At 41.2% G+C, this 72,089-nt stretch overlaps 1 protein-coding gene across 1 annotated transcript; it reads left to right on the top strand.

Moving 5' to 3' along the window:
- The first annotated feature begins 31,540 nt into the window (after nt 1–31,540).
- LOC139376092 (cadherin-6-like) lies at nt 31,541–59,046 on the top strand. The gene is made up of 12 exons (XM_071118272.1): nt 31,541–31,648; nt 39,764–40,099; nt 50,321–50,615; nt 50,822–50,941; nt 51,833–52,006; nt 53,000–53,187; nt 53,370–53,626; nt 54,331–54,467; nt 54,649–54,770; nt 55,445–55,562; nt 56,068–56,319; nt 57,522–59,046. The coding sequence occupies exons 2-12, from the start codon at nt 39,881–39,883 to the stop codon at nt 58,019–58,021; spliced, it is 2,382 nt and encodes a 793-aa protein (XP_070974373.1). The 5' UTR covers nt 31,541–31,648; nt 39,764–39,880; the 3' UTR covers nt 58,022–59,046.
- The last annotated feature ends 13,043 nt before the right edge of the window (nt 59,047–72,089 follow it).

The following is a 72,089-nucleotide window of genomic DNA, read 5'->3' as shown; positions in this document are numbered from 1 at the left end:
ATGAATCATGTTATGAACATATGGACTTCTGACATAAGCTTATTCCCACACTTTACAATAACTCTGTTGCAGTGGTCTTAGGTAGTCTCCATAATAGGCTATTCCCTTCATCGCGACACTGCTGCCCAGTTGAAGAGCTTGTGAGCTCCATACAGGTTCATGCACCTTCAGAAAAGCACAACTCAGCCTCAGAAGATGCCCTTTGATTTGATTTATTAGGATCCCCATTAGCCGACGCCAATGGCAACAGCTAGTCTTACTGGGGTCCAACATATAACGAAAAAGACATTACTGACAAAAGACCTTCTGTAGCCATCGAGTCATTATACCCTAATGTAGGCCTATTTGCCTACTGGCCAAATAAAGTGCAGGGCATGCATGATCTGTGCAACTCGTCATTCCAACATATTTGAACATTTAATTAATTATTCATTCATTCAGTTCAATCAGTCAGTATGTCATCAATTCAGTCATTTGTCTGAGTTGCAATAGGAACCAAATCAAAGAGAATAGAACAGCTCATTTGTTTATTGAAATTCATGTGTGTATTCAGAATGATTTAAATTCTCTAAAGTTCTTTACCCTATTTTAAATAATTCAATGTTTAATTTAGGCCTATCCAAATAAAAAATAGGCCTTCAACGTGTAGGCTTTGCAATCATTTTGGGTATTGGTATCATGCAGAATCATTTTAGAACTCTATTTGTGTTTTATAACTGTTTTTATTATAGGGCTACCCTTAAAAAGAGACTCTATCTCACAGGCCTCTAAATATATCCTCTAAATAAATGTTCAACAAAATAGTTGAAGAAGCACGTGCAGTGGCTGATATGGAAAATAGTTTTGCCAATAAGAATAGGCTATAGATTGCCTTGACATTTTGCGACCCCGTGGCTATTTAGCTCAGGAAAGGTTATACCCAAGACTTAATCAATATTTTGTTTTGTCTCATTTATTGATATGGATGTAGCCTCTGTGTGATGGGGTTGTGCAATGCAAATGCCTATAACAAGCCTACACACAGTGGTTCTTCCTTTAAAAGTTGTGTCACACCGACAGCACAGCGTGCCGATTGCCACGCAACGATATGGCACGTTGGAGTGCATGACATTATTGTATTTTACTGTTAGCCATTGTTGCCATTAATGCTAGTTCGACCACCAGAGGGCATCTTTAAAAAGCTAAGTTATTGAAATGACATAGAGTTGTCGGCCTAAGAGTCCTGCTTATTGTAGCTGTTTTGGTGTAACTTACTAAATGGCATTAAGGCCTACTTCAATATACAGTATATCCATCAATCATTCATTAATTTGTGCATGTCATCACACAGCATACAAGTCATCCATGTTTTTAAATACAGTCAAGCATTTTAGTTATAAAACAAAATAACAAAGGGAGCCTTGAACAATTAAACAATGTATAAACCTTAACATGTCAGCTAAAGCGATATATAACAGACCATTTTTCATTTCTCTTAGAATAAAAACCTTAGTGTAAAAACAGTTTTAGTAAGTCATAAGCTGTATAACGGTCCAGTTATAGATTCTTCTGACAAAGTAGAAACAAAAAGAGCAAGAGCAATTCTTACACTTTTGTTCAAAATTCAATCCCTCTTCTTCTTCATCCTCATCATTCAAATTCAATTGTAACACATTTTATCACTCAAGGTCAACAACTCCAAATTGCTTTTGCATGTGCTCCAGAGGGATAACTTGATATAACATGATATAGGTTAATTAGATAATCGAAAGGAACATTTTGATTATTTATTAGCCTAGTGGATACTACACAAGTTTGAGGTCACTTAGAAATGTCCTCGTTTTTGAAAGAAAAGCATTTTTGTTATCCATTAAAATAACATCAAATTGATCAGAAATACACTGTAGACATTGTTAATGATGTAAATGACTATTGTAGCTGGAAACGGCTGACTTTTTATGGAATATCTACATAGGCGGACAGAGACCCATTATCAGCAACCATCACTCCTGTGTTCCATTGGCACGTTGTGTTAGCTAATCCAAGTTTGTCATTTTAAAGGTTAATAGATCATAAGAAAACCCTTTTGCAATTATGTTAGCACAGCTGAAAACTGTTGTGCTCATTAAAGAAGCAATAAAATTGGCCTTCTGTAGACTAGTTAAGTATCTGGAGCATCAGCATTTGTGGGTTTGATTACAGGCTCAAAATGGCCAGAAACAAAGGACTTTCTTCTGAAACTCGTCAGTCTATTCTTGTTCTGCGAAATGAAGGCTATTCCATGCGAGAAATTGCCAAGAAACTGAAGATCTCGTACAACGCTGTACACTACTCACTTCACAGAACAGCGAAACTGGCTCTAACCAGAATAGAAATATGAGTCGGAGGCCCCGGTGCACAACTGAGCAAGAGGACGAGTACATTAGAGTGTCTAGTTTGAGAAACAGACGCCTCACAAGCCCTCAACTGGCAGCTTCATTAAATAGTACTCGCAAAACACCAGTCTCAACGTCAACAGTGAAGAGGCGACTCCGGGTCGCTGATAACACAGGAGTGATAGTTGCTGATAATGGGCCTCTGTACGGCTACCTAGATATTCCATTAAAAATCAGCCGTTTCCATCTACAGTGGCCATTTACAACATTAACAATGTCTACACTGTGTGTTTGATCAATTTGATGTTATTTTAATAGACAAAACATTTGATTTTCTTTCAAAAACAAGGAAATTTCTAAGTGATCCCAAACTTTTGAACGGTAGTGTAAGTATTTTTAGTTATAGCAAGTGAATTAGGCCTCATGTAAAATCATTGTCTAAAGCGCAAGAGATACTGTTGCATGACAAACAGGTGCTGTTAGATTACAATATAATGTATCTGCCAGTTTGGAACAGTATAAACAATACTAAATGAAATATAAGTAATACCAGAGAGTCTGTTCTAATGAGAAAAAATGAAAAATGCAAAGTTTGAGAACAGCCGGATTTGTGAAATGGCTTTATCTGGCATTTTGCGATTGCATGAGTGACTCACTCATTTGTGGCTTTCGTTCAAAATAAGTTATATTATAATGCAGGGTTAAAGACACATTCTTTCTGATTGTCCTTAGCATGCAGTCTCTCCTCTCGCTACAGCTAATTTCGTTTGAATTATTATGTGGATTATAATAAATTAATATATTTGTAGTAGTTTATTAATTATTCATTAAGGCAAATCTGGTCTGTGATATTGAGTTAGAAATCTAGTACTTAAGCATCGAATACATTGCAAGTTTTCCCTTTTTTGGCCATTAGGCTACACTTTACAATAGGACTCAACTCTGACTGACCACAGCATCTATTCTTTACACCTAGCCAAGCTATTAGACTATCCTTTTGTAAATTAAGGGCTGTGTGAATGTTTCAGTCATTCTCTCTCCTATTACACTAGAGTCCTGCATCAGGCAAACAAATCAGCTGGTGGGTGGTCCCAGAGTTGAGAGAGAAATTGGGTAAATACAATGGTGCAATTACACTTGACATGTGGACTGACAATTTTCAAAAAATAGGATACTTGTGCTTTACAACCCATTACATAAACAAAGAATGGATGTTATCTAACACGAGTGGAACAGACCAGCTCAAAACTGCAGATAACATAATGCCAACTATTGTGAAAGAAAACTTGTGGATCTTGTTGATTTCCTGTATCGCTTCAAGAGGCCTACTGTCCACCTGGTAATTGTGTGGTTCCAAAGGATAAAGCATCACCTTCAGATGGATGTGTGGTTTCAGAGAGAAGCCAGCTGTTAACCTGGGACCAGGCACGGTAGATAAAGACTCACCTTCAGATGGATGTGTGGTTTCAGAGAGAAACCAGCTGTTAACCTGGGACCAGGCACGGTAGATAAAGACTCACCTTCAGATGGATGTGTGGTTTCAGAGAGAAGTCAGCTGTTAGCCTGGGACCAGACAGTGTGGATAAAGACTCACCTTCAGATGGATGTGTGGTTTCAGAGAGAAGTCAGCTGCGGGCCTGGGACCAGGCACGGTAGATAAAGACTCACCTTCAGATGGATGTGTGGTTTCAGAGAGAAGTCAGCTGTTAGCCTGGGACCAGACAGTGTGGATAAAGACTCACCTTCAGATGGATGTGTGGTTTCAGAGAGAAGTCAGCTGCGGGCCTGGGACCAGGCACGGTGGATAAAGACTCACCTTCAGATGGATGTGTGGTTTCAGAGAGAAGTCAGCTGCGGGCCTGGGACCAGGCACGGTGGATAAAGACTCACCTTCAGATGGATGTGTGGTTTCAGAGAGAAGTCAGCTGCGGGCCTGGGACCAGGCACTCTGGATTGACATCCTTTTCCTGCACAGTAATTGGAAGAAATCCAGTGGTGAATAGGCTGTTTTTGAAGTTATTGTTTTAGTGTATTTATTTCTCAAACCCCTCTTTAAAGTGATTTGAGTTGTCAAATGTGCTGCATTGCATTATAAACATATATATACAGTACCAGTCAAAAGTTTGGACACACCTACATTCTACATTGCAGAATAATAGTGAAGACATCAAAACTATGAAATAACACATATGGAATCATATAGTAACCCATTTTTTTTTTAACAAATCAAACTATACTATATATTTGAGATTCTTCAAAGTAGCCACCCTTTGCCTTGATGACAGCTTTGCACATTATTGGCATTCTCTCAACTACCTTCATGAATTTCAATTAACAGTTGTGCCTTGTTAAAAGTTAATTTGTGGAATTTATTTCCTTCTTAATGCGTTTAAGCCAATCAGTTGTGTTGTGACAAGGTAGAGGTGTGTCGTGTCTTTACTATCATTAAATTAATTAACTAGGAAGTCGGGGCACCAAGGAAAATATTCAGATTACTAAATTATAATTTTCCTAATATAACTTGTCAGATATTTTAATCTGATCAATTAGTCTTCTTAATTAATTAATTAATTATTTTACCTCACGTTACTCTCATTCCAAACGTCGTAAATTGTTGGTTATCTGCACGAACCCAGTCTTCACTCTGAGTCATCCATACATCAATTATCTTAAATCATTTATTTATTAACTAACTAAACAATCACAGAAGTGCACACACAAACAAACAAAGTAAATATGGTTACAAGAAATGATAGGGGAATGTGCCCTAGTGGGCTAAACCGGCATGGCGGCTTGTTGGACAAAGGGGGAGTGGGGGTCAGATGAGAAGTCACTACAGAGTTGATAATTATAACAATTAAAATGCTAATCCTTTGCACATGAACGCTCACTCATTCGGGAACAATTGCAATCAATAGTAATTAATATCAAAGACTTGTTCTTATTCTGTCTGTATCGATAGTCTAAGAGTTTAACCACGTGGAATGGTTAAAAGATTCAGCAATCGTCTCAAACCTTGGCCCTCTTGTTATCGAGGTAAGCTGGTCTGCAACCTTTGTCCTCTCGTAATTGAGAGAAACATGGTTTGTTGAGAAATTCTCAAGGTGGTGTTTTATTCGGAATTACAGAAAAGGGCCTGTCCCAGGATGCCCTACCCTACTCTAACTGGGCTCATGGGCGGTCCTCTGATTTAGTTAAACTAAAAAAAATCACATTACACAAACTCAAAAAAATCACATTACACAATTTTACAAACAATGTCATCCTCACTCATTCATCTTATACAACAATTCGATGTAAACCTTATATCTGAGGCTATTATAGAAACAGCTTTATGGTAATGTGGCTGTATTGTCTCCCATGAGTTTCACCAAGTTGTAAAAACGGACCAGTTCGTAGCTGGATTCTTCACCGATCTTTTATACTGTACCTAAATGTTGTTTGGACCTCAAGTTCTGTGAGGTGGAAGAAATTCCTTTGTTCTCTATGAAACTTCACTCTGTCTCTATACTGTGGCCATGAGGAGATCATCTCCTCCCGGAATTTACGACCTCTCTGACCACAGCAGCCTAGTTGTAGGAGGCAGGGAGATGGGGATGGGGCTTGCTGTACCCAAAGAGGGCAACGTCATGACAGGTGGTATACAGTAGATAGACCTATTTGGTAAAAGACCAAGTCCAAATATTTTGCGAGAACAGCTCAAATAAGGAAAGAGAAATGACAGTCCATCATTATGTTAAGACATGAAGGTCAGTCAATCCGGAAAATTTCTTCAAGTGCAGCTGGAAAACCATCAAGTGCTATGATGAAACTGGCTCTCATGAGGACCGCCATAGGAAAGGAAGACCCAGAGTTACCTACCAGCCTCAGAAATTGCAGCAAAAATAAATTATTCACAGAGTGAAGTAACAGACACATCTCAACATCAACTGTTCAGAGGAGACTGCGTGAATTAGCACCTTCATGGTCAAATGTCAGCAAAGAAACCACTACTAAAGTACACCAATATGAAGAAGATACTTGCTTGGGCCAAGAAACACAAGCAATGGAAATCTGGGCTGATTTTTTGATTTTTGATTTTTGGTCCCAACCGCAGTGTCTTTGTGAGACACAGAGTAGGTGAAAGGATGATCTCTGTATGTGTGGTTCCCACTGTGAAGCATGGCAGAGGAGGTGTGATGGTGTGGGGGTGCATTGCTGGTGACACTGTCTGTGATTAATTTAGAATTCAAGGCACACTTAACCAGCATGGCTATTACAGCATTCTGCAGCGAAGCACCATCCCATCTGGTTTCCACTTAGTGGGACAATCAAATCAAATCAAATCAAATGTATTTATATAGCCCTTCGTACATCAGCTGATATCTCAAAGTGCTGTACAGAAACCCAGCCCAAAACCCTATTCAGCAAGCAATGCAGGTGTAGAAGCACGGTGGCTAGGAAAAACTCCCTAGAAAGGCCAAAACCTAGGAAGAAACCTAGAGAGGAACCAGGCTATGTGGGGTGGCCAGTCCTCTTCTGGCTGTGCCGGGTGGAGATTATAACAGAACGTGGCCAAGATGTTCAAATGTTCATAAATGACCAGCATGGTCAAATAATAATAAGGCAGAACAGTTGAAACTGGAGCAGCAGCATGGTCAGGTGGACTGGGGACAGCAAGGAGTCATCATGTCAGGTAGTCCTGGGGCATGGTCCTAGGGCTCAGGTCCTCCGAGAGAGAGAAAGAAAGAGAGAATTAGAGAGAGCATATGTGGGGTGGCAAGTCCTCTTCTGGCTGTGCCGGGTGGAGATTATAACAGAACATGGCCAAGATGTTCAAATGTTCATAAATGACCAGCATGGTCGAATAATAATAAGGCAGAACAGTTGAAACTGGAGCAGCAGCACGGCCAGGTGGACTGGGGACAGCAAGGAGTCATCATGTCAGGTAGTCCTGGGGCATGGTCCTAGGGCTCAGGTCCTCCGAGAGAGAGAAAGAAAGAGAGAAGGAGAGAATTAGAGAACGCACACTTAGATTCACACAGGACACCGAATAGGACAGTAGAAGTACTCCAGATATAACAAACTGACCCTAGCCCCCCGACACATAAACTACTACAATCATTTGTTTTTCAACAGGACATTGACCCAACACACCCCCAGGCTGTGTAAAGGGCTATTTTACCAAGAAGGAGAGTGATGGAGTGCTGCATCAGATGACCTGGCCTCCACAATCACCTGACCTCAACCAAATTGAGATGATTTGGGCTGAGTTGGACCGGAGAGTGAAGGAAAAGCAGCCAACAAGTGCTCAGCATATGTGGGAACTCCTTCAAGACTCTTGGAAAAGGGGAAGCTGGTTGAGAGAATGCCAAGAGTGTACAAAGCTGTCATCAAGGCAAAGGGTGGCTACTTTGAAGAATCTCAAAATCTAAAATATACTTGTATTTGTTTAAAACTTTTTTGGTTACTACATGATTCCATATGTGTTATTTCATAGTGTTGTTGTCTTCACTATTATTCTACAATGTATAAAATAATAAAAATAAAGAAAAACTGTTGATTGAGTAAGTGTGTCCAAACTTTTGACTGGTACTGTATATCTGTTCTCAATTCATGGCATGGTTTCTTTTTAGCCATATTTTGAATAGGCATGCAGACAAATTAATTAATGCAGGAATAAAGGAATAATAGCCTACTGTCTGTAGTCATAAAAACAATTTGACTAAATAAATTGATATTATTTTGCTGGGTAACGGATCGGCTCTCGGAACTCATTAAGAGGCGGCTTTTATCTTTAATATAATCATTCATTCAGAAGGTTAACCCCAGGTCTTAGGCCTGCAGTAAATTAAAATAGATTACCAAATTCATTAGGTTATAATAATCTGTGCCTTCTGGGAATGTTATGAAGTCCAAAAGTTATGGGTGGAGTTAGAAATTATTACAATGGAAATGAACGTTTAATCCTTCTGTCTGCATTATTTCACGACTTGGCATATAAGGGTGCAGTGAGATACCCTATGGGTAGGACGATACTTTTCTCATCAATCATCTTGAAAAAACGTGTACTTAAGAACTGAAAATCAACCAATGCTTTATTATCCAAATGTTGAAAGTGCGTGTGGGCGACGGAGAATAAGGCCATGTGGAGGAGAGTAATGTGGGCACTGGAGATAGGGGTGTGAGCAGGTGGGTCTGGGCAGGTGTGATGTAGTTGTGTGTATGTGTATGTTTTGTATTGTCGAAAAATATTAAATAAAATCGTACAAAAAAATGTCATAAGGGAAAATGACAGGTTTACAACACATCTGATTATTCATTATGAATAGTATTTATTTTATTTATTTTGTTTACATTCTTCATTGTAACCACAGTGTTACAAATAATGCAACACAGACAACATGAGCAGATTAACTTGGTCAAAACGTTGCTTTATTAATTAAAGACTATCAGAAAGAATGTTGGTACTTGTTTATTTTGATCCAAAGCCACACATGAGTGAGTCAGTCAGCTTGATTCTGACAAGTATAGATTTATGCTGCAAAATAGCCTATTAAATAGGCCAAGCCTCAACAAATATATTAAATTGCCAAAATAAACTAGTACATTTCATAAATACATGAAGTAGACTCTCTTTTATTCAGTTTCTTCTTCACATCAGCAAAGGACTCTGTGTTTCAGAAACTCATTTTATATAGAGGGGCTATCACTCTTTCACACTGTGGTAAATAAAGCCTGTTTGTTATTAATTATTTATTTCTGTTTTTATAGGGAGAGAAACCAAAAGCCCACCGTGATGCAGGACTCAAGTGCCAGAGAAGAGAGACTCTCGGACTGAAACATTCACACCTCCTTTAATTTGGGGTGGGGCGGCAGGGTAGCCTAGTGGTTAGAGCATTGGCCTAGTAACCAGAAAGTTGCAAGTTCAAATCCCCAAGCTGACAAGTTTGTTGTTCTGAACAGACAGTAAACCCACTGTTCCTAGTCCGTCATTGAAAATAAGAGTTTTTTCTTAACTGACTTGCCTAGAGGTTAAAAATAAAAATAAATACGAAAAGATAGTCAATTTGTGCCAAAGTTTAGACGACCGATATATCAGCATTCTAACTCCACTTTGTGGTAGTGTGGTAGAATGACAGAATGATGCAATTTGCCACCATCTACCACAAACGGTCTAAACTTTTAATTGAGGAACCACTGTACAGAATGCCCAAGGCCTACAGTCTGTGTTCCTAAATACTGGAACAAGTCTTTCACCACAGTAACCCCACGCGGCTATAAAAATACATGATATGGCCATTAAATAACACAGCATGGCATATTTAGACAGCGGAATAGGTCTAGCCTAAAAGGTCTAGCCTAGGTCTAGCATTGCAACTCTAACATCGGGGCTAGAGTAGCTTGATATACTCTCTACACTGCCTTGCAAAAGTATTCGCACCCCTTGGCGTTTTTCCTATTTTGTTGCATTACAACCCGTAATTTAACTCAATTTTTATTTGGATTTCATGTAATGGACATACACAAAATAGTCCAGATTGGTGAAGAGAAATGTAAAAAAATAACTTGTTTCAAAAAATTAAATAAAAAACTTAAAAAAATTGAAAAGTGGTGCGTGCATGTCTATTCACCCCCTTTGCTATGAAGCCCTAAATAAGATCTGGTGCAACCAATTACCTTCAGAAGTCACATAATTAGTTAAATAAAGTCCACCTGTGTGCAATCTAAGTGTCACATGATCTCAGTATATATACACATTTTCTGAAAGGACCCAGAGTCTGCAACACCACTAAGCAAGGGGCGCCACCAAGCAAACAGCACTATGAAGACCAAGGAGCTCTCCAAACAGGTCAGGAACAAAGTTGTGGAGAAGTACAGATCAGCGTTGGGTTGTAAAAAAAAAAAAAAACTTTGAACATCCCACGGAGCACCATTAAATCCATTATTAAAAAATGGAAAGAATAGGGGACCACAACAAACCTGCCAAGAGAGGGCCGCACAACAAAACTCACAGACCAGGCAAAAAGGGAATTAATCAGAGAGGCAACAAAGAGACCAAAGATAACCCTGAAGGAGCTGCAAAGCTCCACAGCGGAGTTTGGAGTATCTGTCCATAGGACCACTTTAAGCCGTACACTCCACAGAGCTGGGCTTCATGACAAAGTGTCAAGAAAAAAATAAGCAAACAGGTTTAGTGTTCACCAAAAGGTATGTGGGAGACTCCCCAAACATACGGAAGAAGGTACTCTGGTCAGATGACACTAAATTGTAGCTTTTTGGCCATCAAGGAAAACACTATGTCTGGTGCATACCGAACACCTCTCATCACCCCGAGAACAACATCCCCACAGTGAAGCATGGTGGTGGCAGCATCATGCTGTGGGATGTTTATCATCGGCAGGGACTGGGAAACTGTTCAGAATTGACGGAATGATGGATGATGGAAATTGATGAGGGAAACCTGTTTCAGTCTTCCAGAGATTTGAGACTGGGACGGAGGTTCACCTTCCAGCAGGACAATGACCATAAGCATACTGCTAAAGCAACACTTGAGGGGTTTAAGGGGAAACATTTAAATGGCTTGGAATGGCCTAGTCAAAGCCCAGACCTCAATCCAATTGAGAATCTGTGGTATGACTTAAAGATTGCTGTACACAAGCAGAACCCATCCAATTTGATGGAGCTGGAGCAGTTTTGCCTTGAAGAATGGGCAAAAATTCCAGTGGCTAGATGTGCCAAGCTTATAGAGGTATACCCCAAGGGACTTGCAGCTGTAAGTGCTGCAAAAGGTGGCTCTACAAAGTAATGACTATGGGCAGGTGAATAGTTATGCATGCTGAAGTTAAAAAAAATGTGTCTTATTTCTTGTTTGTTTCACAAGAAAAAATATTTTTCACCTTAAAAGTCGTAGGCATGTTGTGTAAATCAAATGATACACACCCCCAAAAAATCAGTTTTAATTACAGGTTGTAAGGCAACAAAATAGGAAAAATGCCAAGGGGGTGAATACTTTCGCAAGCCAATGTACAGTGCCTTGCGAAAGTATTCGGCCCCCTTGAACTTTGCAACCTTTTGCCACATTTCAGGCTTCAAACATAAAGATATAAAACTGCATTTTTTTGTGAAGAATCAACAACAAGTGGGACACAATCATGAAGTGGAACGACATTTATTGGATATTTCAAACTTTTTTAACAAATCAAAAACTGAAAAATTGGGCGTGCAAAATTATTCAGCCCCCTTAAGTTAATACTTTGTAGCGCCACCTTTTGCTGCGATTACAGCTGTAAGTCGCTTGGGGTATGTCTCTATCAGTTTTGCACATCGAGAGACTGAAATTTTTTCCCATTCCTCCTTGCAAAACAGCCCGAGCTCAGTGAGGTTGGATAGAGAGCATTTGTGAGCAGCAGTTTTCAGTTCTTTCCACAGATTCTCGATTGGATTCAGGTCTGGACTTTGACTTGGCCATTCTAACACCTGGATATGTTTATTTTTGAACCATTCCATTGTAGATTTTGCTTTATGTTTTGGATCATTGTCTTGTTGGAAGACAAATCTCCGTCCCAGTCTCAGGTCGTTTGCAGACTCCATCAGGTTTTCTTCCAGAATGGTCCTGTATTTGGCTCCATCCATCTTCCCATCAATTTTAACCATCTTCCCTGTCCCTGCTGAAGAAAAGCAGGCCCAAACCATGATGATGCCACCACCATGTTTGACAGTGGGCATGGTGTGTTCAGGGTGATGAGCTGTATTGCTTTTACGCCAAACATAACGTTTTGCATTGTTGCCAAAAAGTTCAATTTTGGTTTCATCTGACCAGAGCACCTTCTTCCACATGTTTGGTGTGTCTCCCAGGTGGCTTGTGGCAAACTTTAAACGACACATTTTATGGATATCTTTAAGAAATGGCTTTCTTCTTGCCACTCTTCCATAAAGGCCAGATTTGTGCAATATATGACTGATTGTTGTCCTATGGACAGAGTCTCCCACCTCAGCTGTAGATCTCTGCAGTTCATCCAGAGTGATCATGGGCCTCTTGGCTGCATCTCTGATCAGTCTTCTCCTTGTATGAGCTGAAAGTTTAGAGGGACGGCCAGGTCTTGGTAGATTTGCAGTGGTCTGATACTCCTTCCATTTCAATATTATCGCTTGCACAGTGCTCCTTGGGATGTTTAAAGCTTGGGAAATCTTTTTGTATCCAAATCCGGCTTTAAACTTCTTCACAACAGTATCTCGGACCTGCCTGGTGTGTTCCTTGTTCTTCATGATGCTTTCTGCGCTTTTAACAGACCTCTGAGACTATCACAGTGCAGGTGCATTTATACGGAGACTTGATTACACACCGGTGGATTGTATTTATCATCATTAGTCATTTAGGTCAACATTGGATCATTCAGAGATCCTCACTGAACTTCTGGAGAGAGTTTGCTGCACTGAAAGTAAAGGGGCTGAATAATTTTGCACGCCCAATTTTTCAGTTTTTGATTTGTTAAAAAAGTTTGAAATATCTAATAAATGTCGTTCCACTTCATGATTGTGTCCCACTTGTTGTTGATTCTTCACAAAAAAATAGTGTTATATCTTTATGTTTGAAGCCTGAAATGGGGCCGAATACTTTCGCAAGGCACTGTATGTCCTTTGCAGATGCCACATTACTGACAAAAGTTTGTACATATAAAAAAGGTCTGTAGCCGAGTAAAGTGAAACGTAAAGTAAGAATTGAAAGTGTAAATGTTAATTCATAGTCGTAACATAGGGTTTGTACGTTTACAGATCTAAAGTTTACGTTTCATGTTTCACGCATGGCTTTTCTTACAATCCTAACAATTTACCTATGGATTTGTGGTGCAGTTGTCTGGACTAAGGCATTGCATCGCAGTGCTAGAGGCATCACTACAGACCCTGGTTCGATCGTGGGCTGTATCACAACCGGACATAATGGGGAGTCCCGTAGAGCGGCACACAATTGGCCCAGCGTCGTCCTGGTTAGGGAGAGTTTGGCTCGGGTAGGCAGTCATTGCAAATAATAATTTGTTCTTGTAAAACAAAGGTTCAATAAAAAAATATAAAAACGATACGTACGTTTAAGCTTTAGGCAGCTATCTCGATCAATACTGATATTGGACAGGTTTTGGAGAGAGTGAAACCTCTCAAGCCCCTCCCCCTAACACTCACAACAACAAAGATGACAGATTGCTTCTTCCTCTTTGACAAACAGTTTCAACTCGCTATTTGCATTTCAGGTTTGGATCAACAGAATCGGTCATATGGACACCAAAACACATGGAGACATTATTTTACTGTAATAGAGGGGAAGTTAACCTTTCGAACCATACCCTGTTTATGTTTAGACTCCTCAAATTTCTAGCAGAGCAGACACTACTTAAACGGATATACCAATGAACATTCACTCTGGAAAATGTATGCTCAGTTTGTCGCGCGCACGCATTACGGTACCATATATGGCTAGCAGCATTTTGGTCAAATAAAGATTGTTATACTAGCTGTTTAGTCTGTGTTTTATAAATGTTCAAAAGCGTAAAACAATTATATAAGGAATTGGCAACTCGTTCTCATTCTAAGAAATAAGGTAGCCCACTTGATTTCAACATCTGAACAAAGTGGAGAGGCTAGCATGCTGTTCAAACAGTTGGAGATGGACAGAAGAATTCAGAGCTTGTAAAATTATACCAACATCCAAGTTGGCTAAATTTGAAATATAAATATTAGCTGGCTACTCACTAGGACATGGGCTTGTGCTTGAGAGATGGTTTATAATGTCTGCTACATTATTAGTGAATGTGCATTATGCATGGTTCTGGTAAACATTTTCACAAAAATTGCATTTTTATTGACAGACCTGAAAGTCAGATCAGTGATTATTGCAAAAAAAGCAGGATAAAATAATTGAATTATTAGTGGGTCTTATGGTTGTGGAAGACATATATTCAGCTCTGAATTCATTATATTATTGCTGAGTGTTTTAAACTCTTATTTAGAGAAAACATTAAAACAATTGAGATATACTGTATATATTGTGAATCGCCCATGGGTTTTAAGCCATATCGCCCAGCCCTAGTTGGAAGGGGATGTGGTTACGATATAGTAGTAGTCACTGTTGTAAGTAAACCATATTTTGTTTTGGCTGGGAAGGTAGAGGATTTTGGAAGGCTGAATGACAGTCTACTGTAAAAAAGGCTTGAGACAGACAAGAAGAGAAGAGAGAGACAGTAATGTCATAGTGTCAGACCAGGGAGCAGTGATTTTGCATTGAGTCAGTTGTAGAGTGCAGGATTGCATCATGTAGGTAGGCTAGAGATGTTTTGTCTGATATGCCGGTTTTGTTATATTTCAGTCTTCTATGATGTATATAAAGTGTAATATTGGGAAGCAAACTCAAAAGTGAATATATTTCAAACTCTGTATCTGACATAGCACAGGTGTCTTTTTAAGCCCATAACCTTGTGAGGTGTATACTTTTGTTCAAAGTAGATTTGCTTAAGACTACCAAGAAACACTCTGTGTGACCCTGATTTAGGCCACCGCAGTAAAAGGTTCATTTGAGAGACAACTGACAACTCACATCCCGCTAGACGATCAATTGAAAACTCTAACATTGTATTTGGAGTCCTTCTCCCAGTCATTGTTCCCCTTAGGACTGTAAACTGTGGTCCTTTGCGGTGCCTCATATTGTAGCCTATTATTGCCTTGCTGTTTTTAAACTGCTCAGCGGGGGGCCATTAAGGTGGCGTGTTAAGGGATTATATACCATGGATTTAGATTTACACCCCATCAACACCTCAAAGAACCTATAGTATACTATTTCTAAAAGGAGGACGTGTCAAAACAATATCAATTTTCAAATAGTTTTTTTCCTTTAGCTACTTTCCTTTGCTAAGCTGTACTGTATTAATACATTTTGGGGATGTGTTTACTTGCAGTTCTGTTCAGATTTTACATCAGGTCATGGGTTTTACTGTATGTCATTAAATCCCCAAACCACAGGCACTGTGAAAGGGATTTTTATCTGACGGACAAGGGGGGTGGGTGGGGAAATGTTCTTGTTTTCTCTTAGTAAAATTCATCATCAACTTATTTATGAAATACTTGGCAACTGTGCAGTAAGGCCTATGTGTTAAGTGACAGGACCGTTTGGCTTTTAATAGATCCGCGGCTTAGGCGGCGCATTACATCTTTCGTTCCTCTTGAAATTGTCCCTCAGTAATCCCCTTGGCAAAGAGTATTGCAGCTAGATTAGTGGCAAAAAAAACAGATTTCAGAATTATCATCAGAGGGCAAACTCAAAGACCCTACTAATGTGTTATACAGTGCTGAATGTGCCACAGGCTGACAGCTACAGCCCCTCTTGTTTGTGTGTTGGTTCCATTGTAAGCATGTTGTGGGTCTGGTGTGAGTTCTCACGGATAGAGGCTTGGAGACGTGTTGATGAATAGTACAGTATGACACAGAGGATTTAATACCAGTTGGCTGGCATACAAAGTCCATCTGTGGCAGTGGAGGGGGGTCGATTAATCCCTGTCTGTGCAGTATGAGGAGGGGAAAGAATGGAGTTTTTTAATGCACCAATGGTTTGTTTGATGGGTACAGGAGTATATTTTAGAACTCCTGAACAATCAACATCTGTCTAAAAAAACATGGACATGAAACAATTTTGGACAAGTGGATCGAGCATGTACTGTGAAAGAAAATCAACTCTCTTGAGTTTCTCAGAAAAGGAATATTACTCTGGCTCAAAACAGACCCACTGCTGGACTGGCTGCACACAGACTCAGAGACTCAGTTTTTATCAAAAAAGAGTCCTGACACATTCCTAAACAAGGTTTACTTAACCTTGTTCTTCCTTTGTAGAATGCCTTGTCCTTCCCCCTGTTTTACCCCTGCATTCTCTTAGTAAATGTGACATGACAAAGTCTATTGAGATGCGTGTCTAATACATTTCTCCCCCTGCTGTAGTGATGTCGCCCCAGGTCGCTACCGGCCACTGCTCTTGCTGACAGTGGAAATCGCATTCTGTCTGAGGAGCCGGCTGCTGGGTCATTTCCAGCGATTATCTGCGCTCAGCAAGTCCCACTCGTCACAGAGTCCCACTAGTCACTGCCTCTCTCCTCAACGATGACTATCTGGGGAATTCTGGAGGGGATACAGCTTTGATAACATGCTACAAACGCAGTTGAAAAAAAACATGGGAAAGTATATGGGTATAGCCGTCGGAGTCGTTCTAATGGTGGTGTGTACTCAAAACAATGCTCTGTTTACTGATATATGAGTACAGGTTTCCATAGGCCTACATACAGTAAAGATTTACAGCAGGCCATTATGGTACATAAATAGAGTACCTGACAAGATCTGTACTACTTATTCAACCTTATCACACAATATACTCCTTGACTTGTCTTTGCTGGTAGAATGCATAAACCCTAGCCAATATGCTTTTACTGATTTAAGGCGGGTTATGGTTTGCTGTCCTAATCTTAGGGTGAATCCTCTAAAATATTAATGGAGAACAGTCCTTTGGGTTGAGAAAAGCAACAACAGCCATGTTGACCACATGATGTAATATCTCTGTGACCACACCTTGGTTTGTACAGCTTCTTTGTTACCACACACACATCATTACTATGTTTTTATTTATTTATTAAGATGTAAAAACACATTATTTCTTGTTTAAACAGGGAAATATCCAAAGCCTCTAATGTTCATTTGTCCAAGATAACATACTGTTGGGTGTTTGAATGGTTTTATAGCAGCAGTAGTAGATAATGAACAGTCTGTGCAGCATACAAACTTAGCATTCAAGTGTTATTTTCCATATTAAGCTCTTAAACAGGTCAGTAGAAAGCTTGGCTGTTGACGTACCGTATGTGGGTGTTTTTATTAATAATGGGGCCAATGTGTGACAATGGGACATTTCTAGATGGTTTGAAACAAAACTAAAAAGAATTTTCATGCAGTTTCACATGTGTATTTAGAGGAATATATGCAAATTGACCGATAACTCCACCAACTGTATACAACAACATAGGACTAGGACCATACATCATTTAAGCAGGGTTCATACAGACATACGCAAGTCTAATTCAATGACTTTCAAGATCATTTTCAAACACTTTTGTCATTTTTAAGGACCTCAGTGTAATGCAATTGTAGGATTTATATCATTGTACATAGGGCCTAATAAAAAAGCATGCCAAAAGTGTCAAAAAGGTAGGTCATTACCACTTGAATAACAATGTTTTTTTTAGGCTCTGCCAATGCATTGATATACAAGTTATAGTTACATTCTAAAATATATAAGAATGTTGACATTGCCTGACTAAATAGATTGGATGCATGCATGATGTGGCCGACACAGGCACACAGAATAAACCCCTGCATATCGGTAGCATTCATCTCACCATTTGAATCTCAACATCAATGTTTTTATGAGAGAGTGATCAAAAACCAGTTTCCTTTTTTAATGGAAGGATTTGTATGGAAAGACAAGTTGAAGCCAACATTAGATGTCGTCGTCTCATAATAACCGCAAGTGGTTCATCGCAAAACATTAGCGCAACCTCCTTTCAATTGAAGAGTCGGGAAACAAACTAAAGTGGCCACATCTCTCACAAAAACTGATCAAAAATGAAATCACAGATAATTATAAGGGAGCAGTGGAACCTTTGAGTTGGCTCCAATAATTATAAGGAAGTTTCAAGCACCAAATTGAGCAAATGTAGGCCTATTCCAGTACTTGAATATCTGAGCTAAAGTAGGCTACTTCAAGCCCCTTGTATTGTTTAAATGTGCAGGTGTAACATGAAAAACAAAATGTGTCATTTTATATCATTACCAGATCAATTACAGTCCCATTCTCATTTGCTTTTAACAGTACCACAAATTAGTACAGGTCATGGTATAAATATGTTTTATTTACTCAGCTCCGTGGTCCTGGAATTCTCTCCTGAAAATTAAAACATTTGATGATCTTGTCTTGTTGGTGGAGTTTAAACACTTGATTGATGTCAATATCAGAGAAGAGTGTAATTGTCTTTAGGACAGCTGTTTTTTAGTCAAGACATTCATGTTTTTTTGTTGTAATATGTCATTGTTGTACTGTATGTGTGTCTACAGTTTTGTCTAACGTATGTAAGCTGTTTTGTCTGAAACTTTATTCCCCCTGCTGCTATTGGAGTAGGTCTCTCTTGAAAAAGAGATGTATAAATAAAGGTTAAATTAAACATTTTAAAAATACTCCCGAGTGGTGCAGGGGTCTACGGCACTGCATCTCAATGCAAGAGGTGTCACTACAGTCCCTGGTTTGAATCCAGGCTGTATCACATCCAGCCATGATTGGGAGTCCCATTGGGAGGTGCACAATTGGCCCAACGTCGTCCGGGTGTCATTGTAAATAAGAATTAGTTCTTAACTGACTTGCCTATTTAAATAAAGATTAAATAAAAATATAAAATAAAAATATATTGTGAATAAGGGTTCTAGGCTATGTCATTTGTTGTCATTATATCCAGAATAATTCAAGGGAATAGTCTGTCCTATACAATTGCGCACAGTAGACTCAGGTATCCACTCCGAGGCCCAAAAACATAAACCCATTACCTTGATGCTATCTCTGTTAAATCTAAACGAGATACTGGTGTATATCAAGCAGACCATAACAGATGATCAACATCAGTGATGGGCAACTTTGATGGGGGTGGGGGCCATAAAAAAATCTGACCTCATCATGAGGGGCCGCAGTTGCTATCGGGTCTACATACTCACATAGGGTGGAGAGAAATGTTTGCAGTTTAAATATGATATCTGAGTGAGACTGACTAAGATCTCTGTCTGGGTCTCTGTTTACTGTTGCGAGTTAGAATAGCAGAATACACAAGGTGCAATTTCGAAATGTGGTTCATCAGAAGTTTTTCTCTTGTTTTGTCAGTCACTGATAGTCCCATGTCATTATTTTTTGATTGCTATGTTAATTTTGGACAGATCCATAGATTATAAATCAACTCGTGAATTTGATTGAAAATAGCTATGATCCTCCCTTATATCTTAAAGTAATTACATGAAAAGAATGTGCAGATTATTATCAATAACTTATCAAGAGCTGTAACAAGTTGTCCAGAATAGGAAATCCTCACTGGTACCCTAGTTTATAGAAAGACCCATGTGTACTATCAAACACTTATCCATAACTGCATGTTTACCATTGTATCCCTATCAGCACAGTAATCTAAGTTAAAACCATCAGGCTTTGGTTAATAAGTAGGTCAACATGGTGGTCACTTAAATATATGCTATATACACAAACGTATGTGGACACCCTTTAAAATGAGTGGATTTGGCTATTCCAGCCACACCCATTGCTGACAGGTATATAAAATCGAGCACACAGCCATGAAATCTCCATAGACAAACATTGGCAGTAGAATGGTCTTACTGAAGAACTCAGTGACTTTCAACGTGAGACCGTTATAAGATGCCACCTTTCCAACAAGTCAGTTCATCAAATGTCTGCAATGCTTGAAATGTCCCGGTCAACTGTAAGTGCTGTTATTGGGAATTATACAACGGGTGGGTCTAATCCTGAATGCTCATTGGTTAAAACTGCATTCCAGCTGGTGTCTATTCCACAAGTTACCACTGGCTAAATCTATTACGTTAAAATGCCTATTCACCCTGTTCCATCTGAGTCCGCAATCCACTGTCTCATCAGCCCAGCCAGGCAATTAATAAACTTGATCTCCACTATAAAAAGCATCTAGACAATATCTCACATTTCTTTTAGACTAACATTTAGTTTTCAACAGAGGAGATTTGTATAAACCTTGCTGTCTATGTGTCTGACATTTTCAACATTGTTTCAATATTTAAATTCAACCTCCTGGTGGCCCATAGTAATGCATGTCGGGAGTCGGGACGAGGCAGAAAGGTAGGCAACGTTTCTCAGCCAGTCGAAATCATGAATCAGCTGGCATCATTTTTATAGATATATACAAAGAAATTTCAATAAAAAAATGTTTTGTTACAAAATGAAGTGCAGCTAGTTTGCAGTCTTTCCAGCTTCAGTTTAAAGTGATTGTGTTAGCTGTGTTGTTGGCTAGCTCCTCTGAACAACAGTGTCCTGACGAGAGAGCACATTTTCTATGCCAGGATAAATCGCACCTCATTAGCTCATTGTTATGGATGTATCCAAGTAAATGTCACTATAAAAAAAGATTAAACAAATGCAAATGCAGCTACTGTTGTTATTCTGGCTGCGCTGTTGAACGTGACTGTAAGTCAGCTGTAGTTGGCTAGCTAGCAAGCAAGGGATACAAATGTTGCCAGCCAGTATGGCAATGGAACATTTAGAACAAAAGACTGGGTCACGTCCATAGATACAAATCAAAAACACTGAACGTATGGGTTGCATCTCTGGCAACCGAACGGATAGAACGAACGACCAGCCAGCTTGGGTAGCAACCGTAGATTTGTGTCGGGACCATATCTTGCGGCAGGATGAAATAGTATGAATAAATTAATCAAAATAATGTTTTTAATTAAAATATGTCAATCATTATTTAAATATGTCGGTAACCCGTCTCAGGCCTAACAACACCCATGCCAATATATCCTCCAAACACCGGCTTCTCGGGCATTTTCACTTAAGTGGAAACGTCTAGGAGCAAAAACGGCTCAGCCGCGAAGTGGTAGACCACACAAGCCCACAGAATGGGACCGCCAGGTGCTGAATCATGTAAAAATCATCTGTCCTCAGTTGCAACACTCACTACAGAGTTCCAAACTGCCTCTGGAAGCAACACCGGCACAAGAACTATACAAGAACAGCTGCACACAAGCCTAAGATAACCATGCGCAATACCAAGCGTCGGTTGGAGAGGTGGAAATCTCGCCGCCATTCGACACTGGAGCAGTAGAAACACGTTCTCAGGAGTGATGAATCATGCTTCACCATCTGGCAGTCCAACAGGTGAATCTGGGTTTGGCGGATGCCATGAGAACACTACCTACCCAAATGCATAGTGCCAACTGTAAAGCTAGGTGGAGGAGGAATAATGGTCTGGGGCAATTTTCCATGGTTCAGACTAAGCCCCTTAGTTCAAGTGAAGGGAAATCTTAACGCTACAGCATACAATGACATTCTAGATGTTTTTGTGCTTCTTTGTGGCAACAGTTTGGGGAAGGCCCTTTCCTGTTTCACCATGACAATGCCCCGTTAACAAAACGAGGTCCATAGAGAAATTGTTTGTTGAGATTGGTGTGGAAGAACTTGACTGGCCTGCACAGAGCCCTGACCTCAACCCCATCGAACACTTTTGGGATGAATTGGGCTGCCATCTGCAAGCCAGGCCCAATCGTCCAACATCAGTGCCTGACCTGACTAATGGCTGAAGTCCCTGCAGCAATGTTCCAACATCTAGTGGAAAGCCTTCCCAGAAGAGTGGAGGATGTTATTGCAGCAAAGGGGGAACCAACCTAATATTGATGCCGATGATTTTGGAATGAGATGTTCAACGAGCAGGTGTCCACATACTTTTGGTCATGTAGTGTATTTAGGACACAACTTAGAGGAGATACATATCTGTGATTACTTAACAATTACCTGTATAATGTGTATATCCTTAATTAGTCTGGATATACTGGCTGATGGCTTAATTGAGACTGTAATATACTGCTTTGTGAATTCATTGATAAACATTTGAAATGAACTCAAGCCATTCAACATACTTTCTCGAGTTTATAAATGCATGAGAAGGCTCTGGCCTAGCCGGTATGTTAATACCGTGGTGTATGCATCTATTAACTTTCCACCAGCCCAACTGTTGTTCAGCCATCCGTATGCCTGTGTGTGTGTCTGTGTGTGTGTGTGTGTGTGTGTGTGTGTGTGTGTGTGTGTGTGTGTGTGTGTGTGTGGTGTAACAGTTCAAGAGCCAGTGACTCCCACTTTTAGGGCTTAAAAAACATATATTTTGGTACATGCAGCTTTTCTGAACTCACCCACAACAACAACGACTTTGATTTAAGAAATTCTGCGTCACCATAAGCAGCGGAGTAGAATGTGCCTCAGGCATGTCAAATAATGCATTTAGGTCACATCAGGATTAAATCAGATACAAAAAATGGACTAAATATTAGTTTTAGTTCAAGCATCAGTCAATTAAAAGTAGTACACGTGATCAAAGACTAGATGTTAGCTGTATCCATTATAACCTCAGCAAAAAAAGAAACGTCCCTTTTTCAGGACCCTGTCTTTGAAAGATAATTCGTGAAAATGTAAATAACTTCACAGACCTTCATTGTAAAGGGTTTAAACACTGTTTCCAATGCTTGTTCAATGAACCATAAACAATTAATGAACATGCACCTGTGGAACGGTCGTTAAGACACTAACAGCTTACAGACGGTAGGCAATTAAGGCCACAGATATGAAAACTTAGGACACTAAAGAGGACTTTCTACTGACTCTGGAAAAAAAATGCCCAAGGTCCCTGCTCATCTACGTGAACGTGCCTTAGGCATGCTGCAAGGAGGCTTGAGGACTGCAGATGTGGCCAGGGCAATAAATTGCAATGTCCGTACTGTGAGACGCCTAAGACAGGGAGACAGGATGGACAGCTGATTGTCCTCGCAGTGACAGACCACGTGTAACAACATCAGCACAGGATCGGTACATCCGAACATCACACCTGCGGGACAGGTACAGGATGGCAACAACAACTGCCCGAGTTACACCAGGAACGCACAATCCCTCCATCAGTGCTCAGACTGTCCGCAATAGGCTGAGAGAGGCTGGATCGATTTGGAGGTGGAGGGTCCGTCATGGTCTGGGACGGTGTGTCACAGCACCATCGGACTGAGCTTGTTGTCATTGCAGGCAATCTCAATGTTGTGCGTTACAGGGAAGACATCCTCCTCCCTCATGTGGTACCCTTCCTGCAGGCTCATCCTGGCATGACCCTCCAGCATGACAATGCCACCAGCCATACTGCTCGTTCTGTGTGTTATTTCCTGTAAGACAGGAATGTCAGTGTTCTGCCATGGCCAGCGAAGAGCCCGGATCTCAATCCCATTGAGCACGTCTGAGACCTGTTGGATTGGAGGGTGAGGGCTAGGGCTAGGGCCATCCCACCCAGAAATGTCCGGGAACTTGCAGGTGCCTTGGTGGAAGAGTGGGGTAACATCTCACAGCAAGAACTAGCAAATCTGGTGCAGTCCATGAGGAGGAGATGCACTGCAGTACTTAATGCAGTTGGTTGCCAAAGCAGATACTGACTGTTTCTTTAGATTTTGACCTCCCCTTTGTTCAGGGACACATTATTAAATTTCTGTTAGTCACAAGTCTGTGGAACTTGTTCAGTTCATGTCTCAGTTGTTGAGTCTTGTTATGTTCATACAAATATTTATGCATGTTAAGTTTGCTGAAAATATACGCAGTTGACAGTGAGAGGACATTTCTTTTTTTGCTGGGTTTATAACTTGGCACATTTAGCCCTATGCTAATCTCACCAGGTGGCAGCGATTATTGTCCTGTAACAAATTTTGCATCAGATTATCAATGATTTTAAACTTCATCCACAAACAAATGTCAGTTTTTTATGGTCAACTTGGCCACCAGAAAGATATCTTTAAACGTCCAAATTCAAGTTGACTTTTGTTTCCATTCACTTGGTCTGTTTCAAGTGTAGAGTACCAACATTGCATGATCGTTACATCCTTGACTAGGCTACTTACTAACGTTACATTAGACAAAACTTGTTTTCGCATATAGGACAAAATCCGAAAGTTTTTGCTTATTCGTTTCACGTTCACTTTAGCTGTGCCTTCGAGCCCCCCTCCTGTCAAACTTTTTTGTTAAGGAACTGTTCACTGCCGGTTGTCAAAACGGATGCTCGATTAAAATGATGCATATGTGACGAAATGGATGGTTATAATAATGCATATAAGGGTGTTTTCACACTTGGTCCCTTTCAGACAATGTTTTTGAACTCAGTGCTGTTGGCTTAATTGTCATAGGTGGTCTTTGTTCGGTTCGCTTGAATTTCGCAGTCTAGTTCCCTTTATTAGGGCATTGTAAACACAAAACTCCCCATGTCCGCTTGTCATTATTCCCACACCACACACTAGACTACTGCAACACAACACCGTTTCCCCTGCCATAACCCCTCATATTGGTGCCACGAAAGAGAAAAGCTGATGATGTGCATGGTCGAGGAAAACACGTGTGCTGTTTTTGGATATTGATTAGCAATTTTTCAAGGTTGCACAGAAATTCAAAATATGTGTAATTTTTAGTTCAAGATGATTTGTTTGCAATAACTGATCTATGGGCTAAGAGAACTCCATACTGTTCTTTTGATTGCGGGGTTTGAATAGTGTGAGAAGACAACAACATACTTGGTGAGAATCACAACATAGGGTACAGAATCTATTCTAGCTCTTAAAGGGGCAGCAGCCTTCACGGGGTGTACAATTTTCAATTACAGCATGATTTAATCTGCAGTTATTCTTCTGCTATTTATTCTGTTACCTATTATATTTACATCTTGATATTATCTTCTAATTACAATTAGTCTCATCTTTTAGCTAAATGCAATCTATTAGCTTCGAAAATGTAAGTAGGTATATCTAGCTGTCCGAGAACACATTCTGATGGAATGGCTTGTCCTGCACTGTAAAACCCCTGCTAAAACCCAGAGTGCATTGAGGAAATGTTGAAAAAAATAATTGGTTCCTTTCTAAACATAGCAATGTGAATGCAAAGAGGACTCAGACCACAAAATAAGTGAAGTGAACTGCCAAAAGAGTTGAGTCCTCATTCATAAGCAAGGGCAGTGTGAATAAAAAGAGAACTGAGTTATTTAGCTTGTTCACTTTAAAGAGGACTTAGATCGGTTGTTCTAAAGAGGACTATATGTGAAAACACCTTAACCTTAAAATGTTGTACATGTAATTGGAGCCCACAGAAGAAATTAAGTGGTGTTTTTGGTCAAACAGTAACATTATACTACAGTATGCTATTATATTTGGTATGTTAGTAAAATAGTAATTCATCAATAAGTGATCTTGCGAGAAAATGATTACGCTTTAATCCAAACTTTATTAATTAAACGAGCACCATTCTGAAAAGCGGTGGAGCGTTGCTCTGGCATCGGCAGCATTACACCCCTGTATAGCAGTAGCCTATGTGTCGGTCTGCAAGAGGGACGCCTAGAAACTCATTAAATAGATTTTTAATCTTCATTTACACAGTTTTGGTTGCACTTCCTTTCAGAACATCACAATAAATGTAATTCTACATTTCAAAGAAAAAAACTGTATCTCACCTGGGATTGAAACTTGCTACAAACAGTGAATAGTACCAGGAGACAGGCTGGCTACACTGCTAATGATCCAGTTGACATTTCTTGCATGTTTAAGTAACTTTGGATAGCAGATCGTGCCATTTGACTTCTCTTAAGGACACTTCCATGTTGGATCATGTCCAACTATGTCAACGATTTTAATAAGCTGAAGAAGTTAGTATATGGCTTAATGTGCCAGGTTATGTAATGAAAACAGCTAACATGTAGCTTTTGATCACGTGCAACTATCTCAACAATTTTAGTTGGCTGATGCTAAACTTAAACTAAAACTTAAACTGTTTCTAATGTTCCCAAGGATGGTCCCACTATTTGTAATCTAATGGCACTGCCATTTCCTGTTGAGGCGATAACTGTAGATTCTCCACAGTGCGCTGGGGCATGGACCAGAGAGGGGTTTTGAAGAGCCAGTCTGTGAGCCTGGGGGTAGGGATCAGTAGGGGTGTGCTCTGACTTCAGACTACCATTCAACATTGTAATATATTAGCCTGGCTCTGCCAGCGCCTGTGGTGGGCATCCTAATTAGAAAGACATTGATGCGTTTCAAATAGCACCCTATTCCTTATACAGTGCAGTACTTTTGGCCAGGGCCAAATAGGGCTCTGGTCATAAGTAATGAACTACACAGGGAATACGTTGTCATTTGGGACTCCGCCATTGGGTAAGCTAGCTGGAAGGGAATTGTTATATCAACTGGGATATGTGTATTATCGATCTGTTACATGATCATTGAGTACAAGTATGACTGTTGAAACTATTAAACAATAACATTTTTATTTTGTTTTAGATGGATTTATTTTACAAGTTATCCAGGCATGCCTCCTATCTCTGCATTCATCTCACATGTCACACTTCTAACATATTCTCAGATAACGCCAGCATTGGAGGTGGCTCTGGTGCGGGACGAAGAACACACTCATTCCACGGATCCGCCAGCATCGGGGGCGGCTCTGGTGCGGGACGAAGAACCTGCTCAGCTTGCAGATCCACCATCTTTGGTGGTGGCTCTGGTGCAGGCCGAAGAACCCGCTCATCCTGCGGATTCAGCCATGGACCCAGGCTGAACACTGTGCCTGGACTGGACCTAGATGCCGAGGAAAGCTCCTGCCATGGAGCAAAACTGGACAACGGCCCTGGCCTGGACATCGGTGCAGAGGAAGACTCCTGACATGGAGCAGGACTGGATGCCGTGTCTGGACTGGGCATCTGCGCAGAGGAGGGCTCCTGCCATGAAGCGGGACTGGACGCAGTATTAGGACTGGACATTGGCGCAGGGGAATGCTCCCGCCATGGAGCGGGACTGGACGCTGTGCATAGACTGGGCACCAATGCAGAAGAAGACTCTGGCCTTGGAGCTGAACTGGACACCGTGCTCAGACTGGGCATCGGCGCAGGGGAAGGCTCTGGCCATGGAGCTGGAGGTTCCGGACTGTTGAACCTCTCAGGAGGTTCCGGACTGGGAACTGTCGCCAGAAGCTCTGGACTGGGAACCGTCGCCGGAAGCTTTGGACTGGGAACTGTCGCCGGAAGCTCTGGACTGGGGATCATCGCAGGAAGCCTGGTGCATGGGGCTGGCACTGATGACCCGGGGAGAAGGGGAGAAGGAACAAGACGTACTGGGCTGTGAAGGCGCACCGGAGACCTGGTGCGTATAGCCTGCATCAATGTTACCGGTTCGATGACACACCTCGCACGGCAAGTCTGAGGGAGCTAGCACAGGACGCACTGGGCTGTGGAGGCGCACTGGAGACCTGGTGCATACAGGCGGCACAAATTGTACCGGAACGATGACACACTTCGCATGGCGAGTGCAAGGAGCTAGCATAGGACGTACTGGGCTGTGGAGGCGTACATCTGGGCAAGTGCGAGGAGCAGGCACAGGACGTACCGGACTGGGGAGGCGCACTGGAGGCCTGATGCTTGGGACCAGCACAGATTGCACCGGACTGGTGCAGCACAGATTGCACCGGACTCCTCGCTCCTCCAAACGCCTGCGTTACCGCATACTCCTCGCCAACTCCATTCTCCGGTATCCCTCCTCGCACTGTTCCATTGACTCCCAGGTGAGTTCTGGCTCTCTCCTTGGGTCGACCGACCACCTCTCTACCAACTCCCATGTTGTCACTGGTTCACGCCTCAGCTCCGCTGACCACCCCGTGTGCCCCCCCCAAAATAAGTTTTGGGCTGTCTTTTGAGCTTTCCTTGTGGATCCCTTCCCATCCAGAATCTCCTCCCAAGCCCATGTTACCCTCTCCTCCTGGGCATGCTGCTTGGTCCTGTTATGATGGCTCTGGGCCATGGATCACCACAGGAGGGTCCGGGCCATGGATCATCACAGGAGGCTCCGGGCCATGAACCGATGCTGGAGGCTCCGGACTGGGAACCGTCGCTGGGGGCTCCGGACTGGGAACTGTCGCTGGAGGCTCCGGACTGTAGAACGTCGCAGGAGGCTCCGGACTGGAGCTGGCACAGGGCGTACCAGGCTGGGGAGACACACTGGAGGCCTGGTGCATGGAGCTGACACAGGGCGTACCGGGCTGGGAAGACGCACTGGAGGCCAGGTGCGGGGAGCCGGCACAGGATGTACTGGGCTGGGGAGACGCACAGGAGGCCTGGTGCGTGGAGCCGGCACAGGACGTACTGGGCTGTGGATGCACACTGGAGGTCTGGAGCGTAGAGCTGGCACAACGTGTCCTGGACAGATGACAACCTTAGCACGGCAAGTGCGGGTAGCTGGCACAGGACGTACTTGGCTTTGGAGGTGCACTAGAGACACCGTGCGTAGAACCGGCACACATGGTACCGAACAGATGACACACTCCTCAGGACGAGTAAGGAGAGCTGACTCAGGTGGCATTAAACTGAGGACACGCTCCTTAGGGCGAATGTCGTGCCTCATGCACCAACACTACAGCTCTCTCATAACTCTCTCCTCCAATTTCCCCATCAAGTCACTGACTGTCTCTGATTCTCTCACTTCACTCCCCTCCAAGTTCACCTTCCTCTCCCAGACTGGCTCTGGTTCACCCCTCGGCTCCGCCGACCACCCCGTGTCCCCCCAAAAAATAATTTGGAGGCTGCTTCTTGGGCCTACGTCGTGACCGCGAACCCCGGTGTCGTCGCTGACCTTCCTTCGCTGCTTCCGCCTGCTTCCATGGCAGGCTTTCGTCTCCTGCCATTACTTCCTCCCAAGTCCAGGATGTCCTTAACTCCTGGATCTCCTCCCAAGCCCAGGATACCTGCTCCTCCTGGGCACACTGCTTGGTCCTGGGGTGGTGAGATCTTCTGTAACGATCGTTGGATGAATAAACGGACCAAGGCGTGCGTAGAGTTCCACATGTTTAATAAATGAAACTCACCAAAACAATACAGAACAAACGAAACGTGAAGTAAATGCAGTGCTCAACAGCAGCTACACAAAAACAAGATCCCACAACAAACAGGTGGGAAAAGGCTGCCTAAATATGATCCCCAACCAGAGACAACGATAGACAGCTGCCTCTGATTGGGAACTATACTAGGCCAAAATCGAAATAACAAAACTAGAATGCCCACCCTAGTCACACCCCGACCTCACCCAAAATAGAGAATAAAGGATCTCTAAGGTCGGAGCGTGACAACACCAATACCCATTAGCAGGCCCACAAGAATGGGATGTTCTACTGTGTCAAAAGCTTTGGCCAAGTCAATGAAAATAGCAGCACAGTATTGCTTAGAATCAAGGGCAATGGTGACATCATTGAGGACCTTTAAGGTTGCAGTGACACATCCTTAACCTGGGCGAAAACCAGATTGCATAGCCGAGAGAATACTATGGACATCAAGAAACCCAGTCAGTTGAATGTTGACAAGATTTCCCAACACTTTTGATAAACTGGGCAAAATAGAAATAGGCCTATAACAGTTAGGATCAGCTTGATCTCCCCATTTAAATAAAGGACAAACTGTGGCTGCCTTCCAAGCAATGGGAACCTGCCCAGAAAGGAGAGACAGGTTAAAAAGTTCGGAGATAGGCTTGGCGATGATAGGGGCAGCAACCTTAAAGAAGAAAGGGTCTAAACCATCTGACCCAGATGTTTTTTTGGCGTCAAGTTTAAGGAGCTCCTTTAGCACCTCTGACTCAGTGACTGCCTGCAGTGAGAAACTTTGTAGTGGGGCAGGGGACAAAGAGGGAAAAGCATCGGGGGATAGTCACATTAGAAGGGGTGGGATATGAGGAAATGTTGAATGGGCAAGGAGGCATGGCTGAGTCAAATAGGAATCCTGACTTAATGAAGTGGTGATTAAAGAGCTCAGCCATGTGGTTCTTGTCATTAACAACCACATCATCAACATTAAGGGACATGGGCAGCTGTGAGGAGGAGGATTTATTCTCCAGGTCTTTAACCGTTTTCCAGAACTTCTTGGGGTTAGACCCACAGAGAGAGAACTGCTCCTTAAAGTAACTAACTTTGGCCTTACCTGATAGCCTGAGTGCACTTATTTCTCATTTGCCTGAACGATAGCAAGTCAGCCTGAGTATGCGTGGGCCGAGCCCCTGGTTCAAAGATCACGGTCGAACCAGGTGCTGAACCTGTTTTTAATTCTCATTTTCTTTATGGGGGCATATTCTCAGATAACACTAGGTGACATATTTATTATTTTATTTAACTTTTATTTAACAAGGCAAGTCAGTTAAGAACAAATTCTTATTTACAATGACGGCCTACCCTGGCCAAACCCACTGGGCCAATTGTGCGCAACGCTATGGGACTCCCAATCACGTCCGGATGTGATACAGCCTGGATTCGAACCAGGGACTGTAGAGATGCAGTGCCTTAGACCGCTGCGCCAATCGGGAGCCCATATTCCCATTTTCTTAGGTAACACTACATTACGTTGTTCTCGTACCTGTGTAGTAACAAAGTTATAACAAAATAAATGTAAAAAGTAACATTGTATTACCAAGTAGTTACATCTAGATTGTTTGGTGTGTGTATAATGATATATTAATCAAATGCTTCAGAGAAAAGATAATTGTGACAACAGGAATGTGTGTCTAGGTCACCAGAGTGATGCCCCTCTCTAAAACAATGGCTGTCAAAGCCCAGAGCCCCAGAGAGCAAACAACACACAGATGAGACTTCACCGGACATCACGTGGAAGCTGTGATGAAGCCGCTGTCAGAGTGAGAAGCACATCCCTATGACCCTTTAGCCATTCTAACCGTCAGACAGTGACAGTACTCAGGTGCCTTCCTCAACCACCCACCCAGTGCCTCACAAATGCTGACATTTTCTTCTCATTACAACATTTCATAACCAACAACCCCAGTCTATGTGAATCAAGACAGCTTGATTTAGGGCAAGTGGAAAATAGTGCATAGTGTGGGATATCTGACAATAAGTGGCTAAACTTAGTGGTAGCAGCTGTGTAGATAAAGGCACAGAGGGACATTTTGTCCAATGCAATAACAAACGTCATTATTAAAATGCTCTTGAAACATTTTCAAAGCATTGTCAAGCTATCTTTGAATCTTTAATTGTTTCAGTGGTTGTGGAATATTTACTTATTATCAGATGTTAATCAGCTTTGAAAGGCAGGAGAAGAACAGTATCCTGTTAGAATGGCTCAGAGGGAAAATATGTGCCCCTGTCGAAAATAGGTTGGAAAAACCCCTCATAAATATCGGTAATGAATTCGTAATTTTCACCTCAGCCTGTCCCTTTAATCGTGGACCAGCGCGTGACACCCAATCAGAAGCAGCTAAGGTCCGACAACTTCCAGAGGGAGAGATGCTCATCGTGAGAGAGAGAAAGAGAGTGAGAGAGAGAGAGAGAGAGAGAGAGAGAGAGAGAGAGAGAGAGAGAGAGAGAGAGACCACTCCGTGTTCAGTGTGTCGGTCGCATACAACGGATTCACACAGGCGCACCTTGATTGAACTTTCTGCTACATCAAACCGTGGTAAGTGCCAATGTGTTTTATTTAACTGTGGATGCTGAAATAGCGGTCGTGAAATATTGTCTTTTTGACGGTCCTTTACAATAGCACTTTAGTGTGTTCAATTGTTCGGTAGGCTGCGCTTCCTCTAGTTTGTTAAAAAAAATGCTTATAACTTCAACAAAGTTGCTTTCATTTGATCATTTAGAATGAAACTATCCCATAAATTGGTCTAATTGATCGTATCCGGCTAAAACCCGAATGTTTTCTCGAAAATAAAATGCACTTGCTATGTGTCGAAAAAGCTGCATATTTTCGTGTTCCCGGTATAGTCTGTCATGATCCAATCAGACCCCTTAATTTAATCCGATTTAAAGTTATCTATTTTATTTTTTATTGTTAGTGGCAGTTATGTCTTTAGTGATAGTGTTGTTTGGCACCGGTGGCTCAAGGTGTGGGTTCCTGTTTCATATTACATGTCAGGGAATTAAATCAAGGCTCCCTTGTAAAATATCATGTTTTTTTAGATTAAATGGATTATGATGGCCATGTTTGTTGAATTGTAATGGGAAGTCTCATGATATAGTAGACTACTGTAGGTTACTGTTTATAGTGGCATTGTATTAGTGGTAAAGCACTCATAGCCAACAGTGTAAACCTTTTGTATGTCCTATTAGAAATGCTTGGTGTGTACTGTTTTATTTATTGTTTAAACACTGGCGCTCTATTGCTGTGGACCTGGACATACTCTAATGTAGATGTGGGTGCTACCCTAAATCCACGTCTAGTCTACCCGTTAGTCAGAGCTGAGGCAAGACACCTGTATCTTACTGTTCTCAGACTGCTATGTCCTATGTGCAGAGCATGCCTCAGGAGTTTGTGAATGATAAATGATGTAAAAAAACGAAAATACAGGCAACACTTTGCCCTTTATTTTCCACGGCAATAATTAGAATCTATTTAACCCATGAATTCCAGGCGGTTGCCAAATAGCATTTTTTAATGACTAAGATAAATAAATAATTCTGTTAATGACCAATTAGCCTGTTCAAATTAGTCAAACGTTTTTTTGTGGTGTGTATTCATGAATAAGAACGTGTTTCTGTTGGTAAAGCATGCCTGATTATTAACACACTTTCTTGTGCACATCGTACTGCATAGCCGACTGTACCAAGACAGGGGTCTAAAACCATTTCTCTGAATGTTAGAAGCCTGAAATACTGAAATGCTGTTGTAAGAAGCTTGCAATACTATTGGTTGATGATGATTATCTTATAAATGACCTGTTGTGTGGATGTTGTAAATATACCCAACATTCAACATTCTGAGTGTCTCCAGAACTATAGAAAGCCCAGCTCTACGCTAGTTTCCCACTAGCCACCCAGGTCACTGTGACCTTTGGATCAAACTGCTTTCCACGGATTACACCAGTAGAAAAGGATTGGTTATCCCACTGTCTTAAACCTAAATTAAAACAATTATGTGACCCTTCACTATAGGGAATTATGATTCATTTCTATGTCCACTATGTGAGGTGTTCCAATTGAGTCTCATTTGGAAAATTCACACATCTCTTTAATTGTGCCCTCATGTGGTCGCAGAGGAACATGCACACAGGAATGGATGTTCCCATATGGATGTTCCCATATGGATGTTCCCTTATGGGTATATTGATCACACAGGAATGGATGTTCCCATTAGGGCATATTGATCACACAGAAATGGATGTTCCCATATGGGCATATTGATCACACAAGAATGGATGTTCCCATAAGGGCATATTGATCACACAGAAATGGATGTTCCCATATGGGCATATTGATCACACAGGAATGGATGTTCCCATTAGGGCATATTGATCACACAGGAATGGATGTTCCCATATGGGTATATTGATCACACAGGAATGGATGTTCCCATATGGGTATATTGATCACACAGTAATGGATGTTCCCATATGGGTATATTGATCACACAGGAATGGATGTTCCCATATGGGTATATTGATCACACAGGAATGGATGTTCCCATATGGGTATATTGATCACACAGTAATGGATGTTCCCATATGGGTATATTGATCACACAGTAATGGATGTTCCCATATGGGTATATTGATCACACAGTCATGTTTTCACACCTATGTGTCTCTTGGAATAGCCTTTTTCTTAACTACTTTCATCTTACATGTCTAAACGTGTTATTGTGAGTGAGTGTGAATAGTACATGCCACCCGCTGTATTCTCAGAATACCTATTCTTTATTCACATCATCCGTCAGCAGTTTCATTTTACCACAACGTAATCCGAGTGCACTCACATTTGTCAAACAGTATAATCAAACTGAAAAGATTTGAGGTCTGTATGCAAATGTACCTAGAGTTTGTAAATAGTTTTCCATGCCAATTAGCTTGTGTGTCACCTCATTTGACAATGGGCCATTGTCCCATGTGTTTGTCAAGCTAGCGAGAGGTTGGATTGCATTGACTAGCACAGGTCTGTCATCAGTTGCACAGGAACTTACCTATAGAGGTGTTTGTGATGTTTTTATAGATCAAACTCCTGACATTTGGGATGATACCACGAACACTGATCTTCTGAGAACAATGTACTATATCCAAGCCATTGAATAGCATAGGCAGAGCTATAATGAGTTGTTGAATTGTTATATTCAAATGAACAATTACTTTTGACAACAAATCGGCTCTTCTGCCTGGAATAGAAGTATTAAATTGTCTTTCGAAGACAATTTATGCCCCTTTTCAAATATTTTCATGCACTGTTTGACAGCCATGGCAATTATAGCTTACTTGAGAGGGAGCCTTATCAGCAGTCAGCATGTCTATAACAAGGCCTAATGTTGTCATTAAATCTCTCTTTGATTTTTAACACTACTGTACCTGGAATAACAAGGACAAAAAGAGTCTAAAATAACAACTTACATTCCCATGATAATCTATCAATGGACTGAAAACACTACTGTACATTTAACACACAAACAATACAACAAATAGTCTTCAACGATCAGTGAAGGCATGGGAATGAATGTATTATTTTCAGATAGGCTGGTGTACTACCAACTATGAAAACAAGCCCATCGATTTGTTATTGATTGAGAGTTGTAACCTCTAGTACAGGTGTTCTTTGCCACAGGCCTTATTTTGTATCATTGAAGGATTGGCTGTGAATGTGAGTTTGGTGTTTGAAATAGAGAGGAGCTCTTTCCCTGTTAAATCTAATAGATTGTTTATTTCTCCCCAGCGCAGAATCCCCACCCTGAGGCTAACACGCACGCTGGTGTCATACCCACACACAATCTTTTCTTTCCATTATAAATGTTAGCTTTATTTGTTTGGTTAGTTCTCAGGCTTTGTCAAGCTTAATTGAAGGTGAAAATACTTCACAGAAAGAGATTTGAAAAGAGGGCATTGATGTAGGAAAGCTAGTTTGAAACATAATTGCTAATGGACCCAGTCGCTCTATGAGAACGGCAGCTAAGTTTTCAGAAACACTCTTTGTATCTGCCATTTCAATTATTGAATTTAAGAAGTGTGGGAAAGAATGAAAATGTGTTGGTAAACATGAAAAGCAATGTTTATTTTGTGCTATAGTTTAACCCTTGTATCCATCAGCTGCAATGTGTTAACTGAGGCAATAGAGGTATTTGCTCTCCTATTGACCATTTGCAAGACATTTACTGTAGCTGTGTATACAGTAAGGCCTAACATCAAGTAGTTTATTGACCAAACCTGTGGCATAACTCAAGATGGCCAGTGCTTCTTTCACATACATCTTAACCATGATGACACATGTTGACCTCTGGGGGTCATCCAGTGCTTGACCCTGCCCTCTTCCCACTGCACTGCTTTCTCCCAGGGGATTCGTCTTAATGCTGCTCCCCCTTCTGACATGTGTGGGTGTTTACTGTTAACATGGAACAGGGAGTGGAAGGTCAAACATTTTAGACTTTAAATATTGAATATCTCTTCGGCCCAACTCCCAGACAAATTCTTCTTTTGCATGAGGACAGTAGGAGTTGGTTGAATATGGACAGTGGTTTTGAATTAGATCATATTATGTAATTATTTTCCTATGGTTTTGGCAATGGCTAGCAGTGTCATGATTCCTTCATGGTTCATTAGAGAAGCTGGACCACGGCCATAGAACAAGCCTACAGGGCACTGACATCAATTCAGTGTCTATTCCATGTTGGTTCAATGTAATTTGAAACAGTGAAACGACGTGGAAACAATGTTGATTCAACCAGTGTGTGCGCAGTGGGAGGCCCTCTCACTCTCACACACACACACACACACACACACACACACACACACACACACACACACACACACACACACACACACACACACACACACACACACACACACACATAAACAGTAGCTCCACCAGACGCTGGCACATTTGCATTGTAATAGAAAGGCAGCCACATTCCAGTTCCTGGCCACAATGGTGGAGGAAAAGCTCTGACTTGAAGACTCCTGCTGGGTCTTTGCACAAGCGGACCATAAAGTTTCTGTTCTCACACGTTCTCCTCCTCCAAGGAGGAACCCAAACAGCCACCCACAACACACACTGGGAGACACTGGGTTACACAGGAAGCCCCATTGACGACGACGCCATAAATAAAAGACACACACAGGTTAAGAAGGTGTCATCTTCTTTAGTATCCAACAGTAAAGCAATGAACCACTACACACGCACGGATGATTGAGGAAACAAAACAGCTTTGGGAGGTCTAAACAACACAAACACACACAAATGTATTTATCTTGAAAACTGTTAGCCGACATCTATGTTTGGGTGGCATTTATTTGTCCTCAAAATGCAGTCATGTAAGAAGAGCTTCTGTAGGTGCAATGGTGTGGAACTGACATCACGCCATTCAAAGACAATGATAGAAACAGGACCAATACATACAGAATCAGAGGTGGCACAATGTAATGAGCATTGCCTCCAAATCACTTCATGCCTAGTTTCTGGTTACCTAATTAAGAGGTCCCATCTGGTATGAGCATGACGGCGACCGACGCTCCTTGACAATAATTGTGTTGGTGCACATGGCAGTTCCATTCAGGAAAACGCACACACTCTATTATCTCCTCTAGTTAAGATTAGTGCACACATTTTGCTGGGGAGATTATAGTGGGAGTGGGGAGGGACTGGGACCCTTGTAAGTGATGGGAGATGAGAGGGGGAGATGGGAGTAGGGATTAGCACCCATGTTGTGTGACAGTCTTCTCTACTCAGAGAATGCACTATAATAGTTGTGCAAGCTCAAATCAGACTGCTCAATGCAAATATGTGTTTTTTTCTGAAGGGAGGATTGCTATATTGAATAAGATATGTCAGGGTATCATTAATCATCTGACCTCACTCATTGTTTTGTTTTCAATGGTACAAGTCAAAGAAATAACAGATGTTACACGAGAGGAGGAAATATTTATCACTTAGAGCAATAGAGTGATAGATAATATGGCATCATGAAGTCTATAGTCTAGACAGACTCCCCTCCCTAAACAGACAGATCAATAGGTATTGATGGCCTACTGGTCCCTGGGGAATGACAGTCAGCTGCTTGGCTGCCTATCGCTCCGAGTGGTGGCAACCTGATAGCAGCCCCCCTCCTAACATCCACCACCCAAATGCAATTTACCTTCCAGACATACCTTTTTTTATAGGGAAGTTGGATACTGTGGAATAGATATAGAAAAACATGTTTTTCTGGCCTTGGGTGCTTTTAGTGTGCTTCTATTATTTTATATCAGCCTTAGCTGCTGTACCATACCAAATTCATACGCTTTTTTGTAATACAGTACACATTTAAACTGTTCCAAAAGTTAGTCAACAGCTGATAGTTCCACCTCCAGGACTTTAGCAGTCTGCAGTCATTAGCAGTCTGCAGACAGTGTGTGTGTTTCTGTGACACAGGAACACCCATTAGGTGCCTTTATAAGGCTGCTCTGCCCTGTTGTTGTAGCAGTTCTTTCACCTGTTGACCGCCTACCTCCTCTCCCTTCTCACACACAGGCAGCCCAGGGCTGACATTCTCCTTTCTTCACCTCTAATTGCTCCTGTGGGACTCATTAGGCCCACTGTGGCTGAGGCAGTCTCATCAGGCTCGCTGTGGCAGTGGCTGAGGCAGTCTCATAAGGCTCGCTGTGGCTGAGGCTAAGGCAGTAGCTGAGGCTGTCTGCAGGGTGGCAGAACAGAAGGGGCTGAGCTGCTGCGCTGGCTTCTCACCCCCACCACATGACACAATCTTAAGCCCAGCTCTTCACTCCTGTCACCCCCACAGGTGTTGCTAGTCTATTGGTCCTCGCTCTCCACCCGCCTCCCCGCTGACTCCCCACAGCCTGTCAGACCCCCTCTAACCCCCCTACCCCGCATTACTCTTCAACACCCACCAGCACAGCCCTCCTCCCCTTTAAATCTCCCTGCCATGAAATGCAAGGCTTTAAAGGCAGCAGGGAGAGAACGAGTGTCGTGTCACCTGAAGGTCATACTAGATGGTCTAGTAGGTTTCTGTTGCAGTGACATGAGATGGCATGTTGTCCAAAATAGAAGATTGTGTGTTTCTGAGTCTGTATTATGAATGTATTACTAATCTATATGGTACTGTATATTGGATGCATTTAGACAGATATTGTATGTATCACATCCAGAATACAGACTCTGAAATAAATATGATGTGTTATTAATATAATATAATAATATTGAGCAGACTTTGGGTGGTTTTAATGTGTTATTTTATTAACGTACAGAGGTAGGCTCCAGCGAATCTTAACCACTGGCTTGTTCGTTCATCTCACACAAGTTGATATTCAGGCTGCACTGCATGGACCCTTGTCTCTCAGCAGGACCTGTCAATGAATTAGCAGACATTTTGTAGAGGGAATGTATGGGAAGCTATGTGTCTGTGTCCTCTGATATAGTATGTAAAAAAACAAACACTCTAGATCCAGGTGACTTCCCCCAGCGAGAGACTGTCAAGGGATTTAACAGGTCACAAAGCTGAGGCAAATGGCTCCCGGCTGGGCTGGAGCCTTGACTAATGTGCTTCACTAGGCTAGTCCCACTACTCTACATTGCAGTTTTCTAGGCCTCACTTCCACACTGATATACACAGGGATTAATCCCATCAACTGAACATATAGTAAGAACCCCCAGCCCACGGTCCCCAGTACCCTAGCACACAATTACAAACCCCTGGGGTCCTTTAAACCAGACTGATTCTGACAGCAAATCAATACACTTTAGTATCTGTTGGTACCTTATTCAATTAGTCTAATTCATAAAGCAGGCATAATGGCCCTAATGGAAGAGAGGTTGAAAGGTTGAATGGCAGCGGTAGAAAAGCAACGACATGATTGCAGGAGTTAATCCACCCATCTTAATTATGTCTTTTAACTGATTGGTGGCCTCTGCATCCATCCCTGTCACCGTCAGTGAAGCAGTGTTGACCCTTAGCTTTCTATGCTGATGAGTAGCCACACACTTAATGCCAGCACCGACACTGTAGACCGCAAGTCGTAGAGGGGGAAACAGAAATGCACTGAATAGAAAATACATCTGCACTACCCTCCCCTTTCCACTGCAATCACATTGGCAATTTCCTTGATAAGTAGAAAAGGGGCCGAGGCATGGCTTGACGAGTGAAGCAGCTGATGATTGCTGGAGATGATGTTGGTAGCAGGATGCGTCTGTCTGTGTGTGGTTTATATTTCATCTGGTCAGCATGGCATGTTATTAGGTTGTATAACACCAATGCAGATAGTGTTCACAGTAGACACAGAAAAGGACATTACCATAAGTGACATATTGGCTCTGTAAGTGTTCTGTTCTCTAAAAAAAGCAGTTCATGGGGATGTGGACTATCGATTCATTGATTAGTGTGCAAACCCCTTTTAGTCTTTTCTGTGTTAAAGGCTTATTGAAATCAAAGGCATTCCAGTTTTTTCAATTAAGGTTTTCAATAGCATTATTCGATTGTCTTTTGTTTTCATGCATTGTTTGTATTTTCTGTATTCACATCATGATACCCCGTCCGCAATGGGAAACAAAATGATCTCCAGAGTGAAAGTATGTCCCTATAATTGTTTCTCATCTTCCCCTCCGCAAGGTTTCTACACAGCCATCAAGGAAGAGGACTATGAGGGTGAAGCCCAGCTCCCTTAAAGGACGTAAAAACCAGTGCAGATAGAGGATTGGCGTTCTGTGCAAATACCACAATTCCACCATGAGGACTTGCTTGCTGACCATGATATGGGCGTGCTTGTCCCTTTATGTGAACTCCACATCTATTAGCAGAAAGACTGTGTTAGAGATGGGAGGAGAGGAGGACAGAGATGGAACAAAGGGAGGGAAGATACTGAAACGTTTCAAACGAGGATGGATGTGGAACCAGTTCTTTCTACAGGAAGAGTACACTGGGAGTGATAAGCAGTACATTGGCAAGGTATGTCCATTAGCCTTCTTTTGTTTTATTGTTGCCATGCACTTAAGTGTGTGGGGAAAACTCCACTGTCTGCAACTGTTGAATTCCGGCCTTGACACAAAGATAATATGAATATTGAGAAATCTCCCAGAGCATCAAATGCCAATTAGGCTTGGGCGGTATACCGTATATAATGTGTACTGGGGTATTTTGAAATACCGGTGGTAAGATTTTCAAAACCGTACAAAAATTGTCAATTTATTTGACATTTTTGGGTGGTTGGGGGCCCACTAAAGCTCGGCTGCGGGGGTGCGTGCTACACTACTGCTTAAGTAACGGTAATACTTTATTTGGATCGAACATCTGTAGATGCTCTACAGACTATCAGTAACATTTTAATTAACTATCTACTTACCCCTTACCCTAACTTTAGTTGCTAATTAATAGATCGTTTTTTGATAGTATGACCATCTGTAGAGCATCTAGAGATGGAAAATCCAGACTATCCACATAAAGTTTGACCAAGTTAACTATCTACGCTCAGGGCTTCTGCTATGCATTTGGTTTGCTAACTTGCTAGATAAGGGGCTAGCTTGCAAGATCAAGCTTCTTGGTTACAGCAGAGACAATCAATCCCCTCCTGGATCAAGATCCCTGCTGCCTACATTTGTTTTGTGCGTAAAAAAACAACATATTAATATAGCACTACCGGTAATACCATATACCCTGGTATGGTACAGGAACAGTATGAACATCTGGAGACCACCCAACCCTAATATCAATGTCTCTGGCCAGACAAACCTAAGATTATATCCCCCCACAAGGATTGGGATATTCTGATGTACAAAAACAGCATGCATTGCCACCTTTACCTCAGATCTCAGAAGACAACAGATAGAGCCATGAATCAGAAGTAGTATTGTGGAGTAGCTAGATGTGGAGATGCCTGCAGCACTGCAGGGGGCCTGTTTTAGAAGGCTAGAGAATACTGGAGCTACTGAGGCCATGTACCCTGTAGTACCCTGTTGTACCCTGTAACCCTCCAGGCTCTTACAGCGAGACCCAGCTTCACAGAGCATGTAGGGAGATGATCAAGGATGGAGAGGAAAAAGGGCAAACGCAGAGTGGGAGAGAGAACTAGAAAGAGAGTGAGAGAGAGAGAGGAAGAGAGGAGAGAAAGAGTAGGAGAGAAAGTTATTCTGGAGCCACCACCACTAGTCTTGCGTTAGGTTGCTCTGTGGAGCCCTGGGGAGTGGAGCAACGCTGTGTGGTGGATTATTTCCATATGCCTTGTAGAAAATGATTCACCTTGTCAGGTCCCTCTTTTTTTCTCCACCAAGCCTGGCTCTGTGCTGCCATGCATATAATAAGATGTTATCTGTCACATGTGATGTTGACTGTTCTGTCCTCTCTGATGGAACTGAACAGCCTTCTTGTGTGTTATAGATGTTCAGGCTAAGACTGCGCGTGTGTCGCCATAAAAATGTACCTTTATAATAAAGCATTCCATGCATCATCACATTTCCAGACTTGTAAGTAAGATATCTTACTATTTCTAAAGTGATGAGTAAATTGGATAGTCATCATTTAGACTAATAATATAACTCAATCACTGTTCGCAAAAAAGACTGTTCGATGCAGTGCATAGTGGAGTAGGCCTAGGCTACAGTGCATAGTGGAGTAGGCCTAGGCTACAGTGCATAGTGGAGTAGGCCTAGGCTACAGTGCATTTGGAAAGTATTCAGACCCCTTGACTTTTTCCATAGTTTGTTACACTACAGCCTTATTCTAAAATGGATTAAATAAACATTTTTCCTCGTCAATCTACATATAATACCGCATAATAACAAAGAAAAAACAGGTCCACCTGTGGTAAATTCTATTGACTGGACATGATTTGGGAGGCACACACCAGTCTATATAAGGTCGCACAGTTGACAATGCATGTCAGAGCAAAAATCAAGCAATGAGGTCGAAGAAATTGTCCATAGAGCTCCGAGACAGGATTCTTTCGAGGCACAGATCTGGGGAAGGGTACCAAAAGTTTCTGCAGCATTGAAGGTCCCCAAGATGACAGTGGCCTCCATCATTCTTAAATGGACGAAGTTTGGAACCACCAAGACTCTTCCTAGCGCTGGCCACCCGGCCAAACTGAGCAATCGTGGGAGAAGGGCCATGGTCAAGGAGGTGACCAAGAACCCAATGGTCACTCTGACAGAGCGCCAGAGTTCCAGATGGACAACCATATCTGCAGTACTCCACCAATCAGGTCTTTATGGTAGAGTGGCCAGACGGAAGCCATTCCTCAGTAAAAGACACATGACAGCCCGCTTGGAGTTTGCCAAAAGGCACCTAAAGGACTCTCAAACCATGAGAAACCAAATGATCTGGTCTGATGAATCCAAGATTGAACTCTTTAGCCTGAATGCCTAGTGTCACATCTGGAGGAAACCTTGCACGATCCCTACGGGGAAGATTGGTGGTGGCAGCATCATGCAGTGGGGATGTTTTTCAGCGGCAGGGACTGGGAGACTAGTCAGGATCGAGGGAAAGATGAACGGAGCAAAGTACAGAGAGATCCTTAACGAAAACCTGCTGCAGAGCGCTAAGGACCTCAGACTGGGGCGAAGGTTCACCTTCCAACAGGACAACGACCCTAAGTACACAGGCAAGACAATGCAGGAGTGGCTTCAGGACAAGTCTCTGAATGTCCTTGAGTGGCCCAGCCAGAGCCCGGACCTGAAAATAGCTGTGCAGCGACACTCCCCATCCAACATGACAGAGCTCGAGAGGATCTTCAGAGAAAAATGGGAAAACTCCCCAAATACAGGTGTGCCAAGCTTGTAGCATCATACATACCCAAGAAGACTTGAGGCTGCGATCGCTGCCAAAGGTGCTTCAACAAAGTGCTGAGTAAAGGGTCTGAATACTTATGTAAATGTGATATTTAAGTTTTGTAGTCTTTATAAATTTGCCAACATTTCTAAAAACCTGTTTTTGCTTTGTCATTGTGGGGTTTTGAGTGTAGATTGCTGAGGGAAAAAACTATTTAATAATCAATTTTAGAATAAGGTAACGTAACAAAATGTGGAAAAAGTTAAGGAGCCTGAATACTTTCCAAATGCACAGTATATCAGAGACCTTGGTGTCAGTATTGACTCTCTATCAAAATAAAGGTTAAATCAAATGTATAAGACTGGAGACAATAGCAGAATCTTATTAATTATAGGGTAGCCTGTACTCTGCTGAAACTGACAAACAGATCAATAAACACGACGTTGTCTGCAACTATCTAATAGGCTTACGGCCCTTCCTCTGATTCTCCAAATCATGCTTTATGGTGTAGTAGCATATTTTGAATGAATCCATTTATTTCTGTATAGACAGGAGTAGGCTAATAAGAATATATCATTTTGGCATAGAAGTGGGGGGAGGGGGGGGGGGGGGTAGATCAGCTTTAATCTAGATAGATTGTGGCTTCTATCAATGTAATTGTCTGCATAGATTCCAACCCCCCATGTATAGATTTTTATAAAAATTATATTTTAATATTTTATTTTTAAATACTGTATATATTGCTTCATTATTATTTTCCCATGACCCTGCCAATCCTCCCCTAATTAGAGTAAACTATTGGACAACAATACTTAGGCTTCGACTTCCAGTTTATACATACTACATACATTTCACGGATAGTATATTTAAAATTAGTTATCTTTTGTTTGTTTTTAGTCCAAACCTTCAGCTACCTTGAAACCCCTCCCATCTACAGTTGAAGTCGGAAGTTTACATACACCAAATACATTTAAACTCAGTTTTTCACAGTTCCTGACATTTAATCCTAGTAAAAATTCCTGTCTTATGTCAGTTAGGATCTCCACTTTATTTTAAGAATGTGAAATGTCAGAATAATAGTAGAGAGAATGATTTATTTCAGCTTTTATTTCTTTCATCACATTCCCAGTGGGTCAGAAGTTTACATACACTCAATTAGTATTTGTTAGCATTGCCTTTTAATTGTTTAACTTGGGTCAAATGTTTTGGATAGCCTTCCACAAGCTTCCCACAATAAGTTGGGTGAATTTTGGCACATTCCTGACATTCCTGACTGAGCTGGTGTAACTGAGTCAGGTTTGTAGGCCTTCTTGCTCGCACAAGCTTTTTCAGTTCTGCCCACAAATGTTCTATAAGATTGAGGTCAGGGCTTTGTGGTGGCCACTCCAATACCTTGACTTTGTTGACCTTAAGCCATTTTGCCACAACTTTGGAAGTATGCTTGGGGTCATTGTCCATTTGGAAGACCCATTTGCGACCAAGCTTTAACTTCCCGAATAATGTCTTGAAATGTTGCTTCAATATATCCACATAATTTTCCATCCTCATGATGCCATCTATTTTGTGAAGTGCACCAGTCCCTCCTGCAGCCAATGACCCCCACAACATAATGCTGCCACCCCATGCTTCACTGTTGGGATGGTGTTCTTTGGCTTGCAAGCCTCTCCCTTTTTCCTCCAAACATAACAATGGTTATTATGGTCAAACTGTTCTATTTTTGTTTCATCAGACCAGAGGACATTTCTCCAAAAAGTACGATCTTGGTCCCCATGTTCAGTTGCAAACTGTAGTCTGGCTTTTTTATGGAAAGCGGCCTTTCAGGTTATGTCAATATAGGTCTCGTTTTACTGTGGATATAGATACGTTTGTACCTGTTTCCTCCAGCATCTTCACAAGGTCCGTTGCTGTTGTTCTGGGATTTAATTGCACTTTTCGCACCAAAGTACGTTAATCTCTAGGAGACAGAACGTGCCTCCTTCCTGAGCGGTATGATGGCTGCGTGGTCCCATGGCGTACTATTGTTTGTACAGATGAACGTGGTACCTTCAGGCATTTGGAAATTGCTCCCAAGGATGAACCAGAGTTGTGGAGGTCTACATTTTTTTCTGAGGTCTTGGCTGATTTATTTTGATTTTCCCATGATGTCAAGCAAAGAGGCACTGGGTTTGAAGGTAGGCCTTGAAATACATCCACAGGTACACCTCCAATTGACTCAAAAAGATGTCAATTAGCCTATCAGAAGCTTCTAAAGCCATGACATAATTTTCTGAAATTTTCCAAGCTGTTTAAAGGCACATTCAACTTTGTGTATGTTAACTTCTGACCCACTGGAATTGTGATATAGTGAATTATAAGTGAAATAATCTGTCTGTGAACAATTGTTGGAAAAATTACTTGTGTCATGCACAAAGTAGATGTCCTAACCGACTTGCCAAAACTATAGTTTGTTAACAAGAATTTTATGGAGTGGTTAAAAACCTAGTTTTATTGACTCAAACCTAAGAGTATGTAAACTTCCAACTTCAACTGTATCTCTGAAGACCATCCAGTATTGATTTCTAGCTGCCATGTATTTTTCCACTGAGCTGTGAGGTTTCACAAAAGTTCTGAACCTTTCTATTCTCATAGTTTCTACAGATTGTAAATTAACCGTTGTGTGGTGTTCATGTTTTTGTTATTCACCCAATGTTCACAGGTCTGATGGACCCACAATATTATTGGGGTTTTAAAACAATACAGCCATAACAATTTATGTAAAAATACTTAATATTTAATACTTAGATGTTGACTTATATCAATTACAAGAAATATAGACAGCATACATGGTTCATTTTTGCCATTTATCTCTGCTAGATCACATGTATCAATAAAAGCGCTATTCGTTTTATTCGATAAAATTAGATTTACCAGACTTACTTCTGGTATTGGAGTTGTTGGTTCTGTGGGTCGGACGGTTACGGCACCAGCATCTTCCTCCTGAATCCTCCTCACGATTGCTGCAGAAGCTGGGGTCCTTGGGATATGTTGCCTCCTCTGGATTTGAGGTCTTACCAATGCCTTGTCCAGCTTCTCGAGAAAGAGACGTCTTTTCTGGAGCTTCCCTCTGTTCCAATCTAGGTTCAATGCCATCCAGTTGATAAACGCATTGTACGCCGAGTTGTCCAAGATGTTGAAGAATATCACATGTGGCCAGCGTAGGGTTCTTATTTTGCAGCTGTAGCAAGTCACCAGCTTGTCTAAATTGTCCACCCCTCCTTTTGTGGCATTGTAATCCATTATGATTTCTGTTTTTTGATGTTTCTGGCCACAGATTCTCTCATCCCTATGCCGCATGAGTACCACATTTTTTTACTTTCTTTGGCACGTATGACACAAATTCCATAATGATTTTCTGGATGGTGTCTAGGATGAACAGTTCAAAAGAAGACTTTATGTCCTGCACATGAGTAACTGCCATCAGCGTCGGCCCTGGTTGCATCCTCATCACATTGGCAGCCATGCGGGGTGGCTTATTCCTTGGGCAAAAAGACCATTCAATTTCACCATTTTGTTGACATCCATATTTCTCCTCCTGCAGGCTGCTGATTAGCGGGTTGCTGACGGGCTGGTCCTGGGGCTGGCTGCTGACGGCTGGTCCTGGGGCTGGCTGAGGGTCAATCTCATCCTCTTCTTCCAACTCACTGTCAGACTCCAAATTGACAGAGACATGATCCTCATATTTGGAAAAATCTTTATCTTCCAAAGTGGAAGATGCGCCTTCCACACTAGTTTTTCTCTCTGCAAAATAATGTCTAAGGCCCTCTGAGCAGAGATGATTTTTGCCATACTGATTGATTGTGGTAAAGAGGTAAAGAGCCATGCAAAGCTGTTTATTTGTTGTGTCCCTCCCCCAATTTGCATCTGGCTTTGGTAGAGTGGGGGAAAATACTGAATTCTTTACAATGTACCAAAATAATGTATTGTAATAACATTGTGCAGGTACCAGCAAGACATTGTGTAGTTTCACACACTACAAAGGGTAAAGAGTGCGAGAAAAGCGGGAGACAGGCAGACAGGCCGGGAGACAGACAGGTTATTGGTGCTGTGTTGAAACAGCAGGCCCAATGAGGAGGAAGACAGAGTGAAGGTACACAGCAAACCTTTTTGTTTCATTTTTACTTGTTTTCACCTACACACACACTTTTCCACACTTTTATTACCCTCGGGTCCAGTGAAACCGAAAACCACTTATGTAATATAAATGTGTAGGGGGGTGCACAGTGTGCACTCAATGAAAGTATGTTATTTTACATGTTCTTCACAGAAAAGTAGCCAAGGCCAGTGAGTCTCAGGTTTAAAATATAATTCATTGTATCATTTTTATTTTCATAAACACTGAAAATGGGTCCCACAGACCCGATCACTACACAATGGTTAAAGATAAACACATTTGCTAAGAGTATTGTTACATTGATCAATTTACTATGACTTTTCAAATCACCCAACAGAGTTAACTCAGCCATTCCTGAACCTGTGACCAAAAACAAGCTACATATGGGCAGTAGCAAAACAAGTGATCTAATGATTCTCTCTTCGCAGCAAAATCTGCATAGCTGGGATGATTGTTTATATATAACATTATAACATTCTATTGGTTGCAATAATTTTGTATAATAATTTTAATTTAAAAACTTGTTTATTAAACTTGTCATTTAATTTAGGTTATTTCAGGAGAAACTTAGCTTCCCTTAGCCTTATGGAACACCGCCTATGTGCTTAGGTGTACCACAAACATAATTATAGCACTGTTGAAATGCATATAAGTGTGATGCAGTAAAGATGGGACACACACTGAGTATGGTAGAGGATAAAGCCCCATTCTATGCCCATTGCTCAAATTTGCATAATGTCTACTTAGAGGCATGGGAATAAGAGATGAGATGTGTGCTCAGAGGGGAATTGCAGGTATTATGTGTTACATGCTGGATTTAGGTGATTTTCTAAGACATCTGTGGGAGGCGTCAATCATTCATCCTTTGTCATATCTAGGCTTCGTACCATCTTGGCTTTCTTCATTTTCAAAGATTCTCTCCTTTCTGTCCCTCGATCATTGTCAACTCCTGTTTCATTCAAGTGTGCATGTTCTGAGACTGCCTTGTACTTTGACAATTACTTGACTTGCTGTGTGTTTTTAATGACAGTGATAAGAGGGCATTGAGAGTGCACTGGGATGTTCACTAATTAATTCAGTGAATCTCTGTTTGGATTGGTGTACTACTGTATAATGTCTAACATTTTAGATAGACAAAAGGACCTGGAGAGGTATATAATATACTGTTTGACAGAAAAATGGGTAGGTATTAAATGTGTGTACTAAATAACATATATCCTTTATAAACCAGGTATGCTGGTACAGAGAAACCGGAGCATTACCTTACAGATTTTTAGTCCAAATACAAATCAAGACGTTGTCAGCAAAGCAAGACCGTATTAAGGAAAGACAGAATGAGTCACTCACCATCAGCACCCGTCACCTACCCTACCTGTCACTCACACTCCTCCTCACAACCCATCAACTGTCACACCATCTAATGCAAACTGTAAATCTGTTGGTGTTTTACAAGCTGACCTCCAGAGTTGGGGTCAATTCCATGTTTATTCCTGTCAGTTAAATTAGATAGGGAGTTTCCCCATTGGAATGCTAGTCCAATCCCTAAATGGACTAGAATATTTATATGGAATAAGCCCTAGGTCTGTTAAAAGCAGTTGTTGAATAGTATATACAGATAGATGTAGGACCTTCATTTAAGCCAGTTTGCTAAAGTAGTCAAATAAGCCTACAGCAACAGGAAATGTTCATTATTATGGGGCGTAGCCTAGTGGTTAGAGCATTGGACTTGTAACTGAAAGGTCGCAAGATCAAATTCCTGAGCTGACAAGGTAAAAAATCTGTCTTTCTTCCCCTGAACAAGCAAGTAAGCCCACTGTTCCTAGGCTGTCGTTGAAAATAAGAATTTGTTCTTTACTGACTTGTGTAGTTAAATAAATGTAAAAAAAAAATATGTCTCAAGTAGGCACCTGGAAATGCAAATGCGCTACGCTAAATGCTAAATGTACTCGTTTAAACTCAAACCTTGATCAAAATTCACAAGCAGGGTATTGAATTAAAGCTACACTCGTTGTGAACCTAGCCAACAAGTCAGATTTTTAAAATGCTTTTCGGCGAAAGCATGAGAAGGTATTATCTGATAGCATGCACCACCTGAAAATGCCTGAATGCGACGTAAACAAAGACTCTGCTTATCCGACGCAGCACAAAACGCAGAAATAAAATATAAAACATTCATTACCTTTGACGAGCTTCTTTCTTGGCACTCCTATATGCCCCATAAACATCACTATTGGGTCTTTTTTTCGTTTAAATCGGTCCATATATACCCAAAATAGCTTTCTATGGAAGCTGTGTCATTCAGAAAAAAACATTGTTTTTTAACGCTGCATCATTTTTTTAAATTAAAAAAGTCGACGATAAACTTTCACAAAACACTTCGAAATCCTTTTGTAATCCAACTTTAGGTATTAGTAAACGTTTATAATCTATCAAAATGATTACAGGGTGATGTATATTCAATAGCTCCTCGTGTGCAAATCAATGGCTGCCCATGTCCACATTAACAACATCCTGGTGGAGACTGGAAGAAACGGAAGCCAGATAGATGGATTTTCCAACAAAAAATTCAATTGAAAATGACGACAATGGCGACATCGTGTGGAATTTGTATGAATTGCATGCAGGTCGATATTAAATTTTGTCCTCTTTTAACAACCCATGGAAGTGACTTATGGAAATTATTTTTAGCTTTCAGAGAGCAGTTTTTCTTGCGTTTTTCAATGAAACACACGATCTGTTATAGTCACAGCCGTGATTTAACCAGTTTTAGAAACTTCAGAGTGTTTTCTATCCACACATACTAATCATATGCATATACTATATTCCTGGCATGAGTAGCAGGACGCTGAAAAGTTGCGCGATTTTTAACAGAATGTTCGAAAAAGGAGGGGGTAGAAGTAAGAGGTTTTTAAGGCTCCCAATTCACCGATTTATTGACAACGTTTTGATCCGAAACAGATCTTCGTTCGTTGATTATAATTAATTTAACATTTTTTGTAGGGGTTGATAGATTTTCCACTAGGGCAAATCAAGTCTCACATTTTAAAGTGGAAATTAGATTTTAGAAGACTTTTTAAGCCTTGAATACACTACAAGTTTGCATTTCCTGCTGTGCTGGAAAATTCTCAGCATCAAAAGAGTGATGCAATTAAGATCCTACATCTGTAGTATACATCTGGTATTTGCCTTGCTGACTTCAGGCCCCATTTCTCCAAGGAGACAAATATGTTGACTATGCTTTTTATTTTCTATGGCAGCTTCAATCTGACATGGACAAGGGGGATGGAACCCTGAAGTACATTCTAACCGGGGACGGGGCTGGAGACATATTTACTATTGATGAAAACAATGGTGACCTCCATGCCAATAAGAGACTGGACAGAGAGGAGAAGGCCTTCTATACCCTCCGAGCCACCGTAGTCAACAAGAACACAGGCCTGAAACTGGAGCCTGAGACAGAGTTCATCGTTAAACTTCACGATATCAATGACAATGAGCCTAAATTCGCAAAGGAACTTTACATTGCCAGTGCACCTGAGAGGTCTAATATAGGTAAGTTCTCTTTCACTTTCAATTTGACTTTTGACATGACCTTTCAATTTATGTTTTAACCTTTGATGATTAAAGATCAGTAACATTTCAAGGTCAATGGTGCCTTAAAGTGTCAAATATTTTGTTTGCTTTTCTTTGAAGCATGAATGGTTTTGACAGTTGATGTGAGTTCATATTCATCCTCAGCTATCATCTTCCGTTCTCAGGTACTTCAGTCACCCAGGTAACAGCCACGGATGCAGATGACAGCATGTACGGGAACAGCGCTAAACTACGATACAGCATCAGCCAGGGGCACCCATACTTCTCTGTGGACCCAAACACAGGTCTGTCTGTCCGTCTGTTTGTTTGTTTGGACCACCAGCAATGCTCTTTTATTCCTCAAAGCAATTATTACTACAATGAAGAGAGAGAGAGATACGGTAATGTAATGTTCAGAGTGAGACTGCCAGGGCTATTGCTATTCTCTCAGCCCCCTGTGCATTTTCCAAAGTACACTGAAACATTTAATCATTTCTAATGTGCACTCTGGAACATCCTGTCGCTCGTTCTGTGTTTAAACAAATGGAAACAATAAAAGCCTCCAACTGGCAGATTATTGTGTGGCTTAACAACGATATGGTTTATCCCTGATGTGACATGGAAGATGATGTCCCCATCACACCAGAGGACATGAAATCCTAAGAGCTTTGGAGAAAAAAAATGGTGTTTCTGAGGGTTTATCTGAAAACAGTTATATTGCAGATGATAGAACCCATTCACAGAAACAAAACAAGCCAGGCCAGATGGTCTTGTGTGCTATCTAATGGAAGGTCGGGGCAGTTGCCATTTTTTACTGTTCCATAAAAATAATTAGGTTACATACCCGTATTAAATGTTTCTCATTAAATCCAAGCACAAGGTCTTAGCAATGTGAAACGGTTGTGGTGACCATTTATTTGCAAGAGGTGCTTCTTTCTCAGAACAGTTATTAGTTACATTATTCCCATTGGTAGTTGTAACTATAGTAGTTGCCAATACAGTATTTAAACAAAGGACCTGCACATAAATTAGTTCACTCTAACTATACCCACATCACTTAAATCTGTTTGGCATGGTGGCACCATGACTAATCCCTACAGGACCAGAGAAGGATAAATGTTCTTAGCTAACTCATTAACAATACATCGTTATATTATGTGACACATGAATATTGTATTCTTCTGGTTTGTCCTCAGGTATCATCAGGACAGCCCTGGGGCCTGGAGAGATGGACCGGGAGAAGCGGGAGCACTACCAGGTGGTGATTGAGGCCAAGGACATGGCGGGCCAAAGGGGAGGCTTAACTGGAACCACCACAGTCAATATCACCCTGACCGACGTCAACGACAACCCCCCACGCTTCTCTCAGAGTGAGTAGAAGACTAAAAGTGAGGCACAATGACGGGAATTATACTGGTGGTTAAAGTATTCATAGTAGTCCTAGTATAAAAGTGGTAGTGTCAGTGTGCTGTGTGTGTGTAAGTGTGTCCATCTTATACAGGGTTAGCGGTGATTAAATTGCAATGCCGGGTCCCACGAAGTGAATCAGCTTGATAATCCTGATTAGACGAGCAGCGTAATACTGAGTGTCTCCCTCTCTCATGCTCTCTCTCACACACACACACACACACACACACACACACACACACACACACACACACACACACACACACACACACACACACACACACACACACACACACACACACACAAATGAGAAACATCCCGGAATCTGTTTGACTTTGACAGATTGCTTTTGTCATTAATATTCTGTTAAAGTCCAGTGGTTGGATGGTGGAAACTAAAGGGGAAAAAACTTCTGATACACTCCACACACACAGTGTGAGATATGCCTTCTCACATCTCTCTCTCCACCTTGTCAGTTGATGACACCTTGCAGCAGGAGGCTTACACCCCCAGTCAGCACCATGCTAGGGGGAAACAGAAACTGTGTAATTGGTCACCATGAGCAAGTTTAATTCACCACTAACACTGCTGCAGGGCCGTGATGCAGGCTCACAGGCTCCCTAACAATCTGAATTGTTAAATGTGTTAGCATCAGAAACATGGAAGTATTGAGGAGAAGCTGGCACAAAAAAAACACTCACTCACCATGCCAAAGGAAGACCAACAACCTCTTCTATTTGTGACAAGCTTATGCAATTCTGTTCATGGTTCCAGGCTCTCTTGGCTCCGTTTCATGAGACACTTTCCTTATACTCTCCAACCTAATTAGTGACACAAATGGTGAAATGGGAGTGAATGCTACAAATGCAAATAGTCTAATATGAATTATCTCAAAGTTAATTTGTTAGAACATCCGTTGATTTACATACAGTATGTGTGTCTGTTTGTGATTCCAGGTATATATCAGTTCAGTGTTCCAGAGTCTATAAAAACTGGAATCCCAGTTGGGAGAATCAACGCAGTAGATAAAGACCTTGGGAAGAATGCGGAGATGTACTACAGTGTTGTCAGTGGGGATGGTTTGGACATGTTCGATGTCATCACGGACAAAGACTCACAGGAAGGCATCATTACTGTTTTAAAGGTAATATCTGTTATGACAAAGATAGTCAGCCACAACTATAGGGCATATATACCCTATTATCAGTCCTGGATAGGCCTGAGGCCATTAGACCATCAGAAACGCTATTATCAAAATACATTTGTACTGCATCATTACAAAACATGAGTCATCTACTTTGTTCTATTGTGTCCCCGTCCCTGCAGCCGCTGGACTATGAAAAGACCCGATCCTACACACTGGAGATCCAGGTACAGAACACTCAGACCTTGGACACTCGCTTCCTGGGGTACCTACCCACCAAGGACATGGCCACAGTCAGGATTGGCATAGAAGATGTGGATGAGCCTCCTCTGTTTGAGAAAGCCAGCTACATGATGGAGGTGAAGGAGGATGCAGCCGTGGGTACTGCAGTAGGGTCTGTCAGGGCTATGGACCCGGATGGATACAACAGTCCAGTCAGGTTAGTTAGAGCACTGCTTTGTTTTCCCTCCAGCCCACCCATTCAGTTCTCCTGTACGTACCACCCACACCAAGGTCATGGGGAGATTGGTTATAATCATTTGTATCAGGGGTCATTTGATGAGTGTTAAAGGTTGTGTTACAGTATTTTTTTTAAATGTAGAATGATTAGAGTTGAATCGGCCATCTCATTAAATTTGGAGTCGAGGATACGTTGTGTCCATAGAAAGACTAATGAGTGAAGGACAAGCTGTGTGTTTTGCTCATCTCCACACACGCGCACACACTTTTTTAGTGAGTTCTTATCAATGTCCAAAGTCCCTTAATTACCACTCCTCATGGAAATACACTGAAAGGGCATTCCAGGATACATTTAATTAGATCATTGCGTAATCTGCTGGATGATCAAACTGATAGGGCTGGTCTGTTCTGGGCCTCTGTTCAGGGCTGTTTTCCTTCCAGGCCAGTCCGGGTAAAGAAGAAAGGGAGGAAAATAGAGGGATTTAAGTCCCATTGGCTGTTTAGGACAGATCCCCAGGGTGTGCAGTATTCAGAATAATTTTGTGAATGCACAGAGAGGGCAGGAAAGACTAATTCCTTTCAAAAGGGTTGTCAAGTTCAGCAATAGAGGTTGTAGGGGAATGGAAGAAAATAGTCCATGCTTTTATTTGTTCTTGTATCAATATTTGTATGCCTATTTTACAGGTACTCCATTGATCGTCGTACTGATCTAGACAGGCTTTTCAACGTGCATTCTGGGAATGGGTCCATATTTATCATAAGACCTCTTGACCGAGAAGAAGCTGCCTGGCACAACATTTCTGTTATCGCAACAGAGTTCAGTATGTCTTTCTCAGCTTTATCATGCACATTAATTCACAAAACAAACTATTCTACCAAGTCTATGGAGTTCAATGATTATATTCTGTCCTTTGTTGAAACATTAAAAAAACTAAAATCATACATAATTATTTATTACAATTATTATACATTGTTGTGATGTGTATGTTTTCCCACACACAGACAAACCTCTGCAGACCAGTTGGGTGCCAGTCTATGTCCGTCTTCTAGATGTCAACGACAACGCACCCAAGTTCGCCTCTTTCTACGAGACATTTGTTTGTGAAAAGACTAAGGCTGGACAGGTACAGAACACGGATCCTCCACTTACATCCCATGATAGATTGACATGATTTTATTATTCTCGCTGCTATAATTACGTCCATATCCTAGTGACATCTAGAGGTGCTACAATAGGTAGAGTATATGCCCAGGAATACTCATGTATGTAAATGGTGATAAAGCATTGTGATGAGTACTGCAGTCCTCTGGGGTAGTGATTGGTCTCCAGGGTCTACTTTGTGAGGCGGCTGATGAGATAATCTATCATGGCAGCACAAGGCAGGTGACAGTAGCTGTCACACATCAAGGGCATGTTTAAATAGGTGCCCAGCACACGCCTTCTCCTCTACTCCCTCGCCTTTCATCCCTCCTTCATCCCTCTGTCATTATTCATAATCATAAATTCACTGAGGTGTTTGTGTTTGCTGTGCTCCTGTTTACCAAGCAAGGTCCCTTGAGAGGACTCAATAAAATCATCCACAATATATCTTCCACAATGGTTATTATTGCCACCAATTAAATAAACATATCAATCTGTTTGGTCTATATAGATGGTCTATATCCTAGAAGTTTAGCCTCCAATTTTTCCTCTGATGTTACAAACCGGGGGAACCAAAGAGCACCTTACTATTCTTGCTATCTGAGAGCACACAGATTGTTTGTTTTTTATCAATCTGTTTTTTTATCCCGTAAACAGAAGATCCAGACGGTGAGTGCTGTGGATGCAGATGACCCGGTGGGTGGACACAAGTTCTTTTTCAGTCTGGCTATGGAGGGGGCTTACAGAGGCAACTTCACAGTCAAAGACAATGGCGGTGAGTACTGTACTGTAGGATATTTTGGGGTCTCTATCACACCAGTCATCACCTGATATTATAGTGAAGAAGAACAAGAAGGAGAGTGATGAAGTGCTGCATCAGATGACCTGGCCTCCACAATTACCTGACCTCAACCCAATTGGGATGAGTTGGACTGCAGAGTGAAGGAAAAGCAGCCAACAAGTGCTCAACATATGTGGGAACTCTTTCAAGACATTTTAGAAAAGTATTCCAGCTTAAGCAGGTTGAGAGAATGCCAAGAGTGTGCAGAGCTGTCATCAAGGCAAAGGGTGGCTACTTTGAAGAATCTCAAATATAAAATAGATTTTAATTTGTTTAACACTTTTTGGGTTACTACATGATTCCATATGTGTTATTTCATAGTTTTGCTGTCTTCACTATTATTCTACAATGTAGAAAATAGTAAAAATAAAGAAAAACCCTTGAATGAGTAGGTGTGTCCAAACTTTTGACTGGTACTGTATGTTTTTTCTCTCCATAGATAACACAGCTGGCGTCCTAACCCGGCGCTCCAGCTACAGCCAACTGCACAAGAGCATCTACCTGGTTCCTGTGGTGATCACGGATGGGGACTTCCCCATGCAGAGCAGCACGGGGACGCTGACGGTGCGCGTGTGCACCTGCGACCGCGAAGGCAACATGGAGCTGTGCAACGCCGAGGCCCAGACCAGCTCAGCTGGACTTAGCACCGGGGCCCTGGTGGCTATCCTGCTGTGTGTCATCATCCTCCTCAGTGAGTATAGCTGTCTGTCTGTCGGTCCGGCGGTCCGGCCGTCCGTCCGTCAGCCTCTGACGCATCTCCATCTCCAATTTAGTCATTCATATTAATGTATGCAAACTGTTTGGAAATATGTCTTTAATAAGAAATTTCACAGGTTATAGTGTAGTTAAATTTGCCCCTTCTGTATAACGCACACACACACACACACACACACACACACACACACACACACACACACACACACACACACACACACACACACACACACACACACACACACACACACACACACACACACACAGGTGCTTCTAAGAAAAGCCCTACATTTCCCAGTAGATAGCCTATTTCACTCTTGGCTGTCTACAGTAAAAGTGTTATATATAGAGGATCAAAACAAGTCTGAGGGGATTGAGATTGTGGACAGGATAGTAATTCAACAGGACTGGCAGTAAAATTAACCTTTTATACACCAGGAGTTAGTTTAATACAACATGGAATGCAATTACCCCAATATATTACGTCAGCACCATTAACTACATATACAGTGTAATGGAAATGCATTTATTTAAAGGTGCAATATGCAGAAATCTCTCCAACATTTCGTAGTTTCTAAAATACTAATAGTTAGCCTCATTTCAGTTTATGTGACAAAATAAGCAATGTATAGTGTAGAGAATCATTGTACAATCTAAATAAATATATTTAGCATAACCAAAAATATTGTATTTTCAGCTGTTTGAAGCTGGTGTACAAAACCCAAAGTAAAAGACGCAAAAACTAAACTTGAGAACGGGAAGCATAGAAATAGCACACATAGATCAGATCTATTACTTCTTAGACTTGCATTCAATGAGAATGACATCCATACTTACATTTCTATATTTGGTCGGATCGCCTAAAAAGTTACATATAGCAGCTTTAAAATGTGGCACCATTCTTGGTTATTTATAAGTTAGTAGTTACAATCTCATTGTGATGTTGGAATTAAAACATTTTTCAGCATCTCTACTGCAGTCGTTTCTAAATTGTTACTGGGCTGTGGATGCATGATGCAGGCCGTGTTCTAATGCAGTGTTCACTGCAGCATGAGCAGCAAGATAATATGAAATCACCCAGCCCTGAACAGCAAACCTCTCTCTAACACTGACTCTCCATCTCTTTCTTTGTGTCCATCTCTGTCCCTGTCTGTCTCTTTCTCCCTGTTTATCTCTCAGTGATCATAGTGCTGTTTGCTGCTCTGAAGAGGCAGAAGAAGAAGGAGCCTCTGATCATCTCTAAAGAGGACGTGCGAGACAACGTGGTCAGCTACAATGACGAGGGGGGCGGAGAGGAGGACACCCAGGCTTTCGACATCGGGGCTCTGCGTAACCCCGAGGCCATCGAGGAGAGCAAGCAGAGGCGGGACATCATCCCTTCGGGCACTCTGTACCCCCCTATCAGACGGACAGCCATCCCGTCGCGGGACAACGCAGACGTCCGGGACTTCATAAACCAGCGGGTGCAGGATAACGACAGTAACCCCACCGCCCCCCCTTATGACTCTCTGGCCACATATGCCTACGAGGGAACCAGCTCAGTGGCTGAGTCTCTGAGCTCCTTGGAGTCAGCATCCTCTGAGGGGGACCAGGACTACAACTACCTCAGTGACTGGGGGCCCCGCTTCAGGAAACTGGCTGACATGTACGGGGCTGAGGACAGCGACCGTGAATCCTAACACACCACCTGAACTGTTTGTGGGTGGGAGCTAGGAGGATGACTTATGACTGACTGTAATCTGTCTTCTCAGAAAAGAAGATACATGTTGCAGCCCAAGTTTTTTTACAAAGTGCCCTTTTATTCCTTCCAACTCAGTAGGCCATAGTTCCTTCTGACGGCCAGACCAGGCAGAGACTGTGCAGCTGTGTGGATTTGTTTTACTGCAAGGCCGACCTTTGAAGAGAGGATGAACTTCAGTCCCCCAGTTGAAGTTAAGAGCCGGAGTTCAGTGTCAAAAAAAAATATATAAAAAGATACATTTATTTTTCATTTCTGTTTACGTCTGTCACTCTATGCTGCATTGGAAGGAAATACAACACTGATTACACATTTCTCTGAATACTTCTGTGTATTCTTAAGTGATATCTCCTTTAGTTCCTCTGTACTGTTACTGAAGTGCAGTATGTTGTACTTGGTATATTTGTGTGTTTTAGTGAAATGGAACTTTGCTTTTCCAGGAACAAGGAACTGGAATTGAACATATCTTAAGATATTCTTCATACCTTTTTTTGAAAAGTTCAAATTCTTAAAAAGGAAGAAAAGCCCAGCACCAAAATAAAACATTGCTTCATGAATGTTTACGGAACTGAAGAATGGACAGCCACTTTGTACATATGCTCTATTCCTCTATCAAGCCTTCTGTTACACAGACAGTTCACTATCTAAGAGCAACTCTCTGAAGATGTGATTTGACACAAGAACTGTGTGTATCTATCTCTGTACATGATGATAACTGAAGAAATGGAGGGAAATGAGGAACCATGCACCAAGATTTACAGTGAATTTCAGCATCATCTGACAACATTAGCATAATCCATCAATAGTCAATCATCATCAATCAATCATTGTCATATTAGACGTGATTGTTCCAACAAGGTACACACACGTGGCTTACTTACATCAAGTTAGCACAAAAAGCCCTCAAGGTGAATGAACATGTCATTCATATTATCTTACATAATAGTACTTACCAAGGAAAACAAATCATTCTTAAACACAATATCTGAGTCATGCATTTAATTAGCTAAAACAACATGTACGTAGATTCAGCATTGGATTGGAAGTGCTGTCACAAAGTACAGGAAGTTGTATCTGTCGGTGGGGAGAGATTACGTCATGTTATTATTAAATATAATATAAACATTGAAAAGGTCATTTTGAAGCAACTGCAGAGAAGGAGATTGATTGACAATGAAAAACAGATAGTCTACCTTTCTGTGTTCATAATACAGTGTATACCTACAGAGAGAAAGCGTTTACATTAAGAAATTAACTAACACCTTTGAACTGAACCAAAACTATAAACAGCATCTGAAGTAAATGTTTCATTTAGCCATAATGTGTTGGCTAATTGTTCTGTTCTCTCTGTGCCAATATTGGATGGTAATGCTTTTCACTCTCTGAACTCATCACACTAAATAGCTAAGCGAACATAAGCAGTCACTCCAAAACAACTTAAACATTAAAGGAGCAAAGACGGGATCCAAAGGATCAATTAAAGCTGATCTGTGCTTCAACATTAAAAGTTTGGCGGATAACGATGTGTTTTGTTTGGGGTACATCATTCTGATTTGACATCAGGACTTTTCTCAGTAAAATTGTTTGACTAAATAATGGTAAATACTGTGGTTGAAACAGTGCTTTGTTGCAGTGATTTGGGACCGTAGCGGATGTTCATGATGTATTACTTTGCTTTTTTATTGTGATTTAAAAATATATATATATATATATATATATATATTTATAGGACACATGCTGAATTAATATTCTTGAATCACAAGCGTCCAGCCAATATCACTGTTTTTGATGTCTTTTGGAGGTGTACAATTGTATGTTGATACTACGGCTACAGTACATGTTATATTATGATGTATTAACAATTGTCCAATTTTATCATAATAAACTTTTCCAGTAAACTACAAAATAAATGGTTTTATTTCATTATCACCTCTTAGCTGTAAAGTCCCCTGTTTAGGGGACCTGCGTGGTTCTGGTCCGGGTTTCCACCAATGTTTTTGCTTATAAATTGATCTGTGGACACTGTAGATCGAAATTGATAGCCCTGCTTCCCACGGACACAGTAGTCTATTTGTTGTGCCTGTGTGATGTAGGATGGGAAATCTGTAACCACTTGAAGCTGTGATGTCCCTCCTACCATTTCAAATCGCTCTTCCGACTGTCAATCAACTCCTGGCTGAACCCTACATCAAAGCCACTGACAAAGCAAATGCCTGCAATTCTTACATCGTAGCGCAGCAGGAGAGAGTGGTTTCGTCACTGTAGTACAGAGATCGATAATTTAGCCAATCATCTAAAATAATTCATTGATTTTAAACAAAAAGCACTGTTTCTGTTTGTCATAGATGGACAAGATTAATATGATGGGGGGCAGATGTTTTGATCAAGAGAGACCATAAAATATGCAAATTGTCTCTAACACTAAACATACAAATATGTATTTTACAGGTATAAGGATATTTCATATTTGTATTATATTTGTACTGTGTACTTGAGCTTGTCTCCTCGAAAGTGACTACACCTCAGTAATGCATAACAATGTTTAACAGAAAGGTGAGATTTTAGCCTTTCTTGTAGTATGCAGCATTACTAGTTATTGTCTACGTCCTCTCATGATAAATAAAGACTTTGGTGGATTACATTTTAGATGACATGTAGTTACATTTAAGAGGTAACCCAACCCAGCTACAGCGCTATATATAGCCTGGTGGAACCAGCCGGATCGCTTTCACAATTCTGTTTTAGCGCTGGATTCAAATCAGTAGAGCCGAAGAACAGTGTTATAGCGTGATTGAAATTTAAAGGTAATGTTTCCGCGTTCGCATTCATGGTAAACGCGGCATATGTCGGCTCAATCGAAAAGGACTGTTACCTTTTAACCGTGCTACAATGCAGATGTTCAGCACTATGGATTGAGTTCAGCTCTTACTGCACATACAATTCAACAGAATGATAAGCCCAGTGTAGAATGGTGAATGCAGCATCAGGCTGGTTCCACCATGCTAACAATACTACTGTATCATCACACAAGCTGCTCACTGACATCTTTCTCAGACTGGCTACATTTCAGTACCGATGGCCTACTCTACTGTACTTATGCCAAATGACTCACTCTGGCTCTCTCCCAGCATTACCTAGTTAGGACAATCTGTGATTGAGATCTGGAGACATCGCAGGACTGGAAACCTGATTTAGAGAGAAGGGATTAATTTCTAAATGGATCTAGGTTCAGCAGATCAGATGACATTTAAGACAATGCCTTTGTTCATTGAATTGTAAATACTTGTGATAGCACCTCATCTGATGGTGTTTACTAAATTTGCCTCATCCAATTGTAGATGAAAATCCAATGCTGAAAATGTTACCATTGGAAGTTAGTCTGCCAGTTCCATTGTTGGAAATAACACAATGGATAAAAGCATAATTTTAGTCAGCCGAGAACCATATGTTGTTCATGTGCTGCTCATGTTTTAATTATTGTCGCTAGTTGTCATTCAGGAAGTGTGTTCAAGTTCAGACGCCTAAAAAGCAGAAGATAACGTGGCATGTCAATGGCATCAGCAACTCTACAAAGAAGCCAACCATAGTCATCATACATGTTGAGTGATGCATTAATAGAAATGTTTTAAACCCATTTCCCTACTGTCCATAGGAGCTCAAGGCATTTGCAACCTGCCAGTAACTAAAAGGAGAGAGAGACCCACATCAATTTCCACCAGCTAAATATCATGCAACTCAATGAGCTGGCCAAAAAAAAGCACATCAACTCTGGCCACCATATCACATTAGCACCAGCATTAGTGCTAAGAGATGTAACTTTGCATTAGTAAAAGAACAGTGCATTGCCAGTCCAGTTTTATTAGGCCTAGCCATTTCTTCTCTGTTAATCTTTAACGGGACTGTCATGTGAGGATACATGCTGAACCCTCCCTCTCTCTCTCTCTCTCTCATGTCTCTCTGATTTGTGACCTGAATGCATTTAATCGCAGTGGCATTATAGCACTATACCTATTTTTTATGTAAAGAATCACCTTGGATGTGTTTTTTCCTGACAACTGGATACCTATATAGATGGAATCAATGCCATATACTTATTTGAGGATGAAAGTATTAGAGGCTTTGGTGCAATAATTAATATATTTGTATATGGACAGCATAGTCAGGTTCATGTCTTTCTCTTTGGATAGGATGCTAGAGGGTGGGACCATGTGACTATGCCATCGCTGTACATGGCGGTACATGACATCTGAACTTATGAACAAGTGTCTGATCACTAGATGTTGCAATTTCACTTTGCATAATTCTCATCAGAACTCTATAAGGAGGAGCCATCACTTTACACCAAATTGTTCATTTCAAATTGATTAACAAAGTAGTGAAGTGTTTAGGTGCTTGATTTCTTGATGCAGAAGTCCTCAGATCCTCACACACGTACGGTCAATGGTTTGCCATCGAATTCTGTCTTTTTTCTTTAATGAAAGGAGACTACTATTGAAGTGACTTCTGTGTGGTGGCAAACTATGGGATCCAACATCGTTTTCTATCAATCGCCAGTCTCAATAGGACTGGCAGAAGGTTTTGGTTCCAACGGGCCTTCTGAAACATAGAATAATACACTAATACCGTACAGTGAGGTTTTACACAGTTGGAGGTTTATTTTGGGGGGGTTTAAATAGTGATAAAGTGCTATGACTGTTGGTAAAGTGCTTATTATTTATTCAAAAGGCTATTTAGAATGTATTTTAAATGTGCTCAGCATGGTTGCCCTGCTCATATGTGTGCTTTGTTAGGAATACTAAAACATTTTTAAAAACTTAGATCTATTTTGCATTTATAACAGATCTTGTTCACATTCAATTTTGACCAGAGAAAGCTGTATATGTGTTGGTGTTCACTCTCATCCGAGTGAGCCTCAGATTAAGCCGCCTGTGACTAGTTTAGCTTTTAAACAACTCACAATGAAATCCATTATGCATTGTATTGTCACAGCTGCAAAATAATGACGTGACTTTGCAAAGATAAATCGAAATAGGACTCAGGGAGAGGAGAGACGAGCATTTCAATTCTATGACTGACACAGTTATCACTCGCCAGGAGCTTATGGATGGAAGCTCATCCAAGGAGAGGGATTGTTAGGCACTGTCATGTTGGCTACATTTGATGGATTACTTTAATTAATATTGGTTATGCCTTTCTTTCTCTAAAACACCACTGTCTCAACAGTCTTTCTCCTCAATTTCACACAGCTTTTTATTTTACTCAGCTTTGAAATGAGATAAAAATCAAATCTGTCTGTGCATTCTGATTAAATGAAACAAGTAAGGTTTGGTAATTACACCAAATTGAAGAGCGGGATGGCATGTCACATTTGATAAAATATTGGGTCTCCTAGGTGTTACTGAATCTGTCAAATCATTGAAAGTAGATACAAAACAGCTTTTATTGGTATGAATTTCCATTGTGTTTTGGTAAACATAACATACTGAATGAGTTCCAAATAAAGAGGTGTAGTAAAATCCAATTTTGTTGACCTTCAGACTTTCAAACTTTGACATAGAGTCAACCATCGGGAAGCTGGATTAGGGTTACTGGGACCCAAATCTCTGTGGAATAAGATTATAAACTCCCAGGGTTGGACGCATGGCTTTAGGTTCTCAGAATCATGTCTGGCATGGGTTGTCGAGCACTTTGCAGTGTTTTTTTTCTTCTCATTTGTGTACATGTAGTGGCATGACAAGAATACTGTCAAGGCTTAGCACTTGTTTAGCCGAACATGCAGCCACTGAGTGCAGTGTGTTAAGAACATCCAGGGAACACTGAGACACTGACTGTATTTGTCTACACCATTTTAAGAAGCAGCAAACACTCCATCTTGGGCTCCTTTTGAAGTTCATCTGTGTGTGAGAGCAGGTTGGTGGCCATGTATTGTGTTGTGAATGTGTACCGGAGCAGACAATAAATGGGTAAAACGGGGACAAATCAATATAAACATAAGTTGGTGTGTGTGGACTAACCACTGAAGTGCCATTGGAGGTGCTTCTTCAACTTTTGAACTTTTTCAAGATCACTGAGCAAACACAATTTTCTGTCTGAACAGATCAGGGTTCTCCATCAAACTAAACACATTAAATGTGCTAACATCTTTCTCCAATGGGTTGGAAGATGGACTTTCCACATAGACCAATCCTAAAATAAATAATTGGCACGTTTGCCACGGACCATCCTTCACAAAGGTAACCTTGTTGGCCTCAGTACAAAGTCTGAGACTTACTATTTAGTCCGAAATATTAGTCCATTTGATGATACAAGAGAAACGTGTTCTCAGCATTGATATATCATCGTGTCTTTTGTCTTTCTCTTCGTTTCCTTTAAGTCTGCATAGAACATTCTCTCTCTATGATAATACAGAGGTATTGCCAAACAAAACCAGAATGTGGCACTGTAAAATGTATTTTTGGTCTTAACAGTCCTGTCAAAATAACACTAATGCTATTGGTATTTTAGCTCAGTACAGTAATGGCACACTAATACTCTATATGTATAATTCAATGAAGAGAAAGGGATGAGCACAGATCACAGGGTACTTAGAGGAGCTATGGAAGGGGTCACAGCCTCAAAAGGCATCCACACGAATAGCGGGCATCCCACTCCATATTCCAGAGGGATATCTAAAAGCAGAGACTCCATCTGCATTAGTTATTTCTCAAGTTGGAAGCTGCTCTTTCCTTTTTATACTTATTCCTGACTATGTTTCATTGATAAAATCCTGTTTATCAATTAGCAGATGAATGAAATTGCTAATCAACGAGTCAATACGTGGAAAGACACTGTTGATTGATTTACTTTTGTTCTCGCTTAATGTGTAACTGGAAAACACAGCATCTTTAAAGTGCATAAAGCTACATTTTACCCCCATTTACTCTAACAAAGTTATTTTGTAATTGGACTCTCAGCTCGGAGAAAAGAAGGAGAGAAAGTGTCACATTTTCTGCATGGTTGGTCTACAAATAGCACCTTCTCTCTCAATGGGAGAACAATTCTAAAGAAAAACTTATTGAACACCGGGTCCTAACAGGATTGCTCATCTTTTTCAGGAGACACAGCCCTTTTAGAGCATGTGTGGCCATTAGGGCCACTTCACTGATCCTCATGACAAGAGCTTCATTGATTAAGCTGGAGGGGCCCTTTTTCACCTGCCTAGCAACCTATTTTATAATTTATCCTCCATTTGTTAAAGGAGGCAAATCTTGATGTAGCAATCCACTACAGCCATCTTTACTACAACCATCAACTATTGGCTGTAAAGGGTGATATATCAACATTTAATGTGTTAAATTTGTTTAGCATCTCGGCTTTTCTACTGTTAAAGCTTAATTTAGCCTGATTAGTTGTTGGGAGCAGAATGTATTACACTTACTCGTGACCCAGTATGAATAGACTAGCGATCATACATTCCAACTGAAGGTCACTCACTCTCAACATAAATTTGACATTAGCTTTAATGTGAGATGGAAATTGATCATAATTGGCATACTGTGGTATGACCCTTTTTGCATTAAAACAACACCTGATTTAATGGTAAGCGACACTAGTCGCATAGCAATGTTGTTTTCTATTGTTGGCATGGTTATAAATATTCAAACAAACCAAACTAGTATAATCTGGATAGGAAAATATTCACTGGAGAATTAAAATTAACTTGGCAAAATGCCCACATGGTGGTAACTTACATGCCAAGGCCCCAAGTTAGAGCACATTTCTCCGTCTCACTGCGTGCACTCTCTGAAAAGCAGCAAACACCTATTGGCACCAAACTAAAGTCCCTCTTTGTCAGTCCTTTAAGAATTCTTCCAGGTACTTCAACCAAACCCCCATACCGAACATAGCGTTTTTCGGTCTCAAAACTGTGGAGAGCTGATGACCTCCTTGGCCTCTTCAGTCAGTGTCTTCCTTGAGGACCCTCAACGTGGGACGCTGAGGGCTTTATTCAGCTGCTTCTGAAGATGCTTGTATTCTTACCTTTAAGGGCCGTCGAGAGTAGGCCATCAGGTACTTCCTGACCAGCGGCATTATGGGTAACTCTCAAGGACATAATCCTTTGGCCGCCTCTTCAACTGTGGACAAGATGGGGGATATGATATATAAAGGTTAGAAGGGCCTCAGAATCTAGACTTCTTTCTTTCTGGCTAATCCTGATGGCATGTGATGACTTTTATGACTTTTATATGAATTCATATAACTTTTAATGTATCTCTACCCCTCTCTGTAGGTGATGTTTTAACATAGTTGGTTTGCCACCATGACCAACAAGGAATTAAAACCTTTCATCAATATGACTGTCCCATATTCACTAATGAAATCTAGTTGAATAAGGCAGTATATTCGAATTTGCCCTCTCCAAAGACGAACAAGATCATTAGGAGGCATGTGATGCAACAGAGAGAATAATAGATTAAAAAACATAACATGAAAACTCCCCAGATGAAAGAGATATCATTAAAAATGTCAGCCCAAAATGTATGAATCTGAGCATTCAAAAAGTAACCACATTTTTAAAAAATAATAAAAAATAAATATATATATATTTTTGTCTGTTGTTTTTGGAGAAGGGTGCAAACGCTAAACCCAATCTTTGGGATGAGGCAAGTTCCAGGTCCAGAAGGGAGTGTGGGTTGGGTTGGAAGGTTGTAATGGGAGAGAAGTGGAACCAAAGTCTTAATTCCTGGGTGACTTTGATCTAGAATACCTCTCCTATCCTCTGGGATAGGAGAGGATAGAGGAGTCGTAGGAGTTATTGGATAGGTTCCATGTTATGATGCTTTCCAGCTGCAGGTCCCACATATGGGGAATTCTAAGATGTTGGACTGAAAATGTTTTGCCTGATTTAAAGCCCTTTTACCATGAAAAAGCCCTCTATATTCATGTTTGCACATCTATTCAGTTTAGTTTTAAGAGACAGGTGATTGATTAGCACAGAGTACCTGCTTGGAGAATAAAAAGTGAACAACCCTATTCAAAAATCTACAATACAGACATTTAATCAGGTCTTTCTAATGGATATTAAAGATAGAATGAGAGATGTGAGAGAGGTCTAACAACAGAATGATGAATGAAAAGAGACATGTAGGCCTATTCATTTACAAAGGGGTAGTATAATCTAGCTTGCTAATTAGGAATGTACAGTAAATACTATTGCTTTACGTTGTTTCCACCAAGTAGGTAAACACAACTAAGCATCATTGACACTAAATGTGCTATTTAGATAATGTTGTCAATTAGATCATGTTGTTTCCTTGAATATCAAATCCTATTTTCAGGCATTTTGTATAGCAACAAGCCAACTCATAGGGGTTGAAAGTAAGAGTAAAGAGAATGTTGTGAAATGCACCTCTATTCTCAGAGGAGCCACTAATTCTCACCTATGGAGGCCGAGTGAAGATGAGTAGGCCGTTCCTCCTCCAGCACAACAAAGAACCATAAAGAATATGGATGTGAGGGATATGGAGAGATCAACCTGAGGGGGAGCTGGAGCAGAATGCCAATTTATCACCACAACCTAGCCCTTTCTCACTTTTATCTGACTCTAGAGAGCGTTTACCATTTACCTCCATTCTACTTCTGCTCTTTTCATTCCTCCCTCTATACTACTATACTGCATAGCTGGCTCAGTCTCTTCACTTCTCCTCCCTCTACCCTGGAAGGGATGCTGTCGTCTACAATTGTCTGTGCCGTTAACAGGGAATAGATCAAAGTTGTGGACGGAATCTCAGGAGCAAGCAGATCAAAGTCAGGATATATTCTCATCTGGAATGATAGGCAGCCTGATCAAGGTTTCAGGAAGGGGGGTCTGATCTGATCAACCATCAAACACCAAGGGAGGGACATGAGGCATGGTGCCACAAACAACACATTCTAGTTCACAAAGTGGAACTCATCACACATTTTTTTGAGAATTTAGAATAACAGTTGAATTCTGCTGTCTTGAACTGCATGCTGTTCATGATATCCCAAACTTGCTACAGGCCAGTGTGACCTGCTGGTCTAAGAAGAAGTGCTGCAGAGCGGGGAAGAGATAAAAGACTGGGAAATCGAGAGAGAGGATGGTAATCTTGATTAACATTTCTATTCACATGTTTAATTCACAGTATAAGATGTTGTTTTGAGCTCCCATAGGGCGGCACACAATTGGCCCAGCGTCGTCCGGATTAGGGGAGTGTTTGGCCGGGGTAGGCCGTCATTATAAAAGAAGAATTTGTTCTTAACTGACTTACCTAGTGAAATAAAGGTTTGAATAAAATAAATAAACAAAATACTCCAGAGCTCCAAGATGCAACGTTCCATCAACATAGTGCCTGTGCCTTTCATTATTAGTTTAGAGTGATTGGTCATATTTGTTGCATGCATTTGTTTGCATAGTTGTAATATAACATAGAAATACATTTCTCGAGTCTAGTGGCTTGGAATGGTAAAGCGTCCACTTAAGGGTCCCCTTTGACAAAAAATGTGCTTCAGTTAGATGCAAATGATGGATTTCTATGTGATGTGTGATGATGGGGTTGGTCGGCTGCCTGGAAACTGTTCTGAATATGCTTTAGAATAGAAATGGTTGCAACATGAATTGAAATTTTATTTAATGGGTGAGTGCCAGCACTCAACACAGTCTCAGTAAGAGAGACAGGGTAGTGGGTGGCAGATTGGAGAGTTGAAGTGGAGTCTGGAGCGTTGAGGCAGTATGTATAGGTGTAGCACCTTAATTTGACCTATTTTCTCACAGCAAAAGTATCCTGCAGCAACATGATTTTAATGTTTAGTCCATATTGTTGCTTGATCGGTGGTTAAGGAGATTGCTAGTCAGTTGCACAACTGAATGCATTCAACCGAAATGTGTCTTCCGCATTTAACTCAACCCCTCTGAATCAGAGAGGTGCAGGGGGATATGTCTGTGCCTGCCCATCCATGGTCTAAAGATTAGGGTGAAGTGTTTGATTGACGATACAGGAGAGAGCTCCACAGGCAGCTCAAATGTGAACAACATGGGGTTGGGAACAGCGAAATATAAGGGGGACAAATCTATCAAATCAAATGTATTTATATGGCCCTTCGTACATCAGCTGATATCTCAAAGTGCTGTACAGAAACCCAGCCTAAAACCGCAAACAGCAAGCAATGCAGGTGTTGAAGCATGTTGGCTAGGAAAAACTCCCTAGAAAGGCCAAAACCTAGCACTGACAGAGAGAGAGGAGAGAGAGAGAGAGAGAGAGGGAGATAAAGAGAGAAAATTAAAAAGAAAGCAAAAGAGAGTCCACCAGATTAGGTTAGAAAGAGAGACCAAACAAAGATTACCTCCCAGCTGTTCCTTGTGAGAGCCCTGCCCTGGTCTTTGAACACCTTAATCATGCTTCTGTTGAGGGGGATCTGATGGGTCAATACTGTAAGTGTAAATTATGCCCTGTGTGTTATGGATTGGATCTGTCACCTGAGCAGAGCATGGGGTGTATCTGCTCCAGCTGGCCAGCTAGGTATATATCAATCTTCAGTGAGTTGGGAGGGAGGTGGGTAGGGAGTGGGGCTGACAACAATGCATATTCACTCCAGTGTTTAATTGGTATATTGTAATTAATTCGCCACCATGGCCTATTTATTGTCTTACCTCCCTTATCCTACCTCATTTGCACACACTGTATATATACTTTTTCTACTGTATTATTGACTGTATGTTTTTTTATTCCATGTGTAACTCTGTTGTTGTATGTGTCGAACTGCTTTGCTTTATCTTGGCCAGGTCACAGTTGTAAATGAGAACTTGTTCTCAACTAGCCTACCTGGTTAAATAAAGGTGAAATAAAAATAAAATTAAATCTTTACAGTTCTGCTGTACACATCTAGTACATACACAAAGACTAAGAAAGACACAACAACACAGACAGACACAGGAACACACATACATACACACACTACGTCCACTCCAATGTGGCATAAATCACAACCTGTCAAGGTGTGGCATTTCGCTGTGCCACCCCATGTCCCTCAGGAACCAAACTGGCAGTTCTACATGCTCCACTGTTTTCATCTTTTTACAATCGATCATCCCATCACCCTAACGCACAGCATGAAAACAGCTGGCCTAGCTGCATGGACATGAGAGAAATTGTGGTCTGAACTTTCATGTGTAGTTGAGGGAGGGAAGGCTACAGCAAATCCCCGAGACTATATGTATGAAGGGCAGCCATCTTGATAAAAATGTCTTGTTCAATGACATTATCACAGATAGTGTATTAACTTGATATAACAATTGCGGACAGTTGTGTAGCTGTATAAAAACACGATTGAATATGAATATTTCCTATAGATGTCTATATTGAGCACTGAGCTACAGAGATCACAAGAGAGCACTTGATCAATATAGGCCTAAACTATCTTGAACAAGAATGAACAAGAGCTCATATTATGGTAAAAAAAATATATAGCCTATCTAACACATCTTGTATAGTACCACTACCATCTAAAAACACTTACTAGTCTTCCTGAGAATCTATTTGAAAATGAATAATGCAGCCTAGACTACTGCAAGAGCAGAAGAGGAGAATTCAACAGTTTAGCTCTCTGCACATACAGAGAATAGAAATAACTTCCACCATAGCAGATAGCCAAGGGTGATGTAGCCAGAGGCTAAACAGCTGTTTGCAAGGGTATGACGTCTCCAATCTTCCCCACCGCATGACTTAACGATGCTTTAAAGACAGGGCCGGACTACCCTGGGGCACTTACCCCTGGGGGTGACGTTATGTTGAGACTGCAGGATCACCCATCCTCCGCACATATTGATACAGTAGTATGAAACAGGGATGCAATTGCTGTTGATGATACTGGGCACTACAGTGAAAGAAGCATCTTAAGGAACATTTTTCCTCTGAAATTATATCAAGCCATGACAGGTCAACTAGCAATTATTATTTTTCCATAATTATGTTAATCTCAGGAAAATATTGTGTCAAACACACACTTTTCTCATATATCCCACCATCACACAGCCTACTGTTGCTTTGACTTGGACTACCATTGAGGGCAGTTGGGTTGTAACGAATAGATTTGTTCCTTTAAATTAATTCCCAATACTCATAGTATTGAAGTGTCAATTCAACATGCAGCATGATGACGAAGTTGGGTGCATTGTGTTTGTGAGGGTTTATTAAACCAGTTGACAGGATGTGTCCTCACCAAGAATTTCCTTCAGCAGATAATTTGAATGTCCTGTGGTGGAGAGATTAGTGAATGTTCTGTGATGCTGTGTCCTGTCAAAATTGCCCACCAAGAATGATCCAAGTACAGTTCTATACGCTGCTATTTCTACAACTGAGTCCAGGAGAATGCACATGGCTGCACTGTAGAACTCAAGCCTTTTATCCACTCTGATAGTCCACCACAAATCCGATACATGAGCGCTGTTCACAGAGCACTGAAAATAATAACACTCATTGAATCAAATAATGCTTTTTCTGCTCTCTATATTAGAGAAAAACTTAGAATGGCACACAGAACAACACCATCTACTGCATGAGAGCGCATAGCACAGCATAATCCATACATCAACCGCAAATGGAAATTAGGGACATAAAAAAGCAGCAAGAATTTACTTTTTCCCACTTTCATGTTCCAGACAGAAATGGAAATGAATTACTTAGCAGAGTACAATGTAGTGAATATGCTTTTGTGGAGAACAAAGGTCTATAAAAGGTTCAGTAGTTCAGACAAGTGTGGAGAAGAAAGTGTTCGGGCGAGGATAAGATGAAATGGACTGCCTAGAGAGAGCTCCTTAATGCCACCGAAGTTGCCCTGCTAGCACATAGAGCTTTGTGAGAGCGTGGTTGTCCTAGTGTTCTTTTGCATACAACCGTCCAACAATGTTGTGGGAATCGTACAGGATACCAAGCTAGCACATAATATTCTGAGAACCATATGTTTCTTAGGTGAGGATGTCAGTACTTCAGCATAACTTTTTCTGCAGGTTT

This window comes from Oncorhynchus clarkii, chromosome 20 (assembly GCF_045791955.1).
Source record: "Oncorhynchus clarkii lewisi isolate Uvic-CL-2024 chromosome 20, UVic_Ocla_1.0, whole genome shotgun sequence".
Lineage (NCBI taxonomy): Eukaryota > Metazoa > Chordata > Actinopteri > Salmoniformes > Salmonidae > Oncorhynchus > Oncorhynchus clarkii.
Note: the sequence above shows the minus strand (reverse complement) of the source record. Positions and strands in the feature narration are given on the sequence as shown.

What these genes read in the sequence shown, in the direction of transcription:
- LOC139376092 (XM_071118272.1), top strand. Translation starts at nt 39,881, where the DNA reads ATGAGGACTTGCTTGCTGACCATGATATGGGCGTGCTTGTCCCTTTAT. An exon ending in CTCTGTGGACCCAAACACAG is followed by an intron (nt 50,942 to 51,832) that starts GTCTGTCTGTCC and finishes GTTTGTCCTCAG; the next exon opens with GTATCATCAGGACAGCCCTG. An exon ending in AAAAGACTAAGGCTGGACAG is followed by an intron (nt 54,771 to 55,444) that starts GTACAGAACACG and finishes TCCCGTAAACAG; the next exon opens with AAGATCCAGACGGTGAGTGC.